This window comes from Sturnira hondurensis, unplaced genomic scaffold, assembly GCF_014824575.4.
Source record: "Sturnira hondurensis isolate 20B ecotype Veracruz unplaced genomic scaffold, ASM1482457v3 Scaffold0003090, whole genome shotgun sequence".
In the NCBI taxonomy this organism is placed as follows: domain Eukaryota; kingdom Metazoa; phylum Chordata; class Mammalia; order Chiroptera; family Phyllostomidae; genus Sturnira; species Sturnira hondurensis.
In genome coordinates, this window is record NW_028075721.1 from 2,713,659 (window position 1) to 2,774,899 (window position 61,241).

At 52.8% G+C, this 61,241-nt stretch overlaps 1 protein-coding gene and 1 long non-coding RNA gene across 2 annotated transcripts; both read right to left on the minus strand.

Moving 5' to 3' along the window:
- Positions 1-13,186: 13,186 nt before the first annotated feature.
- Positions 13,187-18,981, minus strand: BEAN1 (brain expressed associated with NEDD4 1). The gene is made up of 4 exons (XM_037041365.1): positions 18,978-18,981; positions 18,474-18,683; positions 14,513-14,657; positions 13,187-13,439 (listed from the first exon to the last, which is right to left on the minus strand). The coding sequence occupies exons 1-4, from the start codon at positions 18,979-18,981 to the stop codon at positions 13,187-13,189; spliced, it is 612 nt and encodes a 203-aa protein (XP_036897260.1).
- Positions 18,982-43,450: 24,469 nt separating this feature from the next.
- On the minus strand, positions 43,451-52,027 carry LOC118983974 (uncharacterized). Its single transcript, XR_005065829.1, has 3 exons — positions 51,881-52,027; positions 50,368-50,373; positions 43,451-43,509 (listed from the first exon to the last, which is right to left on the minus strand). It is a non-coding gene; the product is annotated as an uncharacterized LOC118983974 (long non-coding RNA).
- Positions 52,028-61,241: the final 9,214 nt, after the last annotated feature.

Here is a 61,241-nt window from a genome sequence, read left to right on the forward strand (position 1 = left end):
AACCATCTGAGAAAAGGTTAAAAAGATAGATCCATATCTCAGATCATACCTAAGAATCTCTGATTAGGGATCCAAATGTAGAAATTAAAACCATACAAGTACTAGAAGAAAACATGGATGAATTTTTTTTAACTTTGATGTAGAGAAAGCTTTCTACCTATGATTCAAAATCCAGGGGCACTAAAAAAATGAATAAATTTGACTAAATAAAAGTTTTAAAACTTGTATGACTAAAACATCATAAACAAGGGCAATCAACAAACTTGAAGAATAATCACAACATATCACAAAGAGCTAATATTCCTAAATATCCATAGATTATTTTAAAAATGAAGGACAAAGGAGCAACAGTCTAGTAGAAAGATGAGAAAAAGTCATGAACAATTTCCCCCAAAAGTTATAAAAATGACCCTTAAACATATGGAAAGTACTCATTCAATTCTAGAAATGCAAATACTGTGGTCTGAATACTTGTGTCCCCCCCAAATTCACATGGTAGAAACTTAATGCATAAGGTGATGTTATTAGGAAGTTGACTTATGGGAGGTGATTAAGTCACGAGGTGGGAACTCTCATGAAAGCAACTAGTGCTTTGTACAAAGAGACCCCCCTCCAGGGCCTTTTCTGCCACTTGACCCAGCGAGAAGGTGGTAGCCTGCAACCTGGAAGAGGGACCTGACCACAACCCGGCCGTGTTGGCACCGTGGTCCTGGACTTCTAGCCTCCAGAAATGTGAGAAATAAATTTCTGTTTATAAGCTACCCAGTGTGTGGTGTTTTATTATAGCAGCCTAGACAGACTAAAGACAGCAAATTAAAACTGAGGCACCAGTTCGCACCTACCAGCTTGGTAAAAACAACACATCTCCTCCAAAAACCCAGTGACCAAAATAACTACCTTCTGTTGGCGAGGCCCTGGGGAAACAAGCACTCTCGTAAATTGCTTGCGGGGAGGGGTTTGCAAATTTGCACAACTTTTCTGGAGAGAAATTCAGTAACAAATGGCTTTATGATCCAGCAGTCCCACTTCTAGAATCTGGTATATATATGCTTTCTACATCCTGAAAATATGTATGCACAGGTTATTTATTGCAGCATTGTTTATAAATGCAAAATATTGGAAACAACCGAAAGTCTCATCCGTAAGAGTAGTTACATGAACCACGGTACAGCCACAGAGTGGAGTGTGCTGCTATGAAACGAATGAGGAAGATCTCTCTGAACTGCTGATTTCCAGAACACACTATTAAGTGGGAAAAAAACAATGCCCAAATGAGCATCTCCGGCATGCTCCCCTTTATATAAGAAAAGAAGAGGCATGAGAAGACACACAGATGCAGAGGAAGCGATGGAAGAATCACCCAGAAACTGAAGAGGATGGTGGGGAAAGGCTGGGAAGAAGGGAGGGATGGGCTGCAGGGCTGAGAAGGGAACAGCACTGCCGTGAGTACACCTTTTGTATCACACCAACTCTCAGAGCCATAGAAACAGTTTCGCGTTCCCCCTCCCCACTAAATAAACAGTTAAGATCACTAGGATGTAGGAGGAACAGAAAATGGACTACAGGACTTGAAGCTGAACCTGACAGCCCCGGATGTGACTAGCAACCACACAGGGTGAGAAAGAAAGTAACCCTGTGGTTACCTAAGGTGCTAGTTTCAGGGGAAGCAGGATAAGGAATAAAAGAATTCTTCCTGCTATTTTGCAGTTTTTCTCTAAGTCTAAAATTAGTTAAAATAACGCCATGAGAAAAAAAAGCAGAACACAACACTGTGAATATGACAGACCCCAATTTTTAATATGTGTATGTGTGGGAAAAAAGGCCGAATATTGGGTACCTCCAGATGGTGGAATCTGCGGTAATTTTTGCTTTTGTTGTCATATTCATCTGCATTTTTTAAGTTTTCTTCTCATTGGATGTTTGTATATGGTAGATCCTTGGAAATAGTGGTAAATGAGACAAGTTTATCTGCTGGAGCTTATATTTTAGCAGGGGAAATGGAAAATGAATAAATACATGTAAAGTAGTTTTGTGCAGAAAATTAAATTAAATAAGCCGATGTGATGGAGAGATTGTTTGTCAGGGAAGGGTCCTCCAAGAAGGTGACATTTAAGTTGAGATGTGAGAAGACAGGAAGGAGAAGCGGGGGCTGGGGTATGGAGTGGGGGGGGGGCAGAGGGAGCTTTCTGCAGAGGCTGTGGGGTGGGGGTGGGCTGGACTTGTTTAAGAGCCTGGAAGAAGCCAGTGCTGCTTGGCTGCAGTGGGCTAGGGGGTGGGGGCACGGACGGGGTCAGAAGGGTAGTGAGGAGCTGAGCCTGTACGGTCTGGGGAGTCCCTGGAAGGGACCGAACATGAGAGTCATGATGAAACTTGGGTTTTAACAAGACTTCCAGCAGCTAGGTTAGGCTGTCTGTGGGGAGGGGGGGCGGGGAGGGGGGCAGAAGCTGGGAGACTGTGGAGGGGCTGGCATCCTCCGGGGATCTGAGTGAGAGACCGTGGTAGCTCAGACACGTGACTCAGGACACTGGAAGGAGGGACGTGGTCAGATTCAGGCTCTGTTGTGACAGAGTCATGGGTTGGACGAGGAGGGTGAGAGAGAAATCCAGGACGATTTCTATGGAAGCCCTCAGCTTTTGGGAAGATGGTGGGGTCTTTTACCTAGCTGGGAACACTGGGGAAGCAGACTTTTCGGGGAGAGCAAAACTTTTGTTTTAGTTTGGGTTTAGATTGCTAAGAGCAATCTGCTTAGTCAGGTGTCTGCCTCTGCACCGTCCAGGGGTGACAGGCATGCTCATTAGTGACCTGGGGGGGTGTCCTTGGGTGGAAGCTGGCACCTCCAGCACTCCCCGGGGGGAGGGATTTAGTGAGTGCTGGGGACCCTCGTACAGGAGAGGGGGCCTGGGCAGACCTCCAGAGCCTCTGTGTGTCGTGTGTTGGGGCTGCCGTCCTTGGCTGTCTCTAGCCCCATAAGTGGCTCTGATCGTCTATTCTCCTCAATCACAAGGCCCGGGAAGCCCCTGGCACGGCCTGCTAGAGCTGGGGGTCTGAGGACATGGGAGAGGAGTTCACTGAGCTCGTCTGTCCCCGAGGACATGCTCGGGGGAGCAGCATCTGTGCCAGGACAGGCCAGCTGTGGCTGTGCTTCTGGCTTGGGGTCCAAGGACTCCCCTGACTACTGGGGACTTGGTGGTGGGCAGAGCTGTCCAGGAGTGGTGACCCTTCTGTTCTCAGGAGCTGCACCAGGGACCTGGGCTGCTCACGGCTGCTACCCGAGGGGCAGCCATCTCACCTGAAAGTGGGCTGAGGGTCAGGGCTGGGCCCTGGGGTTGCTTCCGCTGTGGGCTGCTCAGGGGGAGTTCCTTGGGAAACAGGGTGTCCGGTGCAGAACAAGGTCGCTGTAGGGGTCAGGCACTCCTCCCTCACTGAGCCTGTGCTGGTGTGGCTCTGTGGATCGAGGGCACCATGGGGCTGGGGAGGGGGCTGTGGGGGCTTGTTGACACCTCAGGCAGCCTCGGGGCCACAGGCAGAGAGCCCTGATGGTCAGGGCCCTGGGCCTGGGGCCTCTCAGACCACACCCCTCCCGGGGGGCCTGGGCGTGGCCGGGCCTCCTGGAGGCAGTGGTGGGCCTTCCCTGGCCTTCTATCCGGGCTGTGCCTGCAGTGGGGGCTGGCCATCGTCACTCTGCCTGGCCTGAGCATCCACCTGCCTGAGGTTCGAGGACGGCCGCCAGTGCAACTCTCACCAGGAAGATCTCAAACACCATCTACTTGGTGTCCTTCTTGGTGATGCCCTGGATCAGTGGAAACTGGGTCATGGAGGTGGCCGGGTACCCAGCCTGCTCAGAAGGGTCTGCAGTATGTGTTCAGAAAGCACGGGCTGTGGTCCCAGTGTATGTCTGGAGCAAATGGATGTTAGAGGTGGGACGTGTCATGTTTTAATGTTGGTAAGCCCAGCAGAGTGGGTGGCATAGGCCAGGCAGGACCACGGGCTGATGCCCAGGGGCACTGGAGGTTCCTGAGAAGCAGGTGGGCTAAGGCATTTGGCCAAATGGAGCCCTGGCCCACAGTCATGTTGCCTCTGTCCTGTTTTACAGAAGGGCGCACTGAGGCCCAGAGGCAGGCCTGTGACTCGAGTCACGCAGCCAGAGAATGACTGAGTGGGGTGAGGCCCTGGTCTCCCGGCTCCCTACCCTGCAGCCCTGGCCTGCAGCCAGGGGAGATCACGCCTTCCTGGTGGCCTTCCGCAGCCCACCTCCTTCCCTTGTTTATTGCGAGCTCCTTGGCTCCTTCTCTTTAGAGAGGAGGTATTCCCCAGTGGTTAGGAGCAGCACTGCCTGAGTGTGAGTCCCGTCTGCACTGCCTCTTAGCTGGCGGCCATAGATGAGTTGCCTCGATCTCTTTAGACCTCAGTTTCTCCAACTGTAAAATGGGACCAAAGTCAGTTGGCATGATGGACATATTGTCCCCTCCAGAGCAGAGCCCTTACCTAGCCCTTCCCGAGACCACCTTGCTCAGGGGCATGGCAGTGCCTACCGTCAGCTTCCTGATTTCCTTCCTCCAGGGAAACAGAAGTAGGTGAACAGAGATTAGCTCCAGGCACTCTGGTGCTCACACCAGTTCGTGGCAGACAAGTTGGGCAGGGCTGGACACCCACCAGAAGTTAGCGGGCCCTTAGATTGGGGTCTATGTCCTAAAGCAGATAGAGCTGAGGAGGGTCCTGTGTCCAAGAGCTGCTTACAGGGCCCTGCGGGTGAGGGCTGCGTGCCTGCAGGCCCTGAGCAGGCCCTCACCCGCCCCCCTCAAGGTTTAGCAGCTGATGAGGTCACCCAGGAGGGTATTAGCTGGGCCGTTCATGGTAGCTCCAAGGGCCTGGATGTGAAAGAGAGCTCTGAGGGCCTCCCCAGGCCAGGCCCAGGCTGGCCAGCCTCTGTCCCGCCCCAGTGCTTAGTCAGGAAGCCAAAGAAGAAGTTGGGATAGCGAAAGAGAAAGCTGGACATAGCATAGCCCTGCTACTTCTTGTCACTCTGGAGGGCTGACATCTGAGGGCAGCTGGGGCCATGATCAGCTCCTGGCCCCACCTCTTCCCAGTGGAGCAGAGCAGTGGTCAGGCCCTATCCTGACCTTGACCCCCAAACAATGGGGAAGCCAAGCACATCAATGCCTGCCTCTTCCTCTTTCCACATCTGCTCTTGGGCCTCTGGGAGTTAACACACACAGACAGCCCTCAGCCAACCCAGGAGGGGTGGGGCACAGAAACCCCAGCCTCCTGCCAGCAGTTCTTAGGTATGTTCTGGGCGGTCTGGTCTTTCAGAGGGTCCTCAGTGGGATCCCCTAGGTGTCCACAGAAGTAACCTGTTCACAGGTGTACCCTCTATTGGCTCTTCCCCCTCCCTCATCCTAACACCAGACTTCATTGCTGGGCCTCCTGGGGTCGCCTCCCAAGTAAATTATTTATTCCCAGATCCTCATGCTGGGGACAGCTTATGGGGGGACAGAGATGGAAACAATCCCTTGTGCACTCTCCCACCTGCCCTTGCCTCTTTCCACTTGCCGTCTTCCTCCTCCGCTCCCTCCTTTCTCCCTCCCTCCCTCCCATTCACACAGCACTTCATTGATGATTTACTTGCTCATTGAGTTACTCAGTGACTCACTCCTTCTCCAAAGGCCAGCATGGCTCAAAGCGTGCCCCACGAGGAGCGTTTGTTGTGGGTTTTTAATTAGTCTTACATTTCGTGTGGCCACAGAAATGTGGGAACCACTGGGTTAAGTCAGGTCCCTCGGCTTTTTGTCCGTATGACTTCAGGGTCCCCTTCGCTGGTGTTCGGGGGAGTGATGTCCTTGAGCAGCCAGCCTGGGCCCCCCAAGCCAGCCTGGAGGCTTCCTGGGCAAGTGAGAGAAGGTCCCTGATGAAGTAGGTGGCTCGGCCCTGGAAAGTGCAGCTGAGGGGTGCAGGAGCTGGCCCTGACCTTGTAATAGCCCAGGAAGCCCTGGTTCTTGATCATTTGCTTTTTCCACCACTTGCTTTCTGTGAGATTCTGCCGGCCTGCCTGTGGAGTCACCAGGAAGGGCATCTGCCTGGCACTTGGCCTTGGAGCTGCCTCAGACTGCCGTTCACCACACCTGCTTCCCGTTCCTCTGCCCCCGCAACTTTTTCTGACTCAGTTGTCAGAGTGGTTCCTGTCCCTCTGGCTGGGAAGTGACTGCCCAGCTGCAGTGCCCTTTGAAAATGGATTCCCTGGGAAGTACCAGTTCTCCTTCTGTAGGGCATTCTGGATCAGTCCTTTTAGGTCCAATATTGGGGGTGCTACTCTAGTATTGGGGGAGCTACTCTTTCACACACTCGAGCTCATCTGATCCTGGGCCTTAGAAAGATTAGGTAACTAGTCCAGGATCTCACCGGCCACCCCTTGGTCTTCCCCTTGGGCTCCGTCCGGATTGGAGACATAGGTAGGCCAGGCCAGGGTGCAGGAAGGAGTGCTGGTAGCCATTGGCATCGTCATAGTCTGGGGCCAGCGAGAGGCAGAGAGGCCCTTGTCCATCACTAGGCTGAGTACTCCTTTCTCCCATTTTATGAATAAGGAGACCGAGGCAGGGAGGGCAAGAGCTGAGTTTGGAACGCAGGTATATTCGTTTCTTACTACGCTGTAACAACCACAAATTTATTATTTTATCATTCTAGTTACCAGAACTCCACAATCAGTCTCACTGGGCTGGTTCCTTCTGAAGGTCCTTGGGGAGACTCTAATTTTTTTTTAACCACCTTCTAGGATCCACCCACATTCCTTGGCCTGTGACTCCTTCCTTCCTCTTGAAAGCCAGCAGTGCAACCTCTATGAACCCCTCATTTCTCTCTTCATCCTACTTTAGTCTGTCACGTCTACCTCTGACTTTGACCCCGTGGCCTGCCTCTCATCCGGGTCCTTGTGGCCACTTTGGGCCCCAGCTGACTCAGGAGAATTGCCTCCTGTCCCGGGCCTTACCCGAATCACACCCACAAAGTCCCGGTGCTGTGGAAGGCACATACTTGCAGTTCTGGGAGGAGGACCTGGACACCTTTAGGGGGCTGCTCCTCAGCCTGCCACGTCAAGTCTCTCTGACACCCAAGGCCTCGATTATCCCATGACATCAAAGAGTTGTAAGAGCGTGAGAGTGACAGATTTGGGGGGAGGGGACAGGCAGGGCTCCTTCCAGGCCAATGGTTGTCTTGCAGGGGAGGTCACAGACCAAGGAAGCGGGAGGTGTCTATGCCAAAAGGGTATGTTTTTAAATAAAGATTTTATTTATTTATTTTTAGAGAGAGGGGAAGGGAGGGAGAAAGAGGGAGAGAAACATGGATGTGAGAGGGAAATATTTATTTGTTGCCTCTTGCACATGCCCCGACTGGGGACCTGACCCACAACCCAGGCAGGCATGTGCCCTGACCGGGAATCGAACCAGCGGCCTTTCGCCCCGTGGGATGATGCCCACCCTACTGAGCCACACTGGTCAGGGCACAAAAGGGTCTTAATTCTGTCTGTCTGTCTCTCTCTCTTTGGCCTATGGCATATTTGCTCCCTGAGGAGAGAGAGGGTTGAAGTGGCCATTATCTGTATCCTCATTAATAACCAGAGTTTGGCCTTGGTTGGTGTGGCTCAGTGAATTGAATGTGGGCTCTGAACCAGAGGGTTGCCAGTTCCATTCCCAATCAGGATACATGCCTGGGTTGCGGGCCAGGTCCCCAGTTGGAGGTGAGAAGCAACTGCACATTGATAGTTCTCTCTTCTTTTTCCTTCTCTTCCCCTCTCTCTAAAAATAAATACATAAAATCCTTAAAAAAATAAAGAAAGGCTTTAAAGAAAAGATAGCCAGAGTTTGCTAACCTAACACCCAAAGTTTAATCTTTTATCGCCTCTGTGATTCCTCTACTGTTTTGAGTGTTTATCGATGTAACCAGTTCACCCGTTCTGGGCGTCTCATCAATCCTCTCCGGAACCCTGCGAGCTGCCTTGTGCCTTGTGCACCTGCCTCTCCATCGAGGCCCGGAGTCGGCTTTCTCTCTGCTTCAGTCAGCCCTGCCTCGCCAGCGCCGGCTTCCTTCCCACGGGACCTCTGCAGCCCCCCCCCCCCCCCCATCCCCGCAGCTGTTGATTTGGTGTTAGTTCGCACTTTCTGGGCTCTGGGCGGAATGGCTAGTTTGGAGCGCATCTGCTTTTCCCGCCTGCCAGGGCGACTGCCTTTGGGGACAGTGCAGAGGCAAGCGGAGGAGAGTGGGCACTGAAGACCTGCAGGGGCTTCTCTGGGTGGGGGTCCTGAGACCCAGACAAAGAAAGACAGTGAGGACACACGGTGAACTGATGGCAGAAGCAGGGACGGCCAGGCCTGGGTCCCAGCGCCCAGCCCTCACACACAGCTGTCCCTGGGCCCACGGGACCCTGGGGTGAGGGCGCTGCCCCCGGATATTCCAGGTCTGGAGCTCAGCACTCGTGTCTTCAGAGCTGTGGTGACCTGAGTGTTCTTGCCCGTTGTCCCCTCCTCAACCCCGTGTGCCCACCACACAGCGAGGAACCAGCATGGACCTGACCCTGGGTGCCTGCCTGTCTAGCAGGAGTGATTGAGACACGCAGGGCCCGTCCGGGAAGGGCAGCGCTGGGGGGAGGAGGAGACGAAGGGGCCCAGCGGCAAACAACCCTTGGGGACTCAACGCCTGGGCTTGAGCCCCAGGCCTGACTTCACAGGCCCACGCCTGGGCCTTGGCCCAAATGTTTGCTCCTTTTTAGGAATGACACCGTGTGACAACCAGTCTACAGATGGGTGTGCTCCTTGTGAGAATCTCATTGGCCTCGAGTCTCAGAGTGCCCTCCTTCAGGGTGTGGTTCGGCCAACTCCCGGCAGCTGGCCAGTGGCCCCTCCCAGCAGGCACTGTGGCTGGGCCTCTCTGGCCCCAGGCGCTCCCTGGCTGGGCCACCAAGGGGAAGAACCAGGACAGGTTCAGGCTGGTGTCTCCGGGAGTCTGATGTCCTGAGGCCCTGCTATTCTGGGTTGGACTCCTCCATCTTCTACCTCTGACCCTGGTCAGCACTCCCTCCCACTTCCCTGCCCCGGCCCCTGCAGCCCCTGCGCCAGCTCACCCTGTAGTGAGTCTTCTCCAGCACGGTGTCATCATTCACACTGAGCTAGTGGCTGGGGCTGCAATGTGCCAAGGGGACAGGGCGGAGTCCCCTGCTCTGGGTGTTCCCAGGACTTCCTTCCCTCTGCCCTCTCGGTTTTGGAAAACGCATTCCAGGGAATTCTGGCTCCTCCTCCCGGGTGGGAGTGGGCTCCTGGCCCAGACCTGGCTAATCAGACACCCTGCTCCCCATTCACAGAGGGCCGCTCAGCCTGAGTGTGTGCCCAGGCCTATTCGTTTTCTCCAAGGTTTGATTTTTCCTCTCTGGGAGAGTCTCTCTTCAGGTTGGCTCAGCCAACATACTGGGGGTGCCCACTGCCATCACTCCTGTCGGCGAATGAGGGCAACTCGGCAGGCCTCGGAGCCCAAAGAGACTCCAGCATCTGTGCCCGAAGTTGGAATGACCACTTGAACAGCTTAGGTGCATGAACCGATAAATACCCTTTCTTGTTTAAGTTGGGTTCCTGCCTCTTGAAACTGAATAATGGGGGCAAGGCTGAGAGTCTGTCAGTGAGTGGAGGGCTCCCCTTTCCAGAGCGGTCCACCCCTTCCACCTTGTAGCTCAGGGACTGTCAGCTGTGCCGGGTCGTGGGCCAGGCAGCCACCAGCCGCAGGGCAGAAGAAAGGGCAGCTCCAGGACGCCGGGAGGCGGGCTGGTGAGGGTGGGAGGTTGTGGTGAGCCTGCAGCTGTGACCGCAGGCCTGAGGACCTGCACACCTGGGACTGCTTGGGGAGATGCTGAGCAGGCCCAGCTGGGCTGTAACCCTGGGGGCAAAGGCAGGCCCAGCCCCCTTGCCCGGAAGTGCTGGGTCTGACCCAGGCGGTTGGTCCTGATTGAGAGAGCTCACATGGGAAGCTCTGGTGGGTGAGGGGCCATGCCCTGGGAGGGCGAGCAGAGCCTCGCCGGGGAAGGAAGGGCCCACCCTCTCCCACGTGGAAGCTGCCGGTCCTCTCACTGCTCACATTCAGAGCTTTGTCCATCACCAGGTCAGTCACTGAGGGTGACACCCGATTGTGAGGGTGGGTGGCCTTGGAGTGTGTATGTGGGACCTTTGAGCGTGTAAGGGGCGCCAAGTTGTGTGCCCCGAAGCCACCTGAGCAGATGCACACAAAACCACAGGCAATGTGGGCTGTGCGATGCTACCTGCAGGCAGGCCCAGGGCGTGAGACCCTGTACGTGGACGTGCAGAGGGCGCGGCCAGAGCGAGCTGTGGGTGGTCACACTTTGTATGGGCCCTCCTTCCTCCTCCTCCTCTTGGGTGATTTACGCAGCTCATTTGTGACAGATGCTGTTGGCGCCCTGTCCAAAGACCTTGGGACATGCCGTGTCCACACATGCTGGCCCGGTGGCTGACCGTGGTGGCGGCCTCATGCGCCATCACAACGCAACTGCCCCTGCTGAAGACTCTGGCCAGCAGAGCCCACTCGGTCTGCACGCGCGTTCCTCCTCAGCCCCCTCCCCTCTGGCGCCTGGCAGAGAGAGGTCTGCCCTGTGTGCAGAAGGACCCGCGTGTGGTGCTGTGCCATCATGGACACAGGGCGCGTCGTGGATAGAGGAGACGGGAAAAGTCGAGCCCAAGAGTCCCCTGAGTGTTTGCTGCTGGAACCGGGTGTAATGTGGGGTGGCTCAGGGTGGGGCTGGCACAGGGCCAGAGGCCATCACCATGGAGGCTGTGGTGTTTGTTCCCAGGAGGAGGGGCCCCAGAGCACGGAGGTGGCCCCTGAGCCATGCACACTCGTGTTTAGAAGGATGGAGGAGTGTAGGGAGGGCACTTACCAAAGGTATCAGGCTGTGCCCAGAGAGAGGTACAGACGGGCGCTGGGGAGCAGGGGCTATTGCTGAAAATGGGATTTTTGAATGTGTTAAAACTCATGGAACATCCCAAGGGTGGAAGACAAGTTTTGTTCACAACTATGAGTGACCATGGGTAGTGGGGTTGGAATGTGGGAGAAAGGTACCATCTGCTCAGTGTTCAGGTGCAGGCTCATTTGCCTTGAACAGTGGCAGCAGGCGGCCAGCAGGTGGCGGTGTGGGCTCCCAGCGGGCTGATGCACGCAGGACTAAGTCACTGACTACCCTGATATTCGTGTCAACAGGAAAATGACCAGGCTTCAGTGGCTGCTAATTTTGAGAGAAGAAGTAACGTATTTTGAGTTTGCTGTTGTTTCCCATTTCCTTTCCTTTGAAGTTTCAGATAACACGAGCCCCTCCCCCTTTGATAACATTAGGTCGTGCAACATTTTTTATTGATATATTTACTTTGAACACAGAAAAGATACACTGTTACTGGTTTAGTGCTTGATCCAAGAACAAGAAAAGCTGTTCACTCAAACACTGATGAGCACACAGGGCTTGTTTCCCCCCAGCACTCTGAGGGTTGCCAAAGCAGGACGCGGTTCATCCTTGGAGTGCATTTCAAAAGCTGTACAGTACAACAGACAGGAATTTTTCCCTAGAAAACGGTACACCACAAAGGTGACAGAACTTCTTGTAAACAAGGTCCCTACCCAAGTGGAGCCAGAGGCCCCAGGTGCTACCGAACCTTTGCCGGATTCCTTTCAGTTCTGCACCGGAAAAAAAATACTATTTCTACACAAAATAAAATTCACAATTCCCTTTCTTGCCAACCCCCCTTCTTAAGAAATGAATTAGTGAATTGTTTTAGCCCTTCGTTATAGGAATTAAAGGGTGGGGGAGAGGACAGGTTGGGGAGAGGATGGGTGGGGGGTTGTTTAAGGATCGGGGGTGGGGAGGCAGAGTGGAGTTGAGGACTCTGCTCCCTGCCACTGGTGTGTGCACCGAGCTGGCAGGGCTGCTCCTCAGACACTGTCGGCCGCCCCCCAGTTACCTGCACAGTCCCCGATGGGACCCATTGGGCTACATGGGCCAGGCTCAGAGCCTCCCTGCAGCCAGGTAACCCCGCACTTCTGTGGTGCCCCTGGCTCAGGGCCAGGTGCAGCCACCCGTCCTCTGTGCACACACCCTGAGGGTCAGGCCGAAACCTGTCAGTTCAATGTCCAGCGAGGAGCTGCCACCCAGGAGGACAGTACCAGCTTCTGGGGCCTGGCTGCAGCCCATTCAAGCTCAGGCCATCATGGTGGGTACATAGTGGGGGGCCACTCCTATGCCTCGGAGCCCTTATTTTCTTTGCCTCGGAGCCCTTATTTTCTTTGCCTCAGAGCCCTTATTTTCTTTGAAGACCCCCCAGTCCTGAGTGGTGGCTGGACTGCCATGGGGACAGCCGTAGCCAACCACCACCACTGTGCGCCCACCGGGAGCCCCGTTCATCGCCTGTGGCGTAGAGCGGGGGCTCCGGAGAGAACTCCACTAGCACCACCAGACTGAGGGCACTGTGTTAGGGCAGGGTGGGCTGTGAGGGCTTCCAGGTTGTGCCTGAGCCCCCCTGGCCCGTGCCCCTCACCCTGTAAGTGGCAGGGTGGTGATGTGTTTCTTCTGTCCTGTACTTGACAGGTTCAGCACGTAGCTGAGCCTCACTGAGGCCTATCCCACCAACCGGGGGGGTGGAGACACGTTGCTTTTGAAAAACTGGGGGCAGGCAGCTGACCCGGGGTGGTCAAGCCATTTCTGGAAACAGAATCAGAGTTTGAGCACAGCCTGCCAGATGAGAGCAGGAGCAAACAGGCCTGGGGAGAGGGGGAGCAAGCCTGAATTCCTTCTCCACCTCTTCTCCCAGCACTGTCTACAAGTCGTAACCCACAGCCTGGGGAGGAGATGGAAGGTAGGCAGAGCTTCATTTTCAATGAAACCTCACAGATGGATTTGTATAGATGTGTGCATGGGGGGATCTGCGTGCGCACATGTCTGCACACCTGGGGCATGTCTGGATGTGTATGTACACATGGGTGTGTCAGTTTCTGTGTCTGTGCGACTTGTGTGTACATGTGTGCCTGTGGGAGTGCAGTGTGTGCATGAGTAGTGTGTGTGTACGTGTGTGTGTGTGTGTGCGTGCACATGCTCCCCTGTGTGCCTGAAAGGTCTTGCTCAGCCCTCAGGGACTGGCAGGACGTGGCCTGTTGGCGTTCACACAACCCTCTCGGGTGAACCTGGGGGGCTCCTTGGCCCTGGCTCCGGGCCTGGCAGTGGCAGCAGGCCCGACGGAGGGTAGATCTCACACACAGCCTCGTAACTGGGCGGGGCATCCATGGAGATGGTGCGGGGGCCACTCTGCCCCTGCTGGTAGCCACCGAGGTTGGTGTCGGTCAGCGAGTAGGGTGGAGGCGCGTCCGTGGGGAGGTACATCTGAGTGGCTCCTGGGCCCATACACTCTTCATAACTACAAGAGAAGGGGGTCCCTCAGGCCTGTGGAACCCGGCCTTGCAGGCAGTGTGGAGCCTCTCCCCAAGAGCTGAGAGCCTGTCTGTGGTGACAAGCTGCCCTGGCACTGGACCCCCAGCCAGGCCTCTGTCACGATGGCTCCAGTGAAACCCACCTGCTCCCCAGGGACGGGCACCACAGAGCCATTGAGACCTGGATTTGGGTCCTGACTCAGCTGCAGTGTTTCGTGTGAAGTTGGGTCGCCAAACACCGGGTCTCTGAATGCTCAGAATGGCAGTAGCTGCTGTGGGCGGAGCACCTCTCAGGCTGGGCAGAGTGCGGGTCGTGCTGGTAGGAGCGACCTCAGGCTGCCAGGCACCGCCTGGTCTCAAGTCGCTCCAAAGTGGCCCTTCTAGGTGTAGGAGGGAGTCCCTGTGGCCCCTCTGAACCCACTGGTGCAGGGCTAAGGAGCATCCTGTAGCCTGGGGGTGGGGGGGCAACTGCTCTGCCCCTCCCACTACCTCTGGGGGTGGAGGGAAAAGGCAACCAGCTGATGTGGAGGACCTGGGTGGTTGCTGGGCCGGAGGGTCTCCTGGTAGGAAAGTGACGGGGCCCTGACCCCTCCCTCTTCTCTCTTGGGGTCCTGACTGGTGGGCGGTCTGCCGAGGGTGGCTGGCTGGAGAGGACCCAGGGGCCCTCCAGAGAAGAGCCCTCCAATGGGACATGGCCACCCGATGGCCCTGAGTGCAGTTTGGACACAGTGACCCTGCCCCAGTGGATGTGACTTGGGCTTTGGGGGCATGTACTAAGGAGCCGGGCGGACACTCCGCCCCACCCCTTCTCCCCAGCCTGAAGGAACTGAGCTTTTTTCTGTCTTTTTTGAGCGTCTCGTGGGACATCCGCTGGGTCAAGCCCTGCCTCTCAGGGCTCTTCTTCTTCAGGAGGGGTGAGGAGGTGGTCACACCCTCTGAGCAGATGTTTTCTGCATTTATGCCATTTGGAAAGATGTTGCTATTTCCCACGGTGGGGGGGAGGACATTTGTGCCCAGGGCCCACCCTCTCACACCCGTCTCCCCCATGAGGCCTCCTTACCAGGGGGGAGAATCTGTGTACAGCTCCCGGAGCACCATGGCGGTGGCCTCCTCGCCGGGGCTCAGGTCCGTGGGTGGGGGCCAGTCCCCCCCAAGGCTGCAGGCGTCACGCGCCCCGTGGCTCCCGGACGAGGACTCCTCTGAGTCTGCAGGGGACAGACATTCAGCCTGGGCCTCAGGCTGGGGCTGGGAAGAGTCCTCACATGTTTACCCGAGGCCCAGAGACGATGTCCTCTCCGACTCACCATCTCACTCCTCACCAAGCACAGGTTCCCCTCACTGGCAGCCCCAGAGTGCAAGCACCAACACTAAGGTGGGCGTGGGGCCCCAGAGAGGGAGCAGAGCTGCCCTGCCCTGGTGAAGCTCCCAGGGTGCTGGGAGTCTGCCTGGTGGCATCACTACTGAGCAGTGTGTCATGAGCTTTGACAGACATAGTACTGAGGTGGTGGGAGGTCAGGGAGGACTTCCTGGAGGAGGAGCTCCCAGAGCTGAGTCTTGTCTAGGACTTAGCCAGGGGAAGAGGTAAGCAGGAAACAATAGGGTGAGGGCATCCAGGGCCACTAGGCTCTGGTACAGGGGTCTGGCCCCTGCCTGTGTTGCCAGGGGAGGACCCCCCCCCACCCGCCGCTGCTGGCCAAACCTCACCCACACTGCTGTGCACCTTTCTCCTTGGACTGCTTTTCTCGGCTCTCCCAGAGGCTGGGCACCTTGGGGAAACTGAGGCTGCTCTGAGGGGCTCACTTGGCTCAGACCCCAATCCTGAGATAACCTAACTCAGTACCAAGCATCCAGCCAGGCAGAGCTCCTGAGGACCAGCTGGAAAGGAACCCCCTGCCTTCCCCACTTGGTCTCCCCGATTTTTTTTATCCCCTCTCCTTCCCTGACTTCTGTGTCAGGGTGAACCCAAGTGATCCAGGCCCCTGGAAGTTCTCTGTCCACCTCATGGAAGGTGAACTTTCCCCAACCCCTCCGTTACCAATATTAAATCCCTCGGTTTCTAACCCAAATCCAAGGTGAACATCCCTTGACAGGCCCAGGAGACAGGGAAGAGGACTTTGCTTCTGTGAGTGCTTCCAGGGCTCTCGCCTCGGGATCTTATGAGAGAGGCACTGTGACTGCCACTTCCATCAGAGGTGGAAAAGGACAGGGAAGTCACTTGTTATAAACCCCCAGCAAGTGAGACTAGACAGGGTCAGCCACCAGGTCTGTCTCCTAATGCTCAAGTTCTTTCCATCTTCTGGAAACATAGTTTCTTTCATTCATCCATTCATCCATTCATTCATTCATTCATTCACACTTGAGCATTTCTCAGCCTTACTCTCTGTGCTGGCCAGACTGCGGAAGGGCCCTGTGGGCAAGCAGACAGGGCCCCCTTTGTATTGAGGGCATGGGCGCCGCGGACAGGGTTGAGCAGAGGACGGAAGTGGTCTCAGCTCTGTCACTTTGGTTGCCTGTGGAGAATAATACCTTGGAGGTACCTGGCTGGCAGCTGGCAGGTGGGGTCGCCAGCCTTGGTCAGGTGGCCTGGGAGTGGGCTTTCTCAGGAGAAAGATAATGAAAATTGTTAATGTTTATTGAGTACTTGCTCGTTTGCCAGTACTGTCTAATTTAGTCCTCACAGTAACTTCTGGGGGTGGGTCCTGTGTATACAGTTTATAGAGGGCTCACTTTAAGCACACAGAGGGTAAGCAACTTCCCAGTATGCGTGGAAGGGGAAGTCCATCTTGGACACTGGCTGTGGGGTGGCTTTAGGACCTCAGGGGAAGCTGTCTCGGGGACAGCCAGGCTCAGGAGCTGGAGCTGAGGTGGGGCTGCCGCAGGGGTGACGGGGGTGCCTGAAGCTGCCTGTGGGCACACAGAGGGGACCTGGGGCTGTGAGTCTGGCTCTGAGGGACCTTGATTCTCTTCTCCTCGGACAGTAGGGACCCACCCAAAGGTCAGAGTGGTAGGAAAAAGACCAGGAGAACTGGCCCCTGGAGCCAGGGGAAGGGTGTGTTTGAGGACACCAGGGTCCCCAGTGCCAGCAGGCCAGCGCTTGCCGGTGCCCTGCCATGGCGGTGCTCTCCCCACAGCTGCGTGCTGTATTTTTCCTTTCTTCCCCGGCGTCTTTGCAAGGTTCCCAGCAGCCCCACTCCCTGTGCAGCCCCAGAAGACTGGAGGAGGGTGTGAGGGGCATCAGCACCCCCGGGCTCCCCATGGTGGCCCCAGGGAAGTGCCAGAGTTGAGCCGAGAAGAGAAATGGCTAGGAAGGTGGGAATCCCACAGAGGGGTCCCTGTGGAAACGGGGGTGAGGGGCTGCTAAGAGTCAGCATGGAGAAGCAAAGGCCTGACCCCAGGCTTGGCCTGGCTGTGACCTCCTGCCCCTCTATCTGTTCTGGAGGTCAGGGGCGAGGGCCTCGCTCATGAGGCAATGGCCCCGGGGCCCCATCATAGACTCAGGAGGGACCGGCCTACCCCAGGTCCATCTCTCTCCTGAAGGCCAATGTTGACCTCTCAAACTTCAGCTAGGAACTACTGCAGACCCCTTGCCCAGGCTCAGGCTTGGGGGCTTCCAGGCTGTTCAACAGGTTGCTTTAGTTCTCCCGACTTTAAAACGGGCTGACAGGGTTCTCTCTATGAGGACGGAACAAGGCGGTTCCTTTCCTTGTCCAAAGAACACTCTCTGGGCTGCATCCTGCTGGTCGGCGGGGCCCCGCTGGAGGGGAGCTCTGTGAGGCCCGGCTGGCACTGCACAACACAGTCACCCCATGCCAGGGGCGTTGAGGGAGGTGGAGGTGTGATGCCAGGACAGGACAGGGTGAGGGGAGTCCGCACAACCTGGGAGGGTTTGAAAGAAGATTCCAAAAGGAGATGGCATTTGAGCTGGGCCTGGAAGAACAAGGGGGCTTTCGTCTGTTGGGGAAGCCTGGGGAATGGCATCCCGGTCATAGGGAAGGGGCATGAAGGAGTCGCTCCTTCTGTCCTGCAGGGGGAAGACCCCGGGGCCCTGCCTAGGCTCTGCAGCCTGCAAAGCCCTTACTCTTCAGTGTGAATGGCGCCCCCTCGGGTTAGGCGACTACACAGACCTGCTTTTCTTTTCCCTGTCTCAGGCAGAAGCCCCCTCAGGCCTCAGGGCAGACCTTTCCCTGCCATGGAAGGGTGTCTGAGCTTTTGTGTAACTGGCCCCTTCCAAGAATGAAACAGCCAGGCGGCTGCATTCTGTAAAAAGTTGGGGCATACTGAGCAGATGGACACTTCCGGGAGTGGTCAGCCCAAGAGTTAGCCACCAACACTGTTGTAAGGGTGCTTCCTGTAACTGGGAAAGTCTCAGGCCGGTTCTACTTGCACTTTGCAGGCTCTCTGGAGATAGATTCATCCACCCCTCATTCATTCCATCCACTTACTCGCTTACTGCCTCCAACACCCACCTGTCCATTCCCCTGTTCCCTACCTGCCCATCTTTCCACCTGTCCACCCACCCCTTCCATTTATCCATCCACTGACACATCCCACCCACACATCTACCCCCGTGCAATCTCCCCTCCACCTCTCCATTCACCTGTCCTTCCATCCGCCCATTTAGCTATCCATCCTCGTCCCACCCACTCATCCCTCTCTCCATCCATTTGCTAATCCACCCACTCACCCATCCCACCCTCTCCCCCATTCACTCCTCATCCCCCCGCCAAATTATCCCCCCATCCACCCCCACACCCTTCTCCACCCAGGCACCGTCTGGATGAGCTGTCCGCACAGCCTGGACCAACAGTGCCCGGGGCTAGCGAGCAGCCACCTGCCTTTCCTCTGACCTTCAGCCCCACCCTTGGCAGACAGCAGGGCCTCTTCTGACCACCTATGCCTGCAAGGACGCCTTCCCCGACCATCCTCCCCCTCCCATGGCAGAGCAGCCACCTCCTTGATGCCCCCAGGGTTGCAGTCACAGTTGGACAGGAACGTTGGCCCGGAGGTGGACAGCCACTCACCTTGGCTGTCCTCGAACTCTCGGTGGTGGGACTGCTGGGCCCCGCCCTGAGTGACCCGGCGGAGGCTGCCCACGATGATGGTGACGCAGGAGATGGCGATGACCATGCCTATAACTGCACTCGCCACCAGCACGGGAGACACAAGCACGCTGCTGTAGTCCGAGCTCTCCAGCAAGGTGTGGTGGGAGTGGCCGGTGTGGTTGTAGCCGTCTATCGGGAGCGAAGAGAGAGGACACTGAGGTTGCTTAACTGGGGTGCAGAGCCCACCATGCACCTTCCTTTGCTGTCCCTGCTGCATCATCCACCCCTGACTCAGTGGAGCCCACTCTGAGGTCAGGACCAGGGGCTCTCTCTTGCCTGCTCCTGCCAGGGAGCAGGGACACAACGCTCACCCCACTGCCTGAAGGAGCCTTTGGAAACAGGATCTGACCTCCCCTCTTCGCCTTCTCTCCTCTGGCCTGGGAGCTCAACTAACTCTTGGCTCAGAGAGGGCAATGGACTTGCCCATGGTCACACAGCAAGTAAGAAAACCCAAGACTCAATGTTAGACAAGGACTCCACTCCACCGAGACACAAAGTTAAAAGGTGAGCATAGCCTAGCAAGGTATTGGGAAGGGGTGGGGGATGCACAGGAAGACGAGGTATGAGGACCACCTTTGCTGGCCTCCAACAGTGGTCTTCTGCCTCAGGTGTGAAACCGACCCAGGGAACTCCAGGGAAATCAGGCAGGTCTGGGCTGCGGGCATCAGCTGACCCAGACATGCGGTGGTGGGGGGTTGGATCCGATCAGGGAAGGCTTCCCAGAGGAAGTGAGGCTGGGCGCCATTCTGGGCAGAGGAGGATGGAGACAAAGTCACAGAGGTGGGAGGGGACTTCTAGGAAGGGGTGTGGAGTGGCGGGAACCTGGGGAGATGCAAGATCCTCTTCTAGGACGAACAGCTGGGTGTTTGACAGTCCTAGAGAAGGAAGCTCCTGTGATCCCGCAGGACATACTGGTGGGGTGCTCCGGTCTGGGGTGGGGATTAGAGGCAGCTGAGGGCCCCCATTGCCTTGCTCAGGGATGGCCAGCCCCTTGGTAGTGAGCGCCTTGGAATGACACTGAATTCTCTGTGCTTCAGCTGGGCGGGGGTGAGGTTTCCCCTTTTGCAGATGTGTAGACTGAGGTTTGCTGGTAAATGACCAGCCCCCAGTCACCCAGTTACTCCGGGGCTGAGTCAGGCCAGAACTCGGGCCCAAGCCTCAGAGTCCAGTGCTCAGTCACTGCCCTCAGAGTCCTTCCTGTGGCTGCTCACCCCATCTGACCATAGGGAGCCAGCGCCAGACACTCAGTGAGCCACAGAATCGGGGGCAGGCACTCCTGGGCCGTTCTGAAAGGGGTCCCCCTGTCTGCCCTCCAAGAGCCCGTGTGCACATCCCTGTTGCATGTGATTACGCGTGGTTTCCAGGGCCTCTGTGTGATTGCTTTCTGCACCTCAAACTCCACACTGGCCGAGGCACACCAAGGGTCCCCAAGCCCTCTACTGAGTGAGTGGCTCCAGACTTGAGGTCAGGTGGAGAAATGGCAAGGAATGAGGTTTCTGTCTTGGGTGGTAATCAAGCAGAGTTTGGATGGTCACCTGCCTGGGTAGCTGGAGGAGGGCTTTTTTTCCCAGAAGAGGGCCTGGACTTCTGCTAATCAGAGGCTAGACAACCAGCTGTTACCATCTCTCCCTTTCCATCCCTTCCTATCACTCCCTCCAGAAGCCCACTGCACACTTGGACCATGGCAGGGACAGGTGGAAGAAGCATGAGCTTGGGCCTTATCCTGAGCTATGAGCACGCCCTGCCAGAAGTTCTGGCCCGTGCACGTGGCTCTTGCAGCATCCTGACTTTCCTAGGAGGGGTTGGCCTGCAGGTCCTGCTCTCTGGGCCGGTTTGTCCTAGCTCGGGGTCCTAGCCTTTGCTTGCTGAAGTTCATTGTAAGCTGCTGCCCTACAGGGGCATGTACTGGGGAGAGGAAGCTTCCCATGGCTTTGGCTGGGTACACATGCTTCCTGACTCTCTGCTGTGAGGATGCTGGGGTACATGGATTTCTGGGATTCTTTGCAAGCCAAACACAGACCAGTGTTTTCAGATCCCCTGCTACGTGCAGGCTCTGTGCTTAGAGCTTACTGCATCCTTCAATCCTGTGTTCCTACAATTCTCCCCATTTCATAGGTGAGGACACTGAGGTTCAAAGCTATTAAATGCCAAGCTAGTACACGGCTAAGCAGGCTCTCTCTGGGCATGGTCTCTCCATTAAATTCCAAGGAGCTGGGAAAGAAAGTCTCTAATGTAAAATAATAACAGTGCAAAAAGGGGGAAGAGGGAATAGAGTCATAGCTGAGTAATGGGAGTAATTTTTCACAGGAGCTAACTTAGTGTAAGTATGAAGTAGATTGCAATACACTTATATGTATATACTAGGCCCTAGAGCAATAACTAAGGAAATACATACAGTAAAAAAATCATTAAAAGAATTAAAATATTACAGTAGAAAATATTTACTTGGAGCAAAAAGGAAATGTAGAGGAACAAAAAAGATAAGAGACACACAGAATACAAAAAGTAAAATGGCAAATGTAAATCCTAATATATCGATAATAACATTAAATATGAATTGAAGATAATCCACTCAAAAGGCAGAGATTGCTAAACTGGATAAAAAACATGACCAACTGTACACTATCTATAGGAGCCTTATACGTGGGAACCAAAGACACAAAAATAGTTTGAAAATAAAAGGATGGAAGAAGATATACCATGCAAATAGCAACCATAAGAAAACTGGAATGGCTATGCTACTATTAGAAAAGAAGAACTTTAAAACAGAAGTGTCATTAGAGATAAGAGGGACATTTTATAACGATAAAAGGGTCGATCTATGAGCAAGTTATAACAATTATAAACTTATATGCACCTAATAACAGTGTCCCCAAAATACATAAAGTTCAGGCTGACAAGTTGAAGAGAGAAATAGAAAATACAACAATAATAGTTGGAGACTTTACTACCCCATTTTCAATGAGGTATAAAATTGGTTCCTTCTCTGCTTTTTGACAGGTTGTAACTGCTTGAGTTTTTAAGTGCTGGCTTCTCATTTTTGTTTATTTGGCTGTCAGCTAAAGTTTTCCATTTTCCTTCAAGACCCATAGATGACAGGTGGTGAAGTGAGGCTCTGCTCCCCCTTTCTCCCTGGCAACAGGGATCAGTTTAAATTGTCCAGCCTGACCTCAGCTTAGGAGATACCCCGCCCTTGGCTGGTGAATGTGCAGCGTGCCTGCATCACTTCCTAAGACTAAGCCAATGGCAGGCATTGCGAATTGACAATGGTTTCCTTTCCTGTTTGGCCCCGGAGGCAGCTTCAGCATTCTTTTCAACACAGCACTCCACATGGTGATTGTACTGGTCATGAAATGGAGCTTTGGGCCACCACTTGTCTGATGTGACCACAGTCCTCCATGCCACCTCTGAGCCAATGGTCAGGGCTTTGGTTTCGACTAGATGTGAGCCAGTTCCTACTCTGTCAGTGGTCACTGTATTCTTTCTAATAAGTCACAGACCAGCGGGCTAACAGACCAATGTCACCTGCTTCCTCTTTGCCATGTGGCCTCTCACCTGGGAAGACAAGAGCAGGGCTTGGGAGTGTCAGGGACATCAGTCCTCCTAGGGGAGGGTCCGAGTATATGGGGTCCACACTGCTGTGGGGCTCTGGACTGTCCCGTGTAATGGGTCATCAATGGCTTGGGACACACACTGATCACCCCATGATCCAAGGCGGAAGTGCTACCAGAGAGCCAGCCGTGGCAAGGCTTCAGGTGCCCGGAATGAAAATCAAGGGTTGGATGTGTGTACGTGTACTCGCCCTGTGTGTACTTGCATCAGCACACAGAACCTGATGCAAGGGGCCAGCCCCCTGGGGTCATCCTGAAGATGCCCTTCCCTGCGTCTGCCTCAACAGCTCACCAGTGCCTCCTCGCCTTCTGGGCTGATTATCAGCCAGGTGTGGAGGCAGTATCACCTGTGCCTGCCGGTGTCCAGCTGTGTGGCCGGTTGGGAAATTAATCTTCTCATCACCGTACCCAGCAGACGTAGGTGCTGCTTCAAATTATGAGGGAGACTCTCCCAATTTCCAAATTCAGGGCCTGTTTTGCCAACAAGGTAAATAGTGACAGCCCCTGTCCTCTGTCTCCCTGTCCCCCCGCACCAGCTGCAGCAAGGACAAGAGGAGGCAAGCCTTGCCTCTGTCCTTGGCGTTCTCTCCAGGCCCCTTCTCTGAAGGTGCCCATGATCAAGAGGAAACTGCACCTCAAAATACTAACTCTCCCCTTCGGTTCCACCCCTCTCCATACACCAGCACGAGGAGCTAACACTTCTCAACACCTGTTGCGTGTCCTGCACCATGCTTGGTACTTCTCACACACTGTGTTGTCTTATTTAATGCTCATGGTAGCCTGTATTGGAATCCCCAATTAACAGGTGGGGGCAATGAGCCTCAGAGAGGTTGAGTAACTTTCTTAAGGTCACAAAGCCCACAGAAAGCGATCGGATCCATAGGCTGCTGAAGACCTGTGCTCTTTAGTCAAGATGCTGTTCTGTGGCTACCAGGCACCGTGAGCTGGGAGCATGTGTATTTTTGGATGTTGCTAAAGTAAAATGCTCGGATCCCTAAAATGATGCTTTGCTTCTTCTAGGCCACTTTATATGTAGTCAGAACTGGCTGTGATCTACAGCTGACTTGAATAAAGGTATATCAACAGGTGCACATTGCCGATGAGACACCAAGATGCCAGGGAAGGGGAGTTCGTGTGACTGGGCAGGTACACAGGGAGGAGGCACTAACTATCCAGGGCTGGGGAGGGGGCAGGCAGGCCCCATACTGTGTGTCTCCTCCCACTGTGTCCATTCTAGGGGTCCTGGGATGGTGGGGAAGAGGCCCTCGGTGATTTCTCCAAAGAGGAACAATGATGATAATGGAGTTCTCACTGAACATCTGCACAGGCCAGTCAGACTCTAAGCCATGCACATGCACATCCATCTCACTTAATCCTCACAGCAACCTGAGAGGTAGTTTTCGGCTCTCCCCCATTGTACAGATGGGGAAGCTGAGGCACAGAGCTGAAGTGATGAGCCAGAATATAGATCCAGCTCACTCTATGCAATTCCTGAGCCTGCCCTCCTTAACTCCTGTGGTTCCATGCGGACTGAGAGCCCTATAGGGCAGGGCCCGTGTCTTTTCTGTCTGTGTCCCTGTCTCCCCAGGGCCAGCAGAGAAAGGAAGCTCAGGAGCCATTTGAACTGCACAAGATTAAGTCAGCATCTCTGTGTGCCCAAGTGTGTCCTCAGGAGAGCGAATGAGCGGCTCTCAGTTCTCCCCCCTCACCCACTGGCCCTTTTTTCCATCCGCCCCTCACTTCCCACCCAGCCCAGCCACGGGATCCACAAATACTGGCAGACCGTGGGGATGGGGTGGATGCTTCCACCCAGGAGAGTGTAGCAGGTCTTAACTGAGGTGTCTAGGTCTGGAGCAGGCACCAGATCAATGGTAAGTCAGTGTGGAAAATTCCAGCATAGGAGAAGCTTGGACTCCTGACGAAGGCTCTGCTTAGGGGAGTGGTGGGGGCTGAAGGGAAGACTGGCAGGGGCTGTGTTTTGAGGGGCTGGCAGGCACCAGACCATGAGGGGTCTTCAAGGTCAGATCAAGAGACTGTCCTTGCTGCCCTGGCTGGGCGGCTCAGCTGGTTGGAGCGTTGTCCCATACACCAGCAAGGTTGCGGTTTCCACCCACCAGTGGGGTGTGTGCGGGAAGCAACCAGTCGATGATTCTCTCTCTTCTCTCTTCCTTGTCAATAAATATATCTTCAGGTAAGGATTTTAAAAAAAAGAGAGGGGCTTGTCCTGGCTGGGTAGCTCAGTTGGTCAGAGAATCGTCCTGATATGCCAGGGTTTTGGGTCCAATCCCCAGTCAGCGCACATGCAGGAAGCAACCAGTGAGTGCATGGATGGGCGGAACAGCAAATTTCTCTCTCTCTCATCAATAAATTAAAAGAGAGACAGAGACCGTTCTTATTCCAAGGGCAAAGAGGAGACTGGGAGGGATGTGGTCAGAGTATTTTAGGACAGCTCTCTGGCTACAGAATGAGGGCCAGGGTGGAGGCAGACGAGTGAGGAAGATTTTTCAAGGGTCTCCAACCTAGTTTTGTAGCAGATCAGGGATTTGAACCCAAGCAGGATGGGGTTGAGGGTGGAGCTAGGAGAACTGGTTTCTGGTTCTGGGTCTAGCACTCCCTCCTCACTGAGTGACTTTGGGCTTGTCCCCTGCCCTTTCTGAACTCTAACTATGTGTCTGAAGAGATACTTGAGTCATTCTCCCTACAGGGTAGATGAACAGGTTTAAGTGGAGTGGGGGGGAGGGGGTGGGAGCCTGGAGAGCCTTCAGGGTGTGAGTGGAGGCACTGAGATACAGGTCTGTGCGGGGCGGGGGTGGGGGAAGGGGTCAGGGCTGCTTTCAGTCTAGGAAACCTGGGGAGCATGTGGGACAGGGGGACTGAGGCAGACCATCATCACCAAGTCCTTGCTGAGTGCAGCGTGCAGGCAGCTCCACAACCACTCCGTGCACGAGGGAAGGGCTGTCTGCAGCCTGAAGCTACCCGAGAGCACTCACAGAGGGAGCGAAACCTCCACTCCTGTCTGCTCCTTACAAGACGCTGGCTAGAGGGAGAAAGGGGCCAAGGACTCAGATCTGACCCATGGCTCCTGTCACAAAAAGTTCTGAAGACCTTTGTCACTTTCCTGGCAAATCTGGTATCAGCAGTGCACTTCTTCTGCTGTGGAAACCTCCAGGATGTGGCCGTGAAGTCACTGGAGGGAATATGGGGGATAAGACTCAGCACCGTCTTTCTCTGCTCACCCCTGGCCAGTCCCAGCCTCCCAGAAGGGGTGTGGAGAGGGGCTGAGGCAGGGGGCGTGGTAGGGCGCGCTCCCTTGCTTGGGCACTTGAGTCTCCTTGCCTGCTCTTTTGGGTGACCTCTCAGCACACCTGCTGATATCTGTCCTCTGACCACAGGGAGACTTGATGAAGAGAGATCAGAGTGCTGGGGGCTGGGACCTCTACCAGAGGGGGCTGGGTCTTGGAGGACAAATCAGCAGGACAAGATGACGGGGAGGAAGAAGTTCCATGGGCAGGAGCACAGAGGGTTGAGGTCCCAACAGAGTCCAGGAGAAAGGGGGAGGTGTTCCTGGGGTGAGGCTCTGGGACGTCACTTAGATGGCTGCCGAACATTGGGATTGGGGGGGTGAGGAAAAGGCTCCTTGGGGTTCAGGATTCTTCTTAGAGTGGGGATGCATCTCTGTAAGGGGTCAGCTAATGTCATGTCAGGGTTGGCTGATACCTTGTACTTGGCCATTACTTGTGGCATTGTGAGTGTGGCAGATTATAGTGGAAAGGATGATTGGAATGTGAAGTCGTCCACCTGTTAATCAATTACGTGCATTCTCCGTACGTTCATTCATGTAACCAATCATCTACCCTCCCAGGTATTTATCTAACTAGGCATCAATTGAGGATCCACTCATCATTCGTCTGCCCTTCCCTTCCCTTCCCTTCCCTTCCCTTCCCTTCCCTTCCCTTCCCTTCCCTTCATCCATCCATCCATCCATCCATGTATCCAACAATCCACCCATCCACTCACTAATACTAACTAACTGGTTATTCCACACCTGCACATAGTCCTAGACACTGGGAACCTGGTTATGAATCAGACCGAAATGAACCTCTCAAACTGTAGAAGGCAAGAGGTACCACCCAGGCGCCCCGGCACTGAGAGGGAAAGCCTTCGTAAAACGTGAAGCTCCCTTTTCTCGCTTCATGGACAGTGGCTCTGCTTTCATCTGTTTTACATATCAGAGTTAACAGGAGAGCGCTTCACTCCCAAACAGAAGCCTTGCAGCCATTGCTTTAAAATATAACTGGGAAAATGTAAGTGAGCACTCCCAGGCCCTTCCTGATTCTATAAATGGACAATGAAAAGTGATTTATTCCACCACTGAGATACATTCTGCTACCCAAATAAACCCACCCAAATTAACTCACATGGACCCTGCATATCCAAATTTCATGCTCATCCTGTTATCATTTGCTAAGCTTTTATCTCTGGTTTGATGAACAATTTATTAGCTAGAAAAGTCACTGAAACAGGGTCACCAGCCCCTTTTCCCTCCTTCTGCAGAGGAAGTGGTGAACTGGCTGACATTATAGAATGAAGCCACGGCAGAATTAGACTGTCCACTTGAACCCACACCAGACTCTCATTTTCTTGCTAGAATCGTCACTACCCCTGACCTCCTCATTTTCTCTTCTCTTCCATTATCACCTAGAGTTGGCTTTTAAGCTATTTTCTACTCAGAACACAGATTTTTTACAGCACCAGCAGAGTCACCGTGCATGCTCGGAGAGTAAGAAATAGCGGAATTGTGTTGAGAAGCAGATAGTGAGGGGCTGGGTCTGCCCGCCCATCACGCTCCCACATCTCAGCTGGCTTTATGAGACGCAAAATGATGGCTTAGCAAAACGAGCATTTACAACAGGAACTTTCCAGTCTGTGCGTGAATAAAGGAAATGTTGAATTCATGAATGCTGAAAGTTATCACAAACTGGACCAGCCTAGAGCTATATGTTCTTGGGCCGCCGTGGCTGAGCCCCCTCCCCGAGTACTCTCTTCCTCCAGTTTTGTATTGGCTTTTACTTTCATGGGTTCTGATTCTGGAACATTAAAGGCAAAGAGATTTTGTCTCCCCCTCCAAAGAGGTTCCCTCAGCTCCAAGAATTATTAAGCATGTATGAGAAACCAGCACCAAAGCAGCAGTGTATTAAAAATAATATAGTATAAGGAGAGAGGGCTTATTTTAGGAATGCAAGGATGGTTTAAAGAGCAGAAAAGCTATTAATATAATACGTCACTTTACTAGGCAAGATGAGAAAACTAGTAGACTAGGCAAAGGTAAACACAGGAGTCCCCCTCTTTTCTGCAGTTTAGTCATAAGATATTAAATGTAAAATTCCAAAAATAAGCAAGTATAAGTTTTAAATTGTATGCCGCACTGGACAGGGAAATCCCATCCTGCTTTGTTCTACCCAGGATGTGAGTCTCCCCTTCGTCCAGTGTCTCTGGACTGTGTGTGGCCCCTGCTCCTGAGTCACTTGGTGGCTGTCTGGGTGGTCAGATCGGCTGCCACAGTACGGCCCTGCTTGTGCTCAACTGTCCGCATTTTACTTAATAATGGCCCCCAAGCACAAGTGCAATGGTGCCGGCAATTCAAATATGTTAAAGAGTGGCCATAAGAGGTTTGGGTGTACGGGAAAAATACGGTATAAATAGGGTTTGGTACTGTCTGTGGTTTCGGGCGTCCGGTGGAGCCCTCCGGATGTCTCCCGCAGAGAAGGGAGAGCGGCTGAATTTCCTGGCCGTGGTAAATCCTGACGATCTCAACTGACTGTCACTATCCCGCCAAACCCCGCAGCTTTAGAACAGTTTCTCAGCCTGCAGTTCACGGACCATGGATTCCTAAAAACATGATGGGGTGTTGGGGGTCAAACCCTTTATCTCCTCAACCCCCAAGATTACTTTGAAGCCCTGAGTTGTCTTGGAACCCAAACCAGCCCCAGCCTTGGGCCTTTTATTCATCTCCATCTCCATCTTCACTCCACCTGAGAAGGTGAGTGGCCCCAGGGTCCTCTGGAGAGAAGGGTCATGCTTTGGCCACCTTTCTTCTGGGGAAAGCCCAGAGCTCCTCCACTACAGCTGACCTGCGCTTTGTCCTAGGCTCTAGCTAAGTAAGACACAGAGAATCCTGGGTTCAAACCCTAGCCCTGCCTCTAGAAGGCAGCATCCTCTGAGTAATTCATTCTTTTGAGCCTCTATTGCTTCATCTGTAAAATGGGAAGAGCAGTCTCTGCTATGAACTAATCAAAGCACGCTGCCTAGAAGGCTGCCTGGCACACAGTAGGTACTCACTAGACAACAGGCAAACGTGCCAGTTGTAAAAGTGTCCCTTTCACATAGATCTAAATGTGAAAAGTAGATCAGAAGCTTCAAGAGAAAAATATTAGAACACATCTTCATGATCTTGGACTTCTTAAACAGAATACAAGGATGCCAACCATAAAAACTGGTAAGTCATATCAAACATTAACTTATGTAAGAAATAAAGATGTTTGGTGGGAGTTTGAGCTTCAAGGTGGCAAAGGGGCCATGGAACTGCATAGGGACTGACCTGCAAACAGGGTCAAGGCCAAGTGGAAGGTTTTGAAAGAAGACTTCCTAATTTTTCACCATGTCCAACCTGCCCCAGGAGAATGCTTGCCCTGGAGGAGCTGGTTAATGGGCCCCCAGACACAAAAGGATCCTTCTTCACATCCTTATGGAATCAGCTATTTTTCACGATCAGCTGTTTCATGCTGATAGGTTCGTTCTTTATGGGACCCCCAAGAGAGCAGCTACCCCATCAATCACAGCAGTCCAATGTCAAACAGCATTCACGGCGTATAATATGCCTTGGGATGATACAGGCAAACTCATTCCGAAACCTAGGCCTCGTGTTCCACGAGGGGACCTAAAACAGCCTGTCTTCAAACTAGTGGGAAGTAAAATGCCCTGCAGGATTCCTGTTTAGTTTGAAAACGGGCAAGTCCAAGGAGCAGCTGACAGCAAGTGTGCGATACTCCCCGAGGCTGGCTTCTGATGCTGGCGCACATCACCAGCGCCTCTTACCTCGGCACCTCGGTTACCTGCGTTTCCGGCTTGTTATAGCCCTAGTACTTCCAATTCCGCCAAGATTTTCGCGGTGGAAGTGTAGTTCATGGTTACTGAATCAAACTCAGAAACAGGCCCTCCTTTGGTTTTTATCATATTTTTGCATTTGACTCCACGTCAGAGCCAATGTTGAACAAAGAGGAAAACGCTCGTGCACACCCGTCTCCTCTTGCATATTTCATCAGCTGGCCATCCCCGTGGCTCTCGCGCTGAGCCGAGGGAGTAGAGCTGGGCCCTTCGTTCCTGTGCGCTCAAAACATCCTGCCTCAGGAGAATGTTAAGCCTGCACAGAAACCGATCTTTAAACATCTGTTAAACCAACTACGGAAGTTCAGTTGGTTTAACTGAAGTTCAGCCACTACCGTGGTTATTCTATTAAGCACAATGTTTTTATTTAATGCTCAATATAATTTCTATTTTTAAAGAATTCAAAGAATACTCCAGAGGTTTTTGAATCTACGAATTCAGTTACTAATTGCATATTGTCTGGAAATCTGATAGTCACGTTGGTTTAAGTGATTGGCCGGTGTGCTAAATGGCACTGGGCTGATTGGTCACTCTCCCTCGCGAGGGCAACGAGGGGGCGGTGCCACAGCACTGCCGTTCCCCCATTGCTCAGGGAGTGTTGGTGACGTACTGTGCACGTGCACGTGTGGTAGCCAGGAGCCCTACCACAGGCCTCAGGCGAGTGAGGTCATTGTCGGATGACAATGTCGATATTTTAAGGAGTCAGAGGTAAGTTTCTAACTTGAGAAAAATAGGAGATGTTTTAAAACAAGTTTAAATTGTTGTATGAGCGATCCTTTCAATTTCATTGCACCTAAAACCTGAAATTTCGATAACAGACGAAAACTCTTTAACAAGACTGCCATCCAACGTAAAAGGTGCCCACCTTGGTTGTCATGGTTATAAAATTTTATTCTTTGACGCGCAGTAGTAAAATCCTTGTTCCTAAGAAGCCCAAGAGCGTAATCCATGATCTTATCTTCCGTACCATTTTCTGAAATTTTAAAGTTAAATATGCATAAAGTAAATAATTATACATAACAAATGATAAACATTTTATACATCAAAATAAGAATATCTGTGATCCCAAAGAAACGCAATCCACAGCCCTGGCTGGTGTGGCTCAGTGGATTGAGCGTGGGCCTGCGAACCAGAGTATCGTGGTTCGATTCCCAGTCAGGGCACATACCTGGGTTGCAGGCCAGTTCCCAGAGGGGGACACACAAGAGGCAATCACACATTAATATTTCTCTCCCTCTGTCCTTCCCTTCTCCTCTAAAGATAAATAAATAAAATCCTTTAAAAAAGGCAGTCCACAAAGAGGGAGGAAATTCTTGCAATAATATGTCCAACAAAGTTTAGAATATAGAAAGAACTGCACATCAACAATAATAAGAGGTAATAGAAAAATGGACAAAAGAATCAAAGAATCATTTCACAAAAAGCAGAATATCCAAGATGCTAAACTATATTTAATCACCAGAGAAATTCAAATGAAAGTCACAAAGTGATATCTTTACTCTGCACCAGAATGGCTGTAATGAAAAAATCCAGACAAGACCAAGTGTTGGCAGGATATAGAGCAAGTAGAGCTCTCAGGCTTGGCTAGCGGGGATATGAATTGGAACAGCCATTCTGGAAAACTGTTTAGTCTATCTATTAAAGCCAAACATATATATATCCCCTATACACCAGAAATTCTACTCCTAGATGGAATGCATTCTCCAGCAGAAATGCATCTCTCTGTTCACCAAAAGCCATGTACTAGAACTGTGCAGGCCAATGAGGTGGCCACTAGCCACATGTAGCTACTTAATTAAAAGAAAATTTAAGTCCTCCAGTTGCACTGGTCACATTTCAAGTGCTTGATAGCTACATGTGGCTAGTGCCCCTCATATTGGACAGTGAAGACATGGAACGTTTCCATTACCATAGAAAGTTCTCTTGGACCGCACTGTACTTGAACATTTACAGCAGCACTGTTCACTCACGGCCCCAAACTGAAGGCTGCTCAAATGTCCGTTCAAGTGTAACAGATAGTTATTTGTGGTATCCTCACACAGCGGAGTACTATATGGTGGTGGGAATAAATGATCTACAGTGACGTTCAGCAGTGGGTGGATCTCATAATTTAACGTGGAGCAAAGGAAGCGATGCGTTTAGTGTGTGAACACACTGATGACTTAGGCACCTTCTCTATGTGCGTTATACTCGGTGGTGTGTTTGTAAACCAGCTTTTGGGAAAAAAGGATGGGTGGATGGATGGATGGGTGGATGGAAGGAAGTGAGAAAGAGAAAGAAATCCTTGATTTGTAGTGTATGTCCATTTCCATGGTGTAAATACTCCCCTCGTGGTGGATTTCAAGCTGGCTATCAACGGTTTAACAATGGCTCAGGAAACTCCTGAATACTTAACTACTGACTCTTGTGAGCTGGTATTTCTACTGAACAAACAAAAGACAGCTCTCGAGACTCCCCAGAAAAGAAATTCCTCAGTTCTCATTTCAGTTGTTCAGAGAGTGTCCTGAGACCCAGAGCAGGGAGGACTGCAGTGGGCTGGGGGGAGGGCGTGCTGGTCTGACTGCCCGCTGCCCCCAGGGGAGGCTGAGGGGGACCGTTCTGCGTGGGTTAGCGGTTTTAGTTTCAAAGGAAGGCCGTCGCTGCTCTGCGTCTTCCCTGAAGACAGAGCAGTGGGCTCCACGTGGAAAGAGCACTCAGGTGCTGTCAGGCTGGGGCCCTCAGAGTTTCGGCCACGAACACACTATGTGACCTGGTCAGTCCCCAACCTGCGTCTCCGTCCCTGCATCTGTGGTGTGAGGCAGTCGGGGTAAAGCCCCAGGGTGAATTCCAGAGGTCAGCAGACGACCTCTTACATCCAGTCTACAAGGTGGGGAGAATCTGATTCCTCGAGTTGTCCCAGCACGTGCTGGTGATGAGGGCTGGCACAAGGCTGGCACCTGGCCAGCCCTGCTGAGATCCTGATGGATGCTCCCTCTCAGCACCAACCTGGGTCTGACAGGGAGGGAGAAGGAAGAGGTGGTCTACCCTCAGAACACTCTTGGGAGGGTCCTGCAGGGAAGACTGAGTGGGTTCTGTAGCTCCCACCATGGGACTGAGAACCAGAGGAGAAAGAGAAGAAAAAAATCCTTACTGAGCACCTATGTGCTCGCGAAACTCATAATGGAAACTGGGTCTCATTACCCCGTTTTCTAGGTGAACAGATGGAGGCCTGGGTGACTTAAATGCAAGTTCTCCAATGTTTTTTTTGAACTGGGTCTTCCAGCTCTTGCTGTTTTTACTTCATTAGGTTATATCCAACACCCACCCTTACCCCCACTCCTAGGGGACATGAGTGTCATCCAGTGGTCAAAGGGACTGGGGTCTGGGCAGAGGAAAGTTCTGGAATGACTCGAGCAAGGCCTGGAGGTCACCTACAGACATGGGGTACAGGTGGGGTCATGTGGGAGAAGGGAGCAGCCCCTGTATGCTGATGGTTTGGGGGCTCCTGAGGGACAGGGTATTTTAAATGCAGAAAGAAGCAAAGTGAGGGAAAGCTGGGAGGTGAAAACATGCCCAAGTTCCCAGAGGGGCCAGCATGGCCAGTGCCCTGGGTTTGGACCAGAGCCCTGCTTTGGAATCCTGTCTCCTCCTACACGAGGCATGGGACTTCTCTCTCGGAGCCTTTTTTTTTTTCCTATCTGGGAAGCACGCAGGCCCTGTGAGATTCTGTGGTGATATCACGAGGGACAATCAGCCTCTCCCAGTCACCTGGGCACTGCTCCAGGTGCAGGCAGGGCTGAGGTTCAGGGCAGCAAATCTAGGGTAGCTCTTGGCGGAGAAATGGCAATATCCTTACACATTCTCGTTTGCAGGGAAATCCTCCCTGTGTACCTGGCTTTGGGGTACCGTGGGGTACAACTCTGGGGGTCATGCTTTCCTTGGCAAGATTTCTAGGTAGAGAAACAACTTTGCCTGAGTGTCTAGACCCTTCCCTTTCCCACACCCCCTGGTTGTGGCAGAAGAGGCTGCTCAGTGGTCCCCGCGGTGACTGCGGTACGTTGGTCCAGAGGGTTTGTGGTGGGAGGTGGCAAGATGGAATCAGAGTTGAAGGTGAAACTGTTGGGATTCGCAGATTCGTTGGATTTGGGGTGGATAAGAAGATCAGTAAAAAGTGACAAAGGCTGGGGCCTGAGCTTGTGGAAGGAATGGGCTGCTGATTACTGAGGTCGAGAAGATGGTGGGCCAGCGTGGTGGGGGGCCGAGTCAAGATTTCCGGTTTGGACATGTCAGATCTCAGATACCCTGTAGACATCCAAGTGGCAGTATGAGGTGGACAGTTGGATGTGAGAGTCTGGGGTTCGGGAAGAAGAGTCTGGAGCTGGAGAAGCAAGTGTGAGGACCGTCAGTGTGTGGATGCTGCTCAGTGCCGTGGGGCTGGAAGAGGTCACCCTGGGAGCTCACTGCCAGGGGACAGTGAAAGGCGAAACCTTTGCCAGCGGGGAGCTCTGCAAAAGCGGGAGGTAGTGGGGGGAGTTCTGCTGCTGTTACTCTTACTACATTCAGTGCTCAAACTGAGGCGGATGCCCTCCTATCAGGGACTCTAATGTGGAATGATTGTGCATTTAAAATTAGGAATAGCCGTCAGAAGCAGAGCACTTGCTGCAGTCAGGCTCTGTGCTGGACCAGAGACCTCTGGGAAGGGGCAGCCAGGATGTCTGTGGGACAGTGACACCCTGCTGCTGCAGTGTGGACTCTCTACCCAAGGGGAGGGGCTGAGGGGTGCACTTGACTCCACCCTGGTCCTTTCGTCCCACTGGAGTTCAGCTGGCAAGACCTACCTACCCAGGCCCCACCATTTCCTAGATGTGTCGCCCAGACTAGTTTCCTCATGTCCTTGAGCCTCGTTTTCCTCAGGTGTGGGATGGGCATGCTGACCCCACCCTTGTAGGGCTGTTTCAAGGAAGCAAGGAGGCCATGTAAAGAAGCCGTCGTAAGGCTTTGCAAGCCCTTTACCTGTGAAATCTCATTTGATCCTCACTGCCAACCTCTGGAGGTGGCTACTCTTATCAACTCCCATTTTACAGGTGAGGAAACCGAGGCTCAGAGAGAAATGCCTTGCAGAAGTCACTCCAATTTCCTTGCGCACTTCACAGCCCGACCTCAGCAAAGAATGAAAAGGGTTTCATTCCACAGGCTAATGTTCACTGGGTCGTGGTTGCATATGTTTAGAGTCTGAGGTTGCTTCCAGGCTCGATAGAAAACAATGCTGTGATTGATTAGTGATGCCTGCTGTGGGCACAGAGGTGGTCAGTAATGGAGAGTGTCCCATCATTTGCCTTTCCTGCCCTCAAGTCCTTCCTTCTGTTGGCAGCTAAGTCTCTGCAAAGGTAACTGCTCTGATGATAGTATTTGGCCCAAACTCCTGCTTCATCTCCAAAGTCCCCACTTGTCTCCATTTTCCCTGCTCTGAAGACTGGGATAGGCCAAGCTTCATAGGGAGAGGGTGGTCAAAAGGACCAGACTTTCAAGTTTCTTGGGCATCTCAGTGTGTGGCAGCAAGCTCAAGTCTCCTTGCGGCATGTCAGGTCTGGCCACCAAACTAAAAGACTATTTCCATTTTACACATGAGCAAACCGAGGTTTCTAGATGTTAAATAGCTTGCTCCAGGTGACACAGCTGGAGTCGGTGCCAGGTTGCACTTGAACCCAAGCACTGTCTACCACATGACACTGACTCTGAGGCAGACCCCAGCCCACCCACACTCTGCCAGGCTGCGACGCCTGGCAGCCTTTGGGCAGCCTGTGAGCTCCCAAGCAGAGACAAGCCCCACCTGACTTCTCTGCGGGTCCTTAGATGCTACCTCCACTTTCCTTTCTGCTTTGCTACAGGCTTGGTCTCCCTTGGTGCCCCGAAGCCCCTCCTCCCCCAGATCTCTCTCCGGAGGCCAGAGGGTGGCGGGCTGTCCCCACCTCTCAGGGAGCTCTGTGGAGCTGCCATCTGCTGTCAGTGAAGGAGAGGTTGTGAAGCATCTGTTCTTGGAGCCTGGGTCCTGGGGGAATCCTGGGCCGCCCTGCCCAGCTGGGGCCAGATGGAGAAGGCTCCCACGCCTCCAGCCGTCCTGAGGAACCAGGCTGGTCCTCCTCCTTCTCAATTTGTGTTTAAGGCTGGAAAATGGAGCATAGGCCTGGCATGTGCAGCCAGAAGACCTGGCTTCCCTCTCCTAGCAGCTAAGAGAACCCCCGCCCTCTGGGGGTTCCCTGCCTTCCCCTTCCCTGTTCTCGCCTCACTTGCTGTGTTAGGGGGGAGGGATGTTGAGGTCTGCTGGGGCTGTTTCTGTGAAGCACCGAGATGGGCTAAAATGCCTGGAAGAGGAGACAGGGCAGAGGATGCTGAGGTGGGTGCAGAGCCTGGGAGGGGCCCGCTCAGCCTGGTCTGATTAACGCCTGCCGGGCTCCCGAGGGTCCACGGGACGGTGCTGCTTGCCCAGGGTCTGAAGCTGCGGAAGCTGGGAAGACCCGTGTCTGCTGCCCTGCTCCCCCCACGTGGGCTGACCTTCCTCTCCCCACCACCTAACCCCCCTGAACTCCCAAGCTCTGACTCTAATCTTTCTTGGGAAACTTTGGGGCCTGCTTTTCCTTCTAGGGACTTTTTCTTTTGCTCTTCTCAGTGGGCACGGGGTAGGGCTGTGCACACCCAAACAGGAACAAGCTCTGGCTTCTACCCTCTCTTCAGGTTTAAGTGGGAAATCTTGGTATATTCACACGGACCGAGCAAGATCATTTCTGAGCTGAGAAAGTTAAAGCGACTCCCTGTTCAATGTCTCGAGTCACAGAGCACGTCTAGGTCTGGGAAGGGCATGGGAAAGGAGTCCAGGCCAGGGCAGCTCCCAGGACGCGTTTCTTCTCCTGTGTTCCTATGGCCAGGTTTTCAGGATGTCCAGAACCCCTGTGTTCCGAGTCCCTTCCAGAAACCATGTGAGGGCACCTGCTTCGTCTCGATTCATTCACTAATCTGGTTGTTCAATAAACATTTATTGAGGCAGCATTTTCCAGGTTGGGTCTGGAGAGGGGGCCCCAATAAGAGCAAAGGCAGAATGCCAACCTGCGACCCAATTCAGACACCCTAGGGTTTCCTTGGGCAGCTAGCAGAGATTGGGGGTGTTGGGGAAGAATTGAGGGTCAATTCAAGATTTCTGGTCTGAGGGATGGAGTTGGTGGTGTCCTAAGGCAGTACAGCCAAATCGAGCAAAGCTGGCTTGAAGGGGGAGACGAGGAGTTTGGTTTGGAATGGGCTGAACTTGAGGTGTGGGCTGCCCAGGGAAGACAGGCAGCAGAAGGCAGAAGAAGGAACTGGAAGCTGTGGCAGAAAGTGGGGTGGGAGCGAGCCGTGGGAGCGGCCAGCTTTGAGGCTGCAGCCGAGGGCAGAGGATGAGAAGGTCTGAGTGAGAAGGCCGGGGCCAGGGAGCCGATGCAGGTCACAGGAGACCATGAATGGTCTCAGAGCCCAGATGGCTGGAGGAGAACCCTGTGGGCTCAGAGCTGGGAGTGACAGGAGTCATCAGGAAAGCTGAAGTGACTGACAGGGTCAGAGGTAGCTGAGAACCAGAAACTCTGGGATGAATGTAGGGACAGAAAATTTGATGAAGTGTTGGGGTAGGGGTACTGAAAGTGGGGGGCAGTGAGCACTTCTTAGACAAATTCGGAGAAAAGGGAAGGAGTTGGATTAGACAATGTAGGGGAAGAACTGGGCAGAGACGGAGAGTGCTGGGAGAGGGAAGGGGTGGGCCCCAAAGCCTCACAGTGCCTGGCCTTGCCACTGCCTGGGACCTTCTTTCTGCACAGGGACCCTGTGCAGACCTCAGCTGGTAGGCAGATGGAAGCAGGGCAGCTCTGGCTGAAGCAATGGGGGTTGGAGGGCCCGGAGCTGTGGCTGCNTCAGAGGTAGCTGAGAACCAGAAACTCTGGGATGAATGTAGGGACAGAAAATTTGATGAAGTGTTGGGGTAGGGGTACTGAAAGTGGGGGGCAGTGAGCACTTCTTAGACAAATTCGGAGAAAAGGGAAGGAGTTGGATTAGACAATGTAGGAGAAGAACTGGGCAGAGACGGAGAGTGTTGGGAGAAGGAAGGGGTGGGCCCCAAAGCCTCACAGTGCCTGGCCTTGCCACTGCCTGGGACCTTCTTTCTGCAAAGGGACCCTGTGCAGACCTCAGCTGGTAGGCAGATGGAAGCAGGGCTGCTCTGACTGAAGCAATGGGGGTTGGAGGGCCCGGAGCTGTGGCTGCCTGGGCTCCCCTCACCCTCCAGGGAACTCACAGTAGCCCTGAGCTCCTGGAACAAATGGGCCTCGAGACCACCCTTTGTTTTCAGTAAGGACTGGCTCATCTATGGGGGGCGGGAGGGGGGAATTCTGAGCCGAGCAGGAGCCACTCCCAACCGCCCGGCAACCCATGAGCACACGCCGGAGTCTTCAGGAGGAGGACAGACATGCAGACGGCTGTCGGGCTGTGACGGCCTTTATTCGTGCTGGTGGGCAGGGCTCTGGAGGGCCTGGTTTAACCCCAGAAGGTTCTGGAAAGCCCTCCACACTTAGCAGCCCCAGTCTTCTCCACTCCAAGCTGCTCATAGGGGTGAGGGCGTGACCGCCCCGGGCCCTCTGTGGGGCAGGTGTCCCTGGGCTCTGCCATGTCCCCGAGACTGTTGTCCCGTAAGAGCCTCAGTGACAAGAGTTAATAGTAACTTACTGAGCTCGTACCATGTACTAGTAATGGCCCTGGGGGCTCTCGAGCCGACCCTCCTCGTGCACCACGGTGGCCGGTGGCCAGGCCGGGCCCCTACCTCCCACTCCCCGTGCAGTGCACCCCACTGCCACCTTACTCCCTGGGGCGTGCGTGGTGATGGCCCCACCCAGACAGGGTGCACCAGCTTCTGCTGCTGCTGCAGCCCCCAGATGTTCAAAGATTTAATAATTCGGGTTTTGACTATTTGGAAGAAAGACCCCAACCCCAAGATGTGTGACATGAAACCATGGCACAGATTTGAACAGACAGTGGAGAGTGGGGGTGAGCATGGGAGAGGGGTGACGGCGGGCAGGTAAATGGGGCAGTGTGGGGTCCCTGACTGCACAGACTCCCAGTCCCAGCTCATCCAGGAGAAGGGTAACAGGGAGGTTACGTGTGCCCTAACTGCAGCAAGAGGTGGTGGTTTGGGGGGGGCTCAGGGGATATCACGGGGGAAATCAGGTGGCTGCCATGGGGAGAGGTGCAGGGGAGCTTGGGGTGGGGCGGCTGCATGAGTCTGTGAAGAGGGTGCTGGTGGGCAGTGAGGTAAAGGGGACAGCAGACTTGTACCCCGGGGGATGCCGGATCGAGTCCATTGCCTGAACTTGGGAGGGACAGGGAGCCAAGGGAAGAACGTTATGGGCAAAATCATTTAATGTATCATTTGATGAAATGAATCAGGAAATGAGGTGCTTCCCAGTGGGGATGCTCCAGGAAGTGGTTACTTAGGCCAGAGAATGCCAAGGAGAGTGTACTGCACGGCCCCAATCCAGTGAGACATTCCTTGGGGTCAATTAAATTTGGGAAGACCACTGCTTTCTCTTCCCTGTGGAGCCTCACTACACACGTGACCGTATCAAAGGCTCTGAAAAGCCCTGCAGGGGCAAACCCGACATGCAAAACTAGACGTCTATTGCAGACCTCAGGGGTCTTATGTGTTTCCCTCCTCACGCCCGTCATATCACACCCACCCCTGAGCAGACCCCTCGCCTAGCCCAGCGCCACAGAAGGAAGCAGAAGAGACTTACCGGGGCAGGGGTGTTTAAAAGGCATTTTTGATCCTTGGAGCAGGAAGGCAGAGCCAACCTGCTTACCAGTGCAGCTCCGACTTCTCGCCTTTCTCAATGGGCACGAGCCTCTGCTCACCTGTGGAGACACAGACAGATGATGGGGACTCCCACAGCACCCACCGACCCTGCAGGCTGGGTGCTCAGGACCCCTGGGTGGTCAACCTCAAGGGAGAGGATGGTGACTTTGAGAGCGGGGCCCACTCTGGGTGGGGGCCCGGGAAGCCCTGGGCTGCAGAGTATGGGTGTGCTGAAGCAGAGGTGGGGCAAGTTTGTGCTGTGGTGGCCATGGTGGGCAGGATATCTCTCCTGGGTGGACCCTTGAATGGGAATGGGAGGTGCCAAGGAGTTCTCCCGTCTCATGAACCTGCGAGATCCCACTGGCTCAGCCAACTGCCACAGCCCGTGGCATCCCCAGCATCTTGTAACTGTTGGGTTTAGAAGGACCCTTAAAGATCGGCCCAGTGCCCTCACTTTACAGAAGGGGAAACAGACCTGCAGGGGATGAGGGGCTGGTCCAGTTTCCACAGCTGGCTTTGGAAGGTTGTGCGTTGGTGCCTGGCTCGTTCAAACCATATTGTTATTACTGGCCCGAGAGGAGGATGCCCTTTTCCTTCTCATTTTATAAATAAGGAAGCCTGGGTGTCTGGGTAGCAAGGGAGCGCCATGCACAGTGGAGGGCACATTTTCAGGACGCGACTCATCCTTCCTTGCTGCTAAAAATCCGAACTGGCTCAGTCTCTCCTGAGCCTTGTGTGACACCAGGCTGCAGCCCAGCAGGGAGCCGTGGTTCTCACTCCTAGGGGGCGTGGTTGCTTGACTTGCTGAAATCAAACTGCACCTAGGGGGGTCGCTGAGCGGGACTGAGGATGTGGAGCCCAGAGGGCTCTTGCAGGGGAGAGCTGGATAGTCACAGGCCACAAGAAAAGAGCCCACCCCTCCAGGTCTCAGGAGGCAGTCTGCTTCTCTGATCCTGGGGATAACATCACTGTCCCCCCCACCTTATCTCCCCCAGGGATCCCTTTTATCATATACTTTTTTCCCTTTAAATGGGTCCCATGTTCTGACAGAGCCCATTGGCCAAACGGCACTAATAACTGGTTTTTCTGTTTAATAAACACTTCAAAGACCTGTCTTTGGAGTGCCTGAGTGCTGACACCTCTCTGAGCTGGTGGGGCAAAGACAGGGGTGGGCAAAGCGCTTCACCTCTCTGAGCTGCAGAACCTGCAGGGGAGGGCACGGTGAGAACTCTCCCACTCCGAGGATGAGGGGTTTGGACAGAAAGCCCCTGGCACAGCTGCAGTCTTGTGGGCGGTGGTGAGAGGAGGGGGCTGTCACTGTTGCTGACCCAGGAATCCCTTCTTCTAGCTCAGCCTGCCGGCCCGAACCCTAGGCCAGCCTGAAGCCCACCCCCCAGGCCCCACAGAAACCAACTGGAGAGTCCTGTAGAGGGAAGGAAGGGGAGGATGTGATCTCCCCAGGCCTGGTGGGGAAGTCTCCCTGGTGGCAGGCTGCTCGGGGGACCATGACTTCACACCAGAGAACTCACTAAGACGCTCAGGGCCTGGGATCTACCCCTTTCTAAAAACCCATGTGTGTACGTGTGTCTGTGTTCACATGTGTGGTGTACCCGTGTTCCCTGCGGCTGTGTGTACCTCTGGAAGGTGATGTAAGTGGGCTGACAGGCCATTTGCAGAGATGTGGTCTTATTTAAAGGCAAAATAGATCATCTCATTCCCTATGAAAACCCCTTTGTGGCTTCAGAATATCCTAGCTTCCCCCTATCTCCACAGCCCCAGAGCCCTGCCTACCTCTGTGGTAACTGACATAGCGTAAGTGCTTAATAATTGCTTGCCACATGTACACTTCCCACTGGGAGAACCCCTAGGCCCCGTGATTCTGAGAGGCAGGCCCAGTCTTCGCGGGGTGTGGGAAAGTGGGAGATGGGCTTCCCAGGACAGGTAACACCAAGAACTCTTGCATCATGTACGATTTTTTTGTGTGTGGTCAGTTTGGATGTCTGGTTGACAATGTGTAAGCTTTCAAGCGGCTCAGGGGGCTGGTGAGGGGTTGGCCGGTTTGTCCAGGGGTCAGGTAGACGGTTCTGTGTATGGAGTCTTCTGGGCACTCTTAACTTCCCGAGGTGGCTCACATTCCCCCAACACCTGCGTGTGCCAGGTAATGCCACCAACTCAAGGATGCCACCATTCTTGCAGCAAGTTCCTTGAGGTGGGTAGCATCATTTTAATTTTGCAGATGAGAAAACAGACGCAGCGACATAACCCATCCAGGACACAGGGAAAACTGTGCCGGGAGGGATTTTGCCACCAGGCTCTCCAGTGCCTCTCAGTTATTGCCAGGGACACCCACAGAGGTCTGACACCTCTGCTGCTCTGGCTGCCCTGCTTCCTGGACACGTGGGGTCTCTCACACTTCCAGGCCACTACCCCCTCTCCCTGGCACAGCATTCCTTTCCTCTCTACCTGGTGAACATAGGAAGCTGTCACCATCGGCTCCAGAAACCTCTTCAGGGACATCGTCTCTGCCTGCTGGAGATGGAACTTATTGCTGGCGTCAAACCCTCCGCTTGGGGTGGGGTGGGGGGTCTTTTGTTGGGTTCTTTAAGACAAAGCAACTGGCGTCTGTGTGAGCAAAGGCCCACCCTCCTCCCCCACCCGTGTCTAGGGCTTCGGTAAGGATGGGGACAGTGGAGGGACAGGTTTGGCGCAAACTGAGGCCGGTTTGCTGGGGGGGGGTACTGGAATTGTGGGGGCTCTGAGGGAGGGCTGGCTCCCAGGTCACGTCTCTGCTGCCCGCCTCGCCGCAGCCTAGCATCCCAGGCGCCGCGCGTTCCTGTCTGTGACTCATCTCCGACTGGATTGTTTGGCTAGAAACGGCAGGGCGGGCGGGGGCGGGCGGCGGCGGCAACACGCAAGGGTCTGAAGTGAGTGAATGAAGTGCGGCAAATCCGCGGCACTCCCACGCCACGCCACGGCTCCACTCCCAGAATGCCTCTGTTCTGGGGCCCGCTGCGACACTCAGACGTGGGCAGATGAGTGTGCGTTAATGAAGAGCCCCCGCGCTCCTGGTGGTGACAGCCGCGCGGCGCAGCTTGACGCATGCGCGGCAGCGAGCAGGGAGGAACCGCGTCACCGCGGTGGACAGCCGACTGCGCAAAGCGGCGGGACTGGGCGAACCTGTGGAAGATGCAGCGTGAGGTTTATGTTGCACGGCTGCACCGATGTCACGTGCATTCCCTGGATCTCAAAAATCCCCATTTTATGACACAGACTTAGAAGTGGTGGGGGGCGGGAGGGTGCGGTCGTGAGGTCCCTGCCCTGATACTGCCATTGGGAAGATCTTAAGTAGGGGAGTGACACGGGCAGCTTATATCCTTTTAGGAAGGTCTCGCTGGTGTCAGCCGGAGGATGGCCCAGGTGTGGGAAACAGGATGCAGGGGAGCGTGGGAGCATGAGAGGAGATAATAAGTCGACATAAAGTCAGTGGTGACTGGAGAAAAGGGTGAGAAGCAGTATTCATTAGTGCAAAACGTATTTACTGAAAAACCCCTTGTGTACCAGGTTTTGAGTGTTGGGGATAGAGCGGTGAAGCAAACATGGCCAGCTCTTGCCTTCACAAAGCTTTCTTGCTAGAGGTGAAGATATAATTGTAATGGCCGAGCTCACTAGGTAACCGTGGGGGGAGGCCAGGGGCAGAGCAGAGGTGAGGATTGAACAGTTAGCTACAGAGGACATTGGTGAGGGGGTGGCCCTTAAGTGGAGACTGGAGGAAGGGACCTAGCTGGGTAGGTATCTGGGAGAGGAGGACCCCTGGTTGAGGGGCAGAGAGTGCAAAGGGCTCTGGGCAGGATTTGCTGAGCGGTTTTGAGGATCAGAATGAGCTTTGTAGGGGATGTTTAAGAAGCAGGCCAGATGGGTCAGAGGAAGAGGGTGAGGAAGAGGCAGCCCTGTGTTTGCTTAGGTTATAGGGGATGGTGAAGAGATGGGGGCCCTTCCAGAGATGGAAAGGTGGTGAGTTCCGTTCTAGACAGCCACTGTGGTCACCACAGCAAATGCTCAGGGACTCTTGGCTGAATGAACAAATGATGCCACCTTTCAGGGGTTCCATGAATCTGTGGGTGTCCCTGTGACCATCCAGAGCCAGAAGAAAGTCAGAAATTCCAGGACTTTGGTCAGACACATTTATCTTGAAAGGGCTGCACTTGCCTCACCAGGCAGTGGCCAACTCTTAGGGCTCCAGGGGGGTCCCCAGGTGTCAGAAAACCTTTCTCCTTTTCAGGAATGTCTTCAGTGGCAGGGTTCCAGCTGGTGACTTCCCCAATGGAGAGGGACATCCCTTGGCAAGTGTGTATAAATGTCGTTAAATGTCACATGATTGAATGAAGGAGTGAATGAACACAGGAGTGGGGCAGGGGGTGGAGAGTGAGGCAACAGTAGCAGAGAGGTGGAAAGGGGGTGCTGAGGTTTGGAAACAGGTGACTTGGTCCTGATACGAAGAGAGACCCAGGTGTGGCAGCCTCTGGCCCAAGGCGGCCTTCTGTCCACCAAACACCCGGCCACGTGCATACCCCACAAGGTTGGCCAGGGTGTGCTGCAGGCTCCTGAGTCTGCACGTTGCCTTAATTTACCCGGAGTAGTGCTCTGTGGGATCAACTGCCACCTCTGTCCCCACTGCCACCAAGGCCCAGCTTCTAAGGGTTGATTTCCTATCCAACCACATAATCCAGTCTACCTACAAGCTGGAAAATAGGTCCTGACCAAGTGTGTAGAGAAGCCTGATTTAGGACTCACAAAGCTCCCAGGAATTCTCTGAGACAAGCATTATTTATAGCAGCAAAACACGCAAGCTGATCCTACTACCCACAAACAGGGGACAGGCAGAGCGAATTGTGGTGCACACATAATGGAATATGATATTGCCATGAATCCATGTTTTTAAATAAATTTTAATAATGTAGGTAAAGGCTTTTAGTATAGTGTTAAGAGGGGGAAAAACCCAGGTTTTTAAAAAAATCAGGTTATAGAACTTTCAATACAACGTGATCCTTATTTTGTAAAATTAAAAAAGAGCCCATAGAAAATATTCTGACACAGCAAGAGATTAGACGGGAAATGGACTGAAATACTACCAGTCACTGTGCTCTCTGGGTAGGGGTGGGATTGAGGGGGATTTTTATGCACTTTACATTTTCACGATATCCCAAATTTCTTACAATAGATATGTACTACTTGTCTAATCTGAAAAAAAATCACTAAATGAGGATTTGAGAAAGCCTTTTTTGTGCTAACAAAATAAAAAGTAATTAAGTGAATAAGTCAGTGATAGTTAATTCATTGAAAGTTTTAAGAGCTAATTTAATGGCCTTTGAACATGTCACTTGTTAGTGCAAAGATTTTTTAAAAATTAACTCGTGTTTGAATTTACTGAGAAGCTTTATTAAAGCATTAGGAAAATAATACCCATTGTTCTTACCCTTCCCCAAGGTTTCCCTGGCACTTGAACAAGTCCTATTTGCCAAATTTTTGAGGGAATGGCTTCTGCCACGAACCTTAATGTTTATTTTAAGGCAAGGTATACATGTGGCAAAAATAATAGTAATAGACCTTATGTTTGTAAAACACTTTATAATTTGCAAAGCATACTAAGCGCTGGGTACTATTCTAGATTCTGGGGAAATCATAGTGAGCAAAGTAGTTGAAACTCCCTGCCTTGGGGAGTTTATATTACATCCATGAGTGCAGGCAGTAAACAGATGAGTAAGATATGTAGATATTGGCGGTGGTATGTGCTGTGGGGAAAGATGGAGAGAAGAGGGGTAGGGGAAAATGCGTGGCTGCTCTTTGAAATCAGTTTGGTTACTGATTGAGCAGAAAAAAATAAATGAAGGTGTCTCCTTACATTTGACAGCTGGTGGGCAATGAACACATAGACATAAAATGATTGAAACTCTCTAGGGAGGAATCATTCGTGTAACTAACTATGTGTCATCTAAGATGCAATATGCTAATTATCAGTTCTACAAACTTGTAACATCATGAGTCGTAGTGATGTTTTAAGCACTCTATACCTAGCAAAGTTAGACAGCCCCCAGCCTTTCTCAGCCTCAGTGTTCTCACCTATGAAATGGGGACAATTATAGTGCTTAAATCAGAGGGCGATCAGCAGAATTCATGGATAAAAGCCCATACTGGGGAAACAGCGTGGGCTTGATACATGTTCTTAACACAGGCCCAGCAAGGCCGTCGGGAAGCTGCCACGTGACCACACCATGTTTCCTGTCCTCCACTTTTTGAAGGTTTGCGTTGTGCCGCTTTGCTTTCAGGAAAAGACCTACGCTAGTACCTGTTCTCTTGCTAACCTTGAGAAATCCGAAGAAGGTTTTCGCTTTTACAACGAAGGGCGAAAAGCGAAAATAGCGTTCGTTCGGCGATGGGTTTGCAGCAGCCGTAAAGGAGGCAGTGTGCACCCTGAGCAGCAAGAGCGGCCGTGCCAAATTCCTTCCTGGGGAGCGACACTCAGCTTCTCAGCATTAAGCCACCAGAGCCTTGAACTGTGTCTGCGAGCAGCTGGGCTTTATCTCAGTTAACTCATGCATCTGATGGCAAGGCTCATGTCCTAAGGTAACAGCTTTCTCACTTGGGCTCATGAAAGGTTTTGCAGGAATGCTCTCTCAAGTAGCAGGGAAACCCGCGTATTCTTTCTTTGAATACCTCACAGTTGTACTGGGGGTAGTGGTGGTGATATTGTTCCCATTTTCAAGAGGAAATTGAGGCTCTGAAAGGTGTATCTCCTGCCCAGAATCACATGGTGTACAGTTCTAGAAGCCCTTCTGGCCTCAGTTTCTCCCTTGAGGAAGCCAAGTGCAGATTTATACCTTTCTGCTTCCACCCCGTGCTCAGAGCATGCTCAGAGCATGCCCAGGGCAAAGGCTGCAGGTAACAAGTCTCTGAATGTGTCTGTTTGATTCCCAAAGACTGACCGTAAGGCTCCTATCCCCGTCAGCCTTGTTCCAAATATTACTATGTGAACCAGGAGATGCAGACCTCCTAATTAGTTTCTGATTAAATCATTTGGGAAGAAGAGTGAGGATTATGGAAGATGCAGGGATGTGACATGCTAATGGGTGTGTGGGGGTGGGGCAGGGCTAGGCTACAGGGGAAGAGGAGGAGAGGGGGTTTCTGTGTGGACCAAGCCCTGAGGAGGCAGCCCAGTCTGCAGCTCTAACGGGGTCCCCACCAGACATCATGTGGACAGGCCCCCCTCCTCTGCCCCCCTGTTCTGGGCAGCTGGGCCACAGGTGCCAGGGCTAACATGGTTGTCCACAGGCTGGACCTTGGTTTTCTTCCCAACAATGCTCCTGATCACCTACACCCTCCATGCCACCCCAAGGATTCCAGCATCCCCCCCCCCCGCCACACACACACACACACAGCCCTGGGCTTCACCAGCTCTGTTCTGGGTCTGAGGCCCCAGCTGCACAGACCAGGCAGGTCTCTTCTTGGGGACCTTCCAGCTCTGCTGTTCTAACCTCTAAGTTGGCCCCTGGCTCCATTTCCTCCCTGAGGCTCATCATTTCTGGGGCTTCGTGGCTCAGTGGTCTCCATGGACACACTATGGTCAGCACAGACTCAGAGTTGGGACCCCTCAGCTCTGCTGTCTCCTTGTCCTGGTGGCCAGCCTCCCTGCTGCTTTCCAGTCTGCATTGTCACCCTTGCAAGGTCCAAGCCACCTGACAGCCTAATGGCTTCCCAGGGAAAGTAGTCCCCCATGCCCCCACACCTCGGAGTGGAGGGAGACATGCAGAATGCTGTCTCACAGAGTGAGCAATCTTGAGGAGCCCTCCGCCAGGGCCACAGACATCGGCCAAGGGCAAAATTTTGGAAGAGTCAGTCAAATACAGGCTTTTCCAACCTGGATGGACAGGACAGGGTAGGGAGGGGCAGCAGAGGGCTGGGGAGGAGGGAAGGTCTGAGAAAGGGTAGACCCTCAGGAGGAAGCTTGGTGTGGCAATCAGATGCCCACAAGACCCCCAGGGAATCCAAAGGCCTCCTTGCAGAGGGCTGTGTCCTCACCACAATGGGAGAACTCCACCTCGGCACCTACAGGTGCTAGACACAGTTCCTAAAGGGCCACCTGTAGCCAACACAAACCGAACACTGATTCTGCCGAGCACTGTGCTAGACCCATTTAAATCTTCCCAGTCCACCTTCCCCATGTTTTAAGTGGGGAAACCGAAGCTCAGAGAAGCCCACCCTCATATTCCAAAGCCCTTAAACCTGCTCACAACAGCATCCTGCCTACTCGTCAGTGAAGGAAATTGAGGCGCGGGAGAGGAAGCCACTTGTTTCAGGAGAGCAGTCAGGGTGTTTGAGGAGAGAGCCAGGAGTGACATCCTCAGAACGGGTGCCCGTGGGGGCTGTGTGGATGGAGGCAAAGGACCAAGCTCCTGGAGCCCCTGCCTCTCACACCTGCCACTTGTGCTCTCCCCATCCCCTCTGACATCCCCTCCTGGCCAACCCCTCTGACACCTGTGTGGTACCAGAAGGGCAGCCCAGGGTCCTCCACGCACCAGCCCTCCAGCCCGAGAAACGCGATGGGGAAAGAGGAAGGGCTGCGTCAGTAGCCCTGGGAAGGGGGGTGGTGGGCACCTGAGGGCATTGGGGGACAGGCAGCTATGTCGTTTGGCGCTACACAGCCAGCCAGAGGAGCCACTACGACTCAGCTTCGGATCCCTCGTACTGCGCGAGGAAAAGTCTGCCTCAAAGCGGGAAAAGGTGCGGCGCAGACGCCCCTTCTCCCACCCCCGGTACTGAGATACACCAGCGCGGCAGGCAATGAGACGGGTTCACGGCCCGGTGACCCGCACGTTGGAGGGTCAAACTTCCTGGCTTGAGGGTGGGGGGTTGGGTTCTAGCATCGAATTCCACAAAGCCCGGTCCCCTTCTCTTCCACCTGGCCGAAAGTGCATCTTCGTTTCCCCCTTCGCGGGTAGATTAAGGGATCCCCAAAACCGACGGCATGGATGCTTGTCTTGGGACTCGAGTCAGGCAAGATAAGGGAGACCTCCCCTTTCCCGCGGCCCGAGGGCGTGCTCAGGGGGCAGCCTTGGCTGGTGCCGGTTGGTGGCCCACCTAGGGGCAAGGAGGCCGGGACCTGGGGTCCGCGGGGATCGCATTGGGGCGCGCTGCAGCGCCGCTTCAGATCGCGTGTCCGCCCTCCCAGCGCTGAGCGCTCCCAGGTGTGTGTGAAGGAGCTGGGGCCGCGGCAGAGCGCGGTGGGTAGGGGCCGGGATCCCCTTCTCCTGCCTCCCCAGCACCGCCCCTGGCCTCACGCCCCTTACTCGGCTTGGCTGCCTCGCTCTGCTCCGTGCGCTGCAGTGCTTGGGTTCCCGCTCTGGCTCGGGATCCTTCTCCGGTTCCCGCTCGGATGCCTCTGTGCTTGGGCTCAGGCTCGGGCGTTGGGGGGGAGGGGGGGGCGGCTGCTCCGCCTTGGCCGGCTCCTCGCGCAGGGGCGGGGTGGGAGAGGCGGGGCCAGACAAAGTGGACCCGCGATCCCCAATCGAGGCAGCGTCGCCTTCCCTGCTCAGCCCTGCCCTCCATCAGCCCTGCCCAGCCCCCCACGCCACTGCCACCCGACCCAGCACCCCAGGTGGTGGTGAGCCTCCCGGGACTCAGCAGCGTTGCACGGTGGCTCCGGGCCCAGCAGCGCTGTGCCACGGCCCGGGTCATTCCCGAGATGGGGGGACTTGGGGGAGGGGGAGGGCCCAGCTGCGCCCTTCTGTGCGCACCAGCCCGACCCCCACACAGAGCGGGACTCGTCGGGGAGGCCAATAGATGCAGGAGGCCAGCGAGCCGGCCAGATGTGTGAGGACAGACAGACAGACATGTGTAGAGACTGACATACACATTAGAGAGAGCAGAGAAGGGCGGACACATAGACCTGTGCAGGAAAGGATAGGCAAGTGATATGTCCATGGAAAGACAGCCAGACAGTTTGGTCAGAGGCGAGGCTGGGCACTTGGGCAGGGGAGCCTTGTCATGACCACTGGGAGGGACAGCCAAGCCTGGCAGGGCCTCCTGCTCCCAGTTGCCCACAGGTAGGTGAGTTCTGGGGGGCGCCAGGTTGCCAGCTGGACCCGGAAGCCTTCCTCTCCGGAGGCACCAGCATGCCTGTTCCCTTCACCCCTCCCCCACCCTGTGCTTTCCATAACCCATTTCCCCAAAACCTTGAGTTCGGAGCTGGGCCCTGGCAAATAAATATATCCCTGTTCTAATGGGATCCCTGACTCAGGGTCCGCTCCTGGCTTCCTGGCCCTACCCTGTCTTCACACTACTCTGGGGCCTCGGACAAGCACAGCCCATCCTCCAGGACACCCTCTCTTCCTTGTACTAGATCTCCTGTCTGTCGCACCTCTGCAGTGTGGGGTGCCTTCCACTTGGGTTCCCGCTGTGGAATCATTTATTTAATCGCCCCTACCTGGCTTGGAGACACTCCCCTGGGATGGAGTGAGGTGGTGGGGGAGGGTGGGGAGACCCTGGTGGTCCCGCACAGAGCATGCACCCTAAATATCACTACAAAATTGATGAAATACTTTGGTGATAACTCATCTGCCCCCCTTTTTGTTGATGGCAGTTAAAAAGTAGTTCTCAAAAATAAAACGTGGGTGATAGAGCTCGGGGAAGCAGAGGAACCACGGGACGGCGTGGAAGAGAAGCCATGGGCACCGAAGGAAGGGTTGGGGCAGAGCCGGCTCAGGTGGAGAAAAGCAGCCTCACTCCACCCTAGCTCTGCTGGTCGCCAGGTCCTGGGCTTCCCTGGGTGGAGGCAGAGGGACTTGCATGGTCCAGGGCCTCAGTGGGTGGGGACACTTCTAAGCCTCCTTTGGTGACTGTTCATTCTGGCCTCTGCCTCCTGCCCTGCCTTGGCCATTCCTTCTGGACTGTGGGAGGGGTTGGGTTCCAGCTCCATCTAGGGCTATCTTGTGGGCATATGTGCTATTTAAGACTCTCTCAGAGTCCTAAATTAGGAGACCTGAGAGGCTCTTTGTCCAACCCCATTCATTTGTTTTATGAATGAACAAAGAAAGGACTAGAGGAAGGAGGGGTTGGGCCAGGGCCAGGGGGCTAGGATTGGAGGCTCTAGGACTTCCAGGCCATGGCCGTGCCCACTGCGCATCCCTGCTGAAAAGACGACTTTGACCTCCCTGAGTGGACACCTGTTCATTCTTTGTCGTTGAGTAGTTTTCCCATAAGCTGTCCCATTTAGCAACTGTTTGTACGCACAGACCCAGGGAGAAGCCCTGAGGCAGGAAATCTACCTCTGTAAGCAGAGGGCAGAGAGAGACCGAAGAAAGAAGCCCGCCACTCCAGTCTGGCAACTGACAGAGCTTATTGAGGGAAACTTCCATATGAGGTGTGTTGGACATCGCAAGAATGGGGCTCCTTGGAAGGCACCAGGGAATTGTATAGGGTAAAGAAGGTACCAGTACCTCAGTGCTACCAGTGGCCTGAAATTAGCTCACCTACTTGAGCAGGTCAGGGCAACCAGGAACCAGCACACTGCATGAAGCGAGACAGGGGTGCTGATTAATGTCTGAAGGAGCATCAGTTGGAATCAGCCAGTCTCTAAGAGGGATCTGCAGAATGCAACATAAATTCTGGCCTGGGCACAGCTTCTGGGACAGACAGCAATAGCATCATAAAACAGCTTCCTTCACAGCAAGACGATGTGTGTATGTGTTTTGTGGGGCGGGGGTGGGGGTGGCTCACTTTGAGTGACGCCTTGTGGAACAGGCTAGCCTTAAAGCGCTCATTTATCCCCTCCCACCCTCCACCTGAGCATCCCTGCTCTGGTGAATCTGGCTTTTCACACTGGAACCCAGAACTGGTTTCCACTGGGGCTACTGGGGCTGCATCTACTTTCAGGAAGTTGGGTTATGACTCTTTGCCTGTCTGTTCATCCACAAATTCATACCAGCACAGGACACTTGGGAGACATCAAAAGGAGAGAGAACAAACTGGTCATCATTAACACTGTGGTGTCCTTTTAAATTGCATAACTCGACCACATTTCCTGCAAGTATCCCTCTATTACTGGTGTTTAGCCCGCTCCCAGTTTTTCACCCTTCAGGACAACACCACCCTGACCATCTGCACGGGCAGACTTGTGCATGTCTGTGATGAGTCTTTATTTCAGAGGGTATGTCCGGACATTCGTGGGGCTTTCTTCTGTATAGGGTCAGACTTGCAGAGCGGGCATCTCCTGGGCACCCGAGAGGCGCAGTGGCAGTTAGTGTCCGTGGGGCCCAGGGCAGGATAGAGGCTGTAAGGAAGTCAGGCAGTGCCATTTCAGGACAGCAGGGTGCCCTGAGAGTCCCCAGTGTCAGGCTCTGGGGACTTGCCCTACAGAGGGCTCTGTCTGACCCCTGTCACAGGATGCGGGCCACTTCCCCAGGCAGTTGTTTGGGGGAATCTTCTGACGGCCGCTGTGGCTCTGCTGGTTAGAGCTCCACCAGTTAACCGAAAGGTCTCAGTTAGATTCCTGGTCGGGGCACATGCCTAAGTCGTGGGTTCGGTCCTGGATCAGGGCATGAACCAGAGGCAGCTGATCCATGATTCTTTCTCACACCAATGTTTCTCTCCCCCCTCCCCCCCCAAAACAAACAAACAAACAAACAAACAAACAGTCAAAACCCCACCCATCAGACCTTTGGAGAAGATTACTTCTTGCTGGCATACCCTTTACATGGAATTTTGTCAAAAGCAGCTTCACAGCCTTCAATTACACTGCGCAGGGCCCGGCTCTCTAGGCTGCCCTGGCTTTGGGGGTGCGGAGCCACCATGTTCTAAAATGAAAGGAGGTGAGGGAGGAAAACCCCTCCCACCAGCTCTTCAAAGAGTCTTCTTCTTAAACAAGAATTCAAAAAAATGAGGAGAGACTTAGAAACCTCCAGGACATCTGGAAACGTTCCAACATCTGAATTATAGGGGTACCATAAGGGGAAGAGAAAGAGCAAGTGGAAAACTTATTTGAACAAATAATAAAGGAGAACTTCCCCAGTCTGGCAAAGGAAATAGACTTCCAGGAAGTCCAGGAAGCTCAGAGAGTCCCAAAGAAGTTGGATCCAAGAGGAACACACCAAGGCATGTCATCATTACATTAGCCAAGATTAAAATGAAGGAGACAATCCTAGAAGCAGCAAGAGATAAGGGGATAGTCACCTACAAAGGAGTTCCCATCAGACTGTCAGTGGATTTCTCAAAAGAGACCTTACAGGCAAGAAGGAGCTTGAAAAAAGTATTCCAAGTCATGAAATCCAAAGACCTACATCCAAGATTGCTCTATCCAGCAAAGCTTTCATTTAGAATGGAAGGACAGATAAAGAGCTTCTCAGATAAGATCAAATTCAGGGAGTTCATCATCACCAAACCTTTATTATATGAAATGTTAAAGGGACTTATCTAAGAAAAGAAGATAAAAAATATGAACAGTGAAAGGACAGCAAACTCACAGTTATTAACAACCACACCTAAAACAAAAGCAAAGCAAGAGGACAGCTAGATCAGGAGCAGAACCATAGAAATGAAGAACACATGGAGGGTTAGCAACAGGGGAGTGGGAGGAGGAGAAGGGGGGAGAAGGTACAGAGAATAAGTAGCATAGATGGTAGGTAGAAAACAGACAGTGGGGAGGGCAAGAATAGTAGGGGAAATATAGAATCTAAAGAACTTGAGACACGTGGACATAAACTAAAGGGGGAATGGTGGGGGAGGGAGTGTGCAGGGTGGAGGGGAATGAAGGGGGGGATGAGACAACTGTAATGGCATAATCAATAAAATATATTTTTTAAAAAAGAGTCTTCTTCTTGCCCTCCGATGCGGGTCTGGGGTATTAAGGAGGTCTTAAGGGGCCTTGATTCTTGCACAGTGGGGGGTGGGGTCAGGGGCAGGGCTTTCCAAAAGCCAGCCAGCTCAGAGGCCATGCTGTATTAGGAAGCAGGGGTTGAGGAGGGGGGTGGGTGAGGAAACACCTTGTAAAACTTGAAGCATCTCCTCTTGCTTCAAGTTTTTCTTGAGTGCTCCGAGCACTTTATTTATTTACTTTTATGGTTGCACCCCGCTTTGCAGGTGAGGAGACTGAGGGCTTCTGAATTTAAGTGGCATTCCAGAGGTGCCCAGGTGGTTAAGCAGCACCAGGTAAGACTACGAAAAACTAAAATGGATAGAAAAAGACTGACATGTGTTCTAATTGAATATTAGATGTTAGCTGGCACCTAGTTAGCTGTTTCTGTAGGAGTTTGTGTCTCTCGTGGTCTCTGAGCTATTTTGCTTTTTTTGTAAGTTGTAGAAAACTCTGTAATCTAGCTACCCGTGTCCATTGAGATGCAAACGAGTTGCATCAGATGAGGTCAGTTGGTATCCTGTGTAAGTGTGTTGGGGGCAGTGGGGAAGCCCTATATTGTGGCACTTTGGATTCTTGAATCGTGTATGATACCCTGTTGTTTCCCTCACTGATGAAGGAGTGCAGTGACATCTTTGACATCCAACCCTCTGTCCACCAAGCCTTCCTTTCGTCTATTCACCTTCCCATCCTTCCCACATCCGCTGTCCTTCTCCCGACTTTCCTAGCAAGTCACCATCTATGTGCCCATATAAATTCCCATTTATCCACCCATCTACTCATCCATCTACCCCATCAGCCTCCATCCACCCACCCATGCACACTCACTGATGCCTGCTACAGGCCAGCACTCTGCTTTGTACTGGGAAAAAAATGGTGTGGAAAGCCAGGTCCCTGCTCTTGAGGAGCCCACGATCTGTTAGGAGAGGCAGTTGTATAAGCCAGTGGTCACAGAACAACGTATTTTCTTTGCCAGACACGCACAAAGAAACGAGGTTAGGCGAGGTGGCTTTGAGGTTGTGCTCTTTGCGTTGAGCTTAACGTCCATTAAGATTTCCCCAGCTGGGTGGGAAAGGGGGCTGTTCCACAGGAGGGAATAGCGTGTGTGCAGTGGTGGTGCCGGTGTTCCTGAGGGATTCCGGCGACACGTGTGATTTGGAATGTTGGGAGTGAAGCTGAGTGTGAATGAGTGTGTCATGAGAGAAGACGGGTCCAACAACTCAGGTTGATTCTGACACTAACTGGCTGGATCCAGCACGCCCCCCCCCCACCCCCCCCACGGGCTCAGCACCACAGGGCGGCCCTCCCCCCTTTAGATGCCGGTTGCACAGCTCCCCTCTGGTCACAGATAAAGGTTCTCAGGGTGCCCAGTGTGTGTGTAATAATTGGCTAGAATGGCTCACAGAACTCAAGGGAACACTTGACTTGTGTTTACCAGTTTGATGCAAAGACCAGAACTCAGGAAGAGGCAGATGGGAAAGAAGCGAAGGGCACGGCGTGTCTTTGTGGAGCTTGCCGGACCTCTCCGGGCCTGCCACTCTCCCTGCACCTCCCCGAGTCTACCTACAGGGAAGCAGATCTCATTGTTTGAGCTTTTATTCAGCCTTATCTCTAGCCCCCACCTCCTCCATTCCCTTCAGGAGGTCCTTGGGCAGGGCTGGAAATTCCAGCCTAGAAAAACTTGGATTTTCTGGTGACTGTAGCCAACCTGAGACTTTGTAGAGGCCCCGCCCTAGTCACCTCATTAGCATAAACCCAGGTGTGATCAAAAGGACCTGCTATAAATAACAAAAGACACTTCTGTCACTTAGGAAATTCCAAGAGTCTTAGGAGATTTGTACAAAAACTGAGTATTGTGACAGAAAAGATGCTCCATCTCCTACACACTCTGGAAGTTATGCAGGTTTTAGTTGCTCTGTGCCAGGAACCTGGGACAGAGACCAAAGATATTTCTCATTCTTTTGCAGCAGGTCATAAAGGCCTTGGATGACAGGCTAAGGCCTTGAATAGTGGCCGAGGGCCTTGGGGACTAGGTAAAGGCTCTGAGTAGGGGGTGATAGGGCAGATATGTGTTTTGGACAGATCTCCAGCTGCCTGTGGAGGATGGTGTGGGTGTGTCTGTGCAGAGGGGATCAGACAGCCTGGTCTCTCTACAATGAGGACTTCACAGATGAGGTGCTGGGGTCGGCCTAGGCCCCTCCCCCAGCCCACCTGACCTGGACCCAAACCCAATTCTTATTTCACTTACCCTGCCAAGGCCGAAGTCAAGGCTGCCAGGCTGAAGGTTGTGGCATGAGGAAGGTTTGGGGGTTCTCCATTTTCCAGAGTGACAAGCAGTATCCCCACCAAGGTCTTGAGTCTTGTGGTGGTCTCCCCCCAGCTTTAGGGCACACGTGGACTTCTCATCAGTTGCTCCCTGGCTCGTCAAGGTCACTGGGGAGTGTCTCAGTTCTTCGCCCCACTCTCCTGCCTCTCCGATTCGCATCCACAAAACCCATTCACCTCCCTCCCGTCGTGCGGTGAAGTTTGCTCTGTCTCCGTGAAGCCTGCATCCTGGTGGTTTGCCATTGACACCTAACAGCGTTCAGCGCAGGTGAACTGTAACTGTGAGTCAGGCAAGGACCCCGCCCTCAGAAAGCTTGCAGCAGGGGTTACAGATGGACCTGGGGGCCCCACTGACCTGGACCAAGAAACACCAGCATGTGGAAGGGGACGCAGCTCAGGCTGCAGAGCTAGGAGGCTTGGTTTTGAGTCTTTGTTCCACCGCCTCCAGGATTGGGACCTGGATCGCTTTGATCAACTTTTCTGAGCTTCAATTTCTTCATATAAGAAGGAGAAAAATAATATTGACCTGTCTTTCTTTAAATATTTTGGGTAACAGCTAATGCAATTAGTGGGGACCAACTTGAAGCATTTTAAACAAAAAAGAAGTTCAGGCTTGGGTTCTAGTGATGGGAACTGAGGGAGGACTCTGCCCCTTGTCTCTGTACCTCTCTGTTCTGTCTTCTAATTTTTCTCAGACCTTTCTCTACAGACCTTCTTTCTCCATTATTCCATAAAAAAAGTCTACACCGCAGCTTGGGAGTGAGTTTACAACACCTCAGTTCTAGCCACAAGCAGACCTTATCGACCACAACTCCAAATTCCCAAGAGAGGATCTGATTGGCTGAGCTGCATTAGATATTCATGTCTGGCCCAATCAACTGTGGTCAAAGGGGTGGGTTTTATATAACACAAACATGGAAGCTAGTGCATATATGTATAACCCGTGTTTAGTTTTTAGAGAAAGTGGGGACTTGTGACTGAGACAGAGCCCCCCCACCCCCGCCTCAAAGGCATCTTTTATGTTACATTCGGTTTGTTGAGAAGATGAAATAGGGTAATGAATGTAAACATTTGGCACTGTTTCTGACATATGCGTGTTCTGTCCAGAAAGTATCCTGTTGTAGACCACTCTGCCTGGTTCTAGGAATTGTATCTTGACCCCTTGTGGCTAAGGGTGAGGGATGACCTTTAGAATGTGATCCGCAGGAGACAAAGCTTGTCTCTGGTAGCAAACGCTGCCTCAGTTTCCTCTCCCTGCTCCCAAAGCTTGGTCGGAAGTCAGTGACGGGTAAGACCCCTCACAGTGGGGGGCAACCTAAGCCAGAGTCAATCATTTGGGAGGCCTTCATGGAAGGAGGGGGGTGCTGCAACAAAGAGCAATGGACTCTCACCGCCCCCCCACCCCCCGGTTTTGACATAGCCCGAGTCCCCATGTTCTCTGGGAGAAGTGCTTCCTGGCTCTAATCCCCTTAAACCTGAAAACCTGATGGGGAGGGGTGCAGCTCCTTGCCTTGCTAGAGTGTGTCTTGGGGAAAAATCTGGCATCACAAAGATTTCCTGATAAACCTGTGAAATCTGCTCTGCTAAGAGTGCTTTCATTCATATGTTAAGGGTTCGTGCAGGAAACCCTAAAACTCTGTTCCTCACAGACTCTGAAGTCCTCAGATTTCTTTGAAATGTTATCTACTGTTTGATCCTTGCCGTTCTGTATTCCAGTGTATTAGAACCCAATAAAAGGCCCTGGAGGAGGGGGCTCGAGGCCTTTTTCTCATCGGAGAAACTGGCCGCTGCTGGCCTTTTTTTCCTGAGAAACTGGCCACTGGTCACAGCCTTTTTCCTCTGGGAAAATGGCCACTTCTCCTCCCTAAGCAGATCACATCATGTCTCAGTCATGATTACTCTCATCCGTGGCACAGGGGGGGACTTGTGAGGAAAGTTGCCCACACAGTATCCAGCCATGTCATATGAAAAATACAGACATTTATTGAAGAGGATACAAGATACAAGAAACATTATACATAGGACAGTGATGCCTCAGTCCCCTTCAAAGTAGGCACCTTGGGATCTCACACAGTTCTCCCAGTCACCATCTGCTGCCCCGTCATATTTTCTTGAATCTTATTGCCAGTCAGAATCTCTTTTCTTTCAAAGGCAATTTTTAGTTTTGGAAAGAGCCAGAAGTCACAGGGCACCAAATCTGGGTTGTAGGGGGGCTGAGTCACCTGGGTGATCTGATGTTTCTCCAAAAAACTCGGCACAAGACCTGATGCATGAGCAGGCAGGTTGTTGTGATGAAGCTGCCAATCACCAGTTGCTCATAGCTTTGGCCTCCTGAATCATCTGAATAGTTTCCACGGGTGAATGTTTAACGCAAAATTTGTTGCAGATTCGTTGCTGTACTTGCTCAGTCATTTTGAATGTGACTACCACACAGTACACATGCTCACTCAACAGCGTTCACTGCCCCCACTGACTAATACAGTAAAGTCTTCATTGTTCACACACGTGTACTCCAGTCCACTCTCCGTGGCTGCCAGGTTACATCGATGTTGCACAAACTGCTCTCATTATATTAACAATGACTAGACTTTTTCCAGACAGACCTTGTATACTCTATTAATGGTGGCTGCTGTCATTCGTTGCCTTATTTAATAAGCATTTAAGGAGTATCTGGTGTGTGCTAGGTCCTGCAATAAATGCTGAGGACAAACTGGAAAAATGAAAGTCATAAATGTAACACCATTTTACAGGGTCGTTGTTGGGATCAAAAGTAGTGATACATGCGAAGAGTTTAGTGTAGTCCCTGATACTCAGTAAAGTCCCAACAAATGTTGCCTCCTTATGCTGACTGTCTAACTGCAAAAGAGCAAAAAAATAAAGTCCTTATGGCTCTTCTGTGTTTTTGGTTCCCTAGACACAGGACTGAGACATCTTTGGTTACAAAAATAGATTTCAGTGATCCAAAGAATGTCAGCTTCCAGGCCAGAGTGACAGTTTCAGAAACTGCATTCGAAGTTAAGTGAAAAGTTTAGAAAAATAACATTGGCAGACTTCCGCCAAGATGGAGGCATAGGTGGAAACACTGTGCCTTCTCCCACAATCAAGTTTGAATACAACAAAGGTTTGGAGAGCAAAGACACAGCCAAAGAACAGAAAATTGAATTATACGGAAGTCTGACAACAACAAACCATTCAACTGGGACCAGTAAGAGGGGCGGAGCCAGCAGCAGAGCAGGGTTGGGCAGGAAAGATACCCCGACTGAGGCACACAGGCAGCCCGGACCCAGTCGAGGTGTGGGGCAGACTGACTGTGGTCGCACATTCGCGCACAGTGAGATGAACGGCACAGGCCCCAGGGGGTGAACCCAGCGGTGGAGGGCTGACGGTGGTGGCACATTTGCGTGCAGTGGGACAAAACACGTGGGCCCTGGTGACGGTGGCAGCTGTGGCACCTGTGGCGGCAGCAGTGGGAGGTGGGAGGTGGCAGATGGGACACCATTGCTCCTCTTTGACCCCGCCCCCACGTACAGCGTCTGAGTTGCCCTGCCCTGGTGAGCACCTAGGGCTCTGATCCTGATATGTAACAGGCACCAACAGTCCAAAAGATGGCTCAAGAAGAACTCAAAGCCCCAGAGCCAATAACTCTAAGCGAACAACAGATTGCCAGCCTCTCAGATGCACAGCTCAAAACACTGGTCATCAGGATGCTCACTTAACTGGTTGATTATAGTCACAAATTAGAGGAACATATGAAGGCTAAACTAATTGAAATGAAGGGAGATGTCCAGGAAACCAATAGTGATGGAAAGGAAACTGGGACTCAAATCAAAGGAGTGGACCAGAAGGAAGAACGAAACATCCAACCAGAAAGGAATGAAGAAATGAGAATTCAAAAAAATGAGGAGAGGCTTAGGAACCTCCAGGACATCTTTAAACATTCCAACATCTGAATTATAGGGGTACCAGAAGGGGGAAAGAAACAGCCATGAGTGGAAAACTTATTTGAACAAATAATAAAGGAGAACTTCCCCAGTCTGGCAAAGGAAATAGACTTCCAGGAAATCCAGGAAGCTCAGAGAGTCCCAAAGAAGTTGGACCCAAGAAGGAACACACCAAGGCACATCATAATTATATTAGCCAAGACTAAAATGAAGGAGAGAATCCTAGAAGCAGCAAGAGATAAGGGGACAGTCACCTACAAAGGAGTACCCATCAGACTGTCAGCGGATTTCTCAAAAGAGACCTTACAGGCAAGAAGGGGCTAGAAAGAAATATTCCAAGTCATGAAATCCAAAGACCTACAGCCAAGATTGCTTTATCCAGCAAAGCTTTCATTTAGAATGGAAGGACAGATAAAGTGCTTCTCAGATAAGGTCAAGTTCAAGGAGTTCATCATCACCAAGCCCTTATTATATGAAATGCTAAAGGGACTTATCTAAGAAAAAGAAGATGAAAAATATGAACAGTGAAAGGACAGCAAACTCATAGTTATTAACAACCACACCTAAAACAAAAGCAAACTAAGAGGACAGCTAGATCAGGAGCAGAACCATAGAAATGAAGAACACATGGAGGGTTAGCAACAGGGGAGTGGGAGGAGGAGAAGGGGGGAGAAGGTACAGAAAATAGCATAGACAGTAGGTAGAAAGTAGATGGGGGGGCAGGAATAGTAGGGGAAATATAGAATCTAAAGAACTTGAGACACGTGGTTATGAACTAAGGGGGGGGAGAATGGTGGGGGAGGGAGTGTGCGGGTGGAGGAGAATGAAGGAGGGGAATAGAACAACTGTAATGGTATAATCAATAAAATATATATATTAAAAAAATAACTGGCATCATCCGAACTCAAGCACGTGAGTGAATTATTAAGTTACCTCAATTAGCTCTGGCTGGTGTGGCTCAGTGGATTGGGTGCCAGCCTGCAAGCCAACCCCCAGCAGGGGGCGCACAAGAGGCAGCCACATATTGATGTTTCTCTTCCTCTCTCCCTTCCCCTCTGTCTAAAAATTAATGAATAAAGTCTTAAAAAAAAGTTACCTCAATCAAAATCACCCACGTGCACCCTGTGATTGTCTTTATGAATGAATGGCCCTGCCCATCTGCAGGAAAATAAATTGTGGTTTTGCCACATGATGGAAGCAACAATGGGAAGGAACATATAGCTCCGAGCCACGCATGGGTGACCCACAGACACAGAGTTGAGTGAAAGGAGCCAGACGCCGAATGATCCTGTTTATGTAATATCTTCCACAACCAGGAAAGCACGTCGGTGGGGCTGGAGTCCAGGTGGTGTTCGCTCTCGGTGAGGTGCAGGCTGGGAGGGGGCTTCAGGTGTGCTGGCCCTGCTGTTTCGTGGTCTGGGTGTTCGGTACACAGGTGTATTTGGTTCATGAAAACTCGCTAAACAGTCCACTTAAGTGCACTTTAATATATGTGTGCTATACTTTGATAGAAAGTATTTAAAAAGGAAGAAGAGTACCCCATCTGTATGCACCTGCTCAGCCGGGGCAGGAGAGACAGGCTTCCAGCTTGAGGATGGAGGAAGAATTGGGGTTTGGGGGATTCCAGGTAGGTGGGGGCAAAAGGAGCAGGAACTAAGAGTTAGTTATTCAGCCCGTGGGAGAACTTTCCTTCCAGGCTAAGTGACAAAAATAGTTCCACTTCTTCTGAGCCACAGTTTTTTTCCTGGTTTGTTTATTTAACAGTATCTTTTGAATGTTGTGAACCTCTCAACAGAGGGCGCTTCTCTCTAGGGTGGCGGCTGCGGCTGCTGCTCGCAAGCCGATTTGGGGGGTTCACCTCGCCAAGTGCAGGCTTTCACTGTCATCAGGAGTTTCCCTTTT

Bases quoted from the DNA above. Each gene is read 5' to 3' on its own strand.
- BEAN1 (XM_037041365.1), bottom strand. The intron at 14,658-18,473 runs GTGAGTGGCTGT...TGTCCCCTGCAG, and splicing joins AGAGTTCGAGGACAGCCAAG to ACTCAGAGGAGTCCTCGTCC. The intron at 13,440-14,512 runs GTAAGGAGGCCT...CTTCTCTTGTAG, and splicing joins TACACAGATTCTCCCCCCTG to TTATGAAGAGTGTATGGGCC.